This window comes from Salvelinus namaycush, chromosome 23 (genome assembly GCF_016432855.1).
Source record: "Salvelinus namaycush isolate Seneca chromosome 23, SaNama_1.0, whole genome shotgun sequence".
Lineage (NCBI taxonomy): Eukaryota > Metazoa > Chordata > Actinopteri > Salmoniformes > Salmonidae > Salvelinus > Salvelinus namaycush.
The window spans coordinates 40,443,928-40,516,016 of NC_052329.1; the positions used below are offsets into that span (position 1 = coordinate 40,443,928).

The 72,089-nt window shown below is 42.6% G+C and overlaps 3 protein-coding genes across 3 annotated transcripts; all 3 read right to left on the reverse strand.

The window, feature by feature from the left end:
* Positions 1–2,451: 2,451 nt before the first annotated feature.
* On the reverse strand, positions 2,452–16,277 carry pde9al (phosphodiesterase 9A like). Its single transcript, XM_038962048.1, has 18 exons — positions 16,209–16,277; positions 9,714–9,784; positions 9,299–9,376; positions 9,067–9,110; positions 8,791–8,845; positions 8,598–8,668; positions 8,365–8,452; positions 8,109–8,193; positions 7,917–7,991; positions 7,554–7,640; positions 7,307–7,411; positions 7,052–7,134; positions 6,548–6,704; positions 6,195–6,308; positions 5,463–5,567; positions 5,082–5,210; positions 4,561–4,656; positions 2,452–3,373 (listed from the first exon to the last, which is right to left on the reverse strand). The coding sequence occupies exons 1-18, from the start codon at positions 16,275–16,277 to the stop codon at positions 3,305–3,307; spliced, it is 1,581 nt and encodes a 526-aa protein (XP_038817976.1). The 3' UTR covers positions 2,452–3,304.
* Positions 16,278–24,638: 8,361 nt separating this feature from the next.
* hepacama (hepatic and glial cell adhesion molecule a) lies at positions 24,639–29,947 on the reverse strand. The gene is made up of 4 exons (XM_038961886.1): positions 29,854–29,947; positions 27,872–28,258; positions 27,098–27,379; positions 24,639–24,736 (listed from the first exon to the last, which is right to left on the reverse strand). The coding sequence occupies exons 1-4, from the start codon at positions 29,945–29,947 to the stop codon at positions 24,639–24,641; spliced, it is 861 nt and encodes a 286-aa protein (XP_038817814.1).
* Positions 29,948–41,350: 11,403 nt separating this feature from the next.
* spa17 (sperm autoantigenic protein 17) lies at positions 41,351–45,062 on the reverse strand. Its single transcript, XM_038961711.1, has 3 exons — positions 45,048–45,062; positions 43,335–43,551; positions 41,351–41,406 (listed from the first exon to the last, which is right to left on the reverse strand). Exons 1-3 carry the CDS (start codon positions 45,060–45,062, stop codon positions 41,351–41,353), a joined length of 288 nt encoding a protein of 95 aa, XP_038817639.1.
* Between the last annotated feature and the right edge of the window lie 27,027 nt (positions 45,063–72,089).

Sequence of the window (72,089 nt, forward strand, 5' to 3'; positions counted from 1 at the left end):
TTGTATGTGGCTATATTAACTTAATGATATATATTTTTTTACATTGTTTGCAAACTGATATGCAACTCGTATTAATGCCAAAATATTATGCCAAACAGGTATGGTGTATATATATATATTTATTTATTTTGCTAAAAATGTGGGGCCCTGAATTACTGGTTGCCACTGGTTGATGACATTTATTAGGTAATCTGATAAAAGGTATTTAAAGGGTACATACAGTATATTAAACTAAATCAATATGTCCCTTTAGCTCTGCTTGGCAAAGCAACAACATCACCTTCGTGATAAGAGTATGTCACAGCTAATTAAAGCATTCCTTCTGGTTAATGTAAAAACGGTGTGTCTTGATGTCTCGCACGCAAGTGAGTAGAGCAAAGGAGGGAGGTAGGGAGAAAGAGGGGGGGCTGGGGGGTAATTACTCTCATTCAAAGACTTAAGACGTGTCTCTCAGTCAGCTGAGAGCTGTCCTTTCATTGAACAAACTCGAGTGATGAAAACGGTTAGAATTGTCTTGGGAGTCATCTCTTGCTGCCTCATCATCAACAGAGTAGGACATGTCTAAGGGGTGTTTATGAGTAATTGAAATGAAAGAAAAGGGCAAAATGATACTGCAGTGAGAATCAAACAAAGAACTGAAACAACCAGTTTACGTGCCAAGTATAATTTATCAGAAAGATACAATGTTGGGGGGAGCGTGAGATAGCAAGGCCTGGTGGTTACTTTTGTCAAATCAAAATGCAATTTTATTGGTCACATACACATATTTAGCAGATGTTATTGCGGGTGTGGCAAAATGCTTGTGTTCCTAGCTCCAACAGTGAAGTAGTATCTAACAATTCACAAAAATACACAAATCTAAAAGTATAATAATGGAATTAAGAAATATATAAATATTAGGACGAGCAATGTCGGAGTGGCATTGACTAAAATACAGTAGAATAGACTACAGTAGATACATATGAGATGAGTAAAGCAGTATGTAAACATTATTAAAGTAACTAGTGTTCCATTACTACCTACATATACATATTACCTCAATTACCTCAACTAACCGGTGCCCCCGCACATTGACTCTGCACCCGTACCCCCCTGTATATAGTCTTGCTATTGTTATTTTACTGCTGCTCTTTAATTACTTTAATTACTTTTATTTCTTATTCATTATTCTTCTTCTTAATAACCTGCAACTTTTCAGTGTGCAAAGCTGTCATCATGGCAAAGGGTGGCTATTTGAAGAATCTCAAATATTGTTTAACACTTTTTTGGTTACTACATGATTCCATATGTGTTATTTCATAGTTTTGATGTCTTCACTATTATTCTACAATGTAGAAAATAGTAAAAATAAAGAAAAACCCTTGAATGAGTAGGTGTTCTAAAACTTTTGACCGGTTGTGTGCATATTGGGCAGTAACCTCTGAGGTGCAGAGTTGAGTAGCTGGGTTGTAGCCGGCTAGTGATGGCTATTTAAAAGTCTGATGGCCTTGAGATAGAAGCTGTTGTTTAGTCTCTCGGTCCCAGCTTTGATGCACCTGTACTGACCTCGCCTTCTTGATGATAACGGGGTGAACAGGTCGTGGCTCAGGTGGTTGATGTCCTTTATATCCATGCAACATAGAGTATAAAGATAGTTCCCTCTAAACAAAATGACTAGACAATACTCAAATTCAGCCCAAAGACCCCATCAAACGGATTCAGAGGTGAAAAGGACTTAGACGTGAAGCCAACTAGCAGAGAAAACGTACAGAAGAAAGTTATTTCCATCTCTGTTTGTCCCTCTGGAATTTTCCAAAAGTCACTTATCTAGCAGCAGACCTGCAGAAAACATTGAAGTCAGTATTGATATCCTATCTCTTTGGATTCTTCAGAGCCAAAGACTTTATCATCCAAATGTCATCCGAATCATGTAGGTCATAAAAAGGGTAAGCATACTGTATGTAAGTATCGTCTTACAGATAGACAATTATCACTCTTGGAAATGTGAAACAGGTTGCAATAAATAAAGGTTATAAAACAGGCAATAGTAAATCTACTGTACCTGTTGAATACCACCCACTTATTTTTGTGGAGAGATACTATAGAGAGATGTGGGTTAAGTGGTAGTTTGGAGTTGTACAACAAAACTGTCAAAGAAGTCCTGTTTCAACACATACCCCCTCAAAGCCTGAAGCTAGGGACTACCACGCTCTTAAAATGGTTTTCCTGGGCCATCCGTATTGTGCATACACATTAGAATACAGATATCGAGTAAAGTACACAAGCTTTCAAAGACTCCCGAGCTTGACCTCCCATTGGTTCATTCACCCCTGCACCATTCAGAGAAGAGTCAATGGTATTTCTCATGAACCTTCGATGAGAATGACTTTCTGAAATGAAAATCAGACACTACTGAACATTTTGATCTCTTCTTAATAACCTGCAACTTTTCAAAATACTGGTGGAGTTTATTACTAGGTGACACATTTTGTATAAAAGGATGTTACATGTTTTACAACTGTAATGTAGTTTGCACAGGATGTACTATGCAAAAATAAATAAAATACAAGAATAACATTTTAGATTGTAATTAAAGACGGAATATATTGAACAACAATGGATGTGCTATTACACAAACCTCAAAATATGAATTTATGTAAATTCATTCAGTGCACACACTAGGAGATAATTAGTTGAATTTGTTGTAATAATGTTTAAACCTCATAATAATTATTATGTTAAAATATGCTGTGTACTTGACATGGTTAAATTAAGAGTCAATTTATTCAAACTGTTTTAGAAACAGTTTTGCATTTGAATAGGAGAATTGAACAAGGGGAAGACAGTGTTCCAGTAAACATCTTAGTTGTTATTGATTATACCGTAATAGGCAACATCAACAAGTGTGACTAAAAACAGAGAGCAGAAAATATGGCAAAACATATACCTACATTGACCAATTGTCACTCAGAAATTAGTATAGGTTGTGTATACATAGACCAATTATGATATTTTGCCCAATTATTGGTATTTTGACCAATCAGATCAGATCTTTTGCCAATAATTGGGCAAAAAGATCAGAATTGGGCTGTCTGTGTATACACAGCCGTGGATACCTACAATGACCAACTAGCGTTCAGGTGAGCTATATTCCAATGTGCTTGATACATGAATTCATCCTATGTAGTATGCTAGTGTGGACATTGAAACAGAGCGGTTGTCCTTCTGTAATGTTCATAACAAAACAGTGGAGATCAACCAGGAGGTTCCATGTAGTCTGAGGTTGGTTCAGTGTGTAGAAGACAAGTCTTTTCACCCTCCATCTTCAAAGACGCAGATCAGGACGACCCATGACCTTTTTGAATTTTTGGATCATAAAACGAGAGCCAGAGCCCTAAAATGAAAAAAAGCACTTGAGGATATCAGACGGGATTCTCCAGAGAGGATTCTGATTAAGTGGCACACACACATGCACACACACACACACACACCCTCACGCACACACGCACACACACACACACACACACAGTGCTTTGAGTAGGACAAAGCATTCTTGATTGTGACTTGGCTCCATCAGTATCCATATCCATCACAATGCTCTTCGCTGTGGAAAATCCTGCACACTATGAACTTGCAATACCACACACAGCAAAGGGAGAGAAAAACTGTAAAATCATAGACGGGGAAGACACTATTCGGTCGTCAAAACGTTATCAATGAGGTTGTGAAGAATCCAACGACCCACATTGATGACGTTAAGACAGCGCAACGTTTTCACCACTTTGCTTTTGCCACTGGGCTGCAGGTCTATGTAATAGACCAGCTTCGTTTTTGGTGTTGTGGTGAGTGCCCCCCCCTCCCAAGGGCCAGGACTGATTGGTGCAAATTGGAGGGGAATACTATTGAACTGAATAATTCAACTATTAACCTCATCTTCAATGGAAGAGCCTCATCTTGCTGGTGGTTCCAAATACTCAGAGTCAGTTTTTTTTTGTTTTTTTTTGTGAAAACAAAAAATTGTAATGCAGTAGAGTTGAGCTGTTTCTTTTTTGTTAATCCAGTTCTTTTTTCGAAAGCAAATTCAGAGTGATGAAAATATTGTGCGGTCGTAGTAAAAAGCCTTGTGCTCCTACTATAGCTAGCTCACTAGCTTGCAGCAGTGTTGTTGTTGGCAGACTGGAGAGAGGCAGAAGAGAGAGGGGGCACTCAGGACTAACACTACAGGCCAATCAGAGTCCGTTACTTACACAGTACCACTGTGCTCGCAGCAGAGCTTACTTCTTCTTCCCTCCTAATGACATATTTTCAGTTTTTTTCTTCTGCGCCTCATTGAACAAAAGACACATCTTAATGTTAGAAAGTGGTTGGACGCAGACGTGTAAATCCCACCCCTCCCCCGATACAAATACCCCGGTTGATTGTGAGTAATAAGAAACTCCAATTCTCTCCAATGTTTTTCAACTAGGAAAAGTAGGAATTGGAATTGGAATTTGGTTTACTTTCCGAGTTGACTGGACTTCAAATGGAATTCACCCCGACCCTGAAGGACAGTGTAATGTTAAGTGAGAACAGATGTCCTACCTCTGTCATGGCGTCATCGATCTGCTTCAGCTCCTCGTAGTGGTCTCTGGAGTCTCTCAGAGGCTGCACCATGATCTCCTCAATCTGGGGGAAGAGCTGCAACACACAGGGGAGGATGGCGGGTAGGTATTCAGGACCGTATGGAATTATCCATTGGCATTGTTTTCAAGAGGTCATGAAATATAAGAGACGTGTACAAAACGGAAGCACACGCAAACACTCGCAGGCGGGCACACCCGCTTGTGTGCACAAACACCGACACACGCATACTTGCACACTATGTCAATCTAATATTGGGGCGGCAGGTAGCCTAGTGGTTAGAGCGTTGGGCCAGTAACCGAAAGCTGACGAGGTAAAAATCTGTCGTTCTGCTCCTGAACAAGTTAGTTAACACACTGTTCTTAGGCTGTCATTGTAAATAAGAATTTGTTCTTAACTGACTTGCCTAGTTAAATATATATATATATATATATATTTTAAATATGGTGACATTGCTTTGTAGTTCAAACACACACGCCTACCTTCATGACTGTCTCAAACATTGGGATGAGGACAAACTTGATGAATCCGATCTGGGCAGTGGGCTTGGTCACTTTGTCTCTGTCCATAAACGGAGCCACCGGCAGCCCTTCAGTCTTCTCCCTGTCACTCTGTCCATTCCCGAGACAGGAGGGTTTGCACATGTCACTCCACTCGTTAATGACATCATTCTAAATGAACAGACTCATCCTGATGAAGGCCAAGACGGCACCCGAAACACAATTGATTTTTACCCTTATAAATAAAGCATGCGCCACTTCAAGAGTGACAGCTGAGCCTGTTTTCACCCCATAATTCCAATCAACACATTACTAGACTCATTATTATTAGACTTTATTATTATTCGACTCGATCGAGGTCACCTGCATGAAATACTCCTCCAGCAGACAGTCCACCCAGGGTTCGGCCACCTCGGTAGGCCGGACCTCGTTGGAGATGTCACAGCATTTGATCAGAACCATCTTCAGCTGCACACATACGGACAAGGCATAAAGAGACCTTTTGGCCGTGCGTTATGTCGACACCAACCATAGTTTTTATCATTGGCTAGCGAGTTTGACTTTCCAGGAAAGGTCTACTTGTGGTAAAAGGCTTCGGAGCGCTTAAGATTAACACAGGCACTTTTATCTTAGAACCCTCTGGCTTTATTCTATAGGATGGACAGGACTGACGTCATGAAACCGACATCAGTGTGCCACAAACAGTTTAGCTGTCCCCATATCGGGCTTGAACCAGTGATCCTCCGCTCGCAGACACACGTGAACGACCGCCTTGACAACGTACCAACCGTTGGAGCTATCAAAAAAAGATCTAATTTGACAGCTCCATCAGTGGCATTTCAAGAAAGCTGTGGAGTGAGCTTCCAGTACATTCTTATCTCCATTACAATCACATGATATCACCAGTCCACTATTCAAAGTCTTTCTTGGGTATGCCCTATTTTTCCATCCCTGTCTTTGTTACTGAGCACCCCTCCTGCTTTCTGTTGTTTGCTGAAGTGCTGAGGCTATACCTGAACAAAGTTTTCCCTATTTGGCACCTCTTGATATACAGTATACACAGACAGTTGATGCCGTGTGATGTGCGATACGTACGCATGTGACATGCTCCTCGTTGGTGAAGTCAAAGCTGTCCACTTTATGTTTGAAGGAGTCTAATATTTCTCCATGCCGGGCCATGTCTGTGGCCAAGATCAGGGTAATGATGGCCTGTAAAGGGAGATGGAATCATCACAAATTCTGAAACCCCCTCCTGCCTTAGGCCAACTCAAAACATCTCGTGGTTAGTTGGAGAGACGGAAATGCAAAAAGACAAAGGCAGCAACCCAAATGGGACCCTATTCCCAATATAGTGCACTACTTCTGTCAATAGGGGTGCACATGTAGGTAATAAAGTGCAAATTGGGATGCAGAAGAATCACTGTGCATTAGCCTAGGACACCACCTACCTGTCTGATCTGCTTGTAGGCCTCCAATTCGACGTTGGCGAATATGTTGCACTCGGGCAGCGAGAGGATCTGGAAGGCCACGGCGCAGTGATGGTTCTCCAGGGGAGATATATCGTTGTAACGCACGGCCAGCTCTGTGCGAGCGTTGATCTGGTACCTGACGAGCAAAATACACCTCTGTGACAGTTTGATTTATGCCTATGACCAGGAGTGTTCCTTGACAACATGACCTGACCAGGGAAGCCTATAATCACTAGGGCCCAGAGTTTTACCCTGGTCATGTTACATGGTTAGGAAGGAACTTCTAACTTTACATCATCAAACCTGGAAGTATAGATTGGACCATTTCCACAATGTAATAACATCAATGAAGAAGTTCCAGAACATCTCTTTGTGAATGAACACGTCAGTATTGTGTCTATCGTCAACATCTATTCGGAGACCTAGTGAATGCTGTAGAGCAGGGGGAACTGAGGCGCAGAGTAGGAACCTTTGGGCACTTACGTGTTGTTGTAGCCGGGGTGGTCCAGGTCGTGGCACACTGCAGCTGTCATGAGAATGCCCATGTCCGTCAGAGTCATCTTCTCCTGAGGAACACACACGGCACATGTTAGTCTCCTATAAATCTCTAGTACAAGGTGCCAGGAGATTTTCCTGACATCCTGACCTGACCAGGAAAAAACTCTGGACCCTAGTTATAGACCATGTGTGTCTGGTAAATTGCATGTATTATATTATATTAGTACAGTCGCTTCTTACCGGTAGGTTACACAGGTTAATCATGCCATACATCATCTGACTGACACAGAAGCAGTGGCGGAAGTTGTGGAATGGGTTGCTGCGATAGTTCTCCTGAATGCCCAGCTGTGAGAAAGAAAGCTGTCAATCAAACTGGCCAAATAGTCATCAATACTCTTTGGTTCTCTTCTTTGAAGTTGTTGTTCCATATCAGTTGCATGTCCACTTGCACGTTGAGGTAATTGCTTTTATACAGTTCTACTTTTACCAGCCAGCGTTTGAGAGTGATGGGGTTCATGTTGAATTCCTTCACCAGTCCCAGGTCATGGTACATGTACTCCAAGCAGCTCAGCATCTAAACCACCGATCGAAGACAAAGTCAAAGGAATACTACAGAGCATCATCATAAGGCACAGCAAGTGCTCTATCTTTAACTTGATTGCTGACATGCAAAACATTTTGGGATTGGACTAATTAACAAAATACCAAAATATAGTTTTTGAGTGTAGATATTCCTTTAAGTTCACAGTTTGAGAAAACACTTCAAAATGTTTTACGACCAAAAATGTGATTATATATGCCTGGTTGGAAATATGATAGATATTAGATCTGAAACATCAAGAGAACAAACCTCATTGTGTTCCCAATGCCAGACATCGAATGTTGGCTTCTTCAGTGCTTCAATAGTCTCCTGGGATAAGGTGTACTGTAGAAATGAGCGAGAAATCACAGCATCAGTTCTAGGATTAATGATGTCAAAGTCATGAATATCTTTAGATATGTGTAGCCTACTGTATATTACTAGAATCCCCTAATTCTGTACCTTTGGATAACTTGGGACGTCACGTCGGGGATTAAGCTTTTTCCCGTCGTCTGAGAAGTTGTACTTGCAGGGACAGTTCCCAACTCTGAAGAGATGCGAGCAAATACATCATATTTGTATCATCGATCTACTAGCTGTATGATTTCTCTAAATCACAACAACATTTTAAAACCATCATAAAAGTCTTACTATAGAATATCGTAAGAAATCTGGAGCATGGCTTGATGAGTGTCATTTATGTCAAAGGTCACCGTACCTCCCTCCTCCTCTGGATGTCATCTCATCTCGTAGTTTCTTTAGGTCATTTTTGCACTTCTCAATCTCCACCACCTTCAGTCCCTCCACTGTAACGACAGCACGACTGTTAGTACATAAAACGGGGAATCCAGTAACAGTGAAGCAACACACACAGAAACACAGAAACACACACACACACACGAAGAGAGAAACACACATCGAAAGTTCAGTTAAAAAAAACCTTGCACGTACACTCCACTCTTTTCTCCAACATTGCCAGTCTGTTGGTCACCTCAGTTTTCAGCTCGTTGATTCGGAAAGCCCTGCAAAAAAATATGTGAAAGGGGTTTGTTTGAAAAGCCTCTGGTGTCATGGAAGTGTGTCTTCGGAAAAAGACTCAAGCGTAGCGCTTCTGTCTGCAGCGGAACATAAACGCACCAATTACCTGCTGAACTGCTCTGCCACCTGAGATAACACGTTCTGAAACATGTCCTCTTTATCTGTGGGCGCAAACAAACAAGAAATAAATCACCTTTAGTGATCACAATGCTACCTGTGAACATGAAGAAATGTTTAGTAGCCAGATCTGTTGTTTTTACATTGTTTTAACGTTTTGCTGTGATCGCTTTATGTGAGCTATGTGAGTAAAATTGAATTAAGGACTAAAAGGTAAAAGTCTAAAAAGTGTTTCTGAATTTGAAATATCATGTTGGTACTTCACCTCCTAGCTGACCGGTGGATAAAGAAATGACTTTGTACAAGGAGCTGTAAAACATGTCAGTGAGATTCCAACATCATTGTCTACATCACATTTGAAAATCATTTTTACACATCGTACAAATGCTAGGCATTCTTTGGATTAGCAACGGTCAGGAATTATTTTCTATGACCGAGATCAATAAATATACTGTATCATTGAGATTTGGTGATTAGTGGTAAAGGTGACGTGTTACTTGGGAGAGTTGGTAGGCATAGTAGGGTCTATGGACACCAGGGCCCCTTCAGGATCTACCATCATGATCGCAGTATTCCTATGGACGGGGAGCAACAAGAATAAATAATAAGGGTGTGTTCCAAATAGCACCCTATTCCCAAACGGCACTACTTTTGATCAGGGCACAAAAGTAGTGCACTATACCGGGTTCCAACCTACATTTCTTGTTAGCATTCTCTAAAACACACGCTAATAAGCTTGTCGTTCGGTGTTTACTTGTAGTTGACTTATCATTCATACAGCTCTGTCAGGATAGTGAGTCGATACATTTGTAGTGAACTTGAAACACAGGTTTTGTGTGTAATGCATACTTTAGACGGATGTGTGACTGCGGGGGAGTGGTGGGAGAGACGAGAAGGAGAAATGTCACTGACCTGGGGATGTTGGACGAGGAACAAAGAAGCTCCTTGATGTCACATGGGCTGCAGTGACGACTGAAAACCACCTGGAAAAAAGGCAGACGCGTGGTGAGAGTCGTTCGTGTCGCTCTACGCATCTCAAGCCACCTAAAACAGTCCGCTCTCTGCGAGAACTAAGTCTGTTATGTTAAAAAGAAAATCTGCAGTGTCTAAAGTGGAAAGAGTGGGGGAAGAAAACAATTGTATTTTTTTTTAAATGTTTTTATTTATCCTTTATTTAAACAGGGAAGTTACATTAAGATGCACATCTCTCTTTCACGTGAACCCTGTATGTTGAGAGTTAAGATGCCGAGGACTAAATCACAAAGGCATGCAGTTGAAGACGTGTGAGAACTAAACACTGTGTAGCCTACCCTTGTCAGGGACCAACCCAATCTCGTGGATAATACGACGACTCTAACAGCATACTAGCAACAAATCCTTGCGTCATCAACCCAGCGAGAGAGTTTGTATCGTTCTCTGTAAATCACGGCAATAGAAACAGAAATGCCAAAACGGATTATACATTTCATAAACAATGTCAGTTATGTAGTGGTATACTGACGGCACACATGTTCGTTTCATAGTGTGTCTGTCTGAAATGAATTGTCAAATAAAGTGCATCTAAGCTTGCGATGTTGGCTAGCCTCCAACAACCTGAAGACCTTTTGCACAAGCAGATGTAGTAGACAATCCCTCAAACTCTCGAGGCCTTGAATGGACATGTGTCACTTTCAGGTCTCTACTTGAAAAACTCTATGCCGCCATAACAACAGATGTTTGTGTAATCCCAAATATACTGGGTTTACTAAATGCCTAGCTCTATGTATCCAAAATCCAAGCAGACTTAAAGAAATAGGCAAGTCAGTGTTCAAAGGTAACAAAATCTGGTTGAGTCACTTGTGCTAAGTGGATAAAATATGAAGAGGGCATTGACAATTTTTATCCCTGAATGCATTCTAGGTTTAATGGGCCAAAGAAATTGGAGGACATATCCATTGGAGAAGCAGTTGCTTTTTGAAATGCTGCCAAATGCAACATTGCGATAGCACTGTTTGGTCATTAGATCTGAAGTTTGGACACACCTACTCATTCAAGGGGTTTTCTTTACTTTTACTATTTTCTACATTGTAGAAGAAAAGTGAAGACATCAAAACTATGAAATAACACATATGGAATCATGTAGTAAATAAAAAAGTGTTAAACAAATCCAAATATATTTTATATTTGAGATTCTTCAAAGTAGCCACCCTTTGCCTAGATGACAGCTTTGCACACTCTTGGAATTCTCTCAACCAGCTTCATGGAATGCATTTCAATTAACAAGTGTGCCTTGTTAAAAAAGTTAATTTGTGGAATTTCTTTCCTTAATGCGTTTGAGCCAATCAGTTGTGTTGTGACAAGGTAGGGTGGTGTACAGAAGATAGACCTATTTGGTAAACTTTGAAAGTTTCTTCAAGTGCACTCGCAAAAACCATGAAGTGCTATGATGAAACTGGCTCTCATGAGGACCGCCACAGGAAACGAAGACCCAGAGTTACCTCTGCTGCAAAGGATAAGTTCATTAGACTTTACAGCCTCAGAAATTGCAGCCCAAATAAATGTTTCACAGAATTCAGGTAACACATCTCAATATCAACTGTTCAGAGTTGACTGCGTGAATCAGGCCTTCATGGTTGAAATGCTGCAAAGAAACCAATAAGGACACCTATAAGAAGAGACTTGCTTGGGCCAAGAAACACGAGCAATGGACCTTAGACCGGTGGCAATCTGTCCTTTGGTCTAATGAGTCCAAATTGGAGATGTTTGGTTCCAACCGCCGTGTCTTTGTGAGACTCAGAATAGGTGAACAGATTATCTCTGCATGTGTGGTTCCCAAAGTGAAGCATGGAGGAGGAGGTGTGATGCTGAGGGGGTGCTTTGCTGGTGACACTGTCTGTGATTTATTTAGAATTCAAGGCACACTTAACCAGCATGGCCACCACAGCATTCTGCAGCGGTAAGCCATCCCATCTGGTTTGTGTTTAGTGGGACTAACAATTGTTTTTCAACAGGACAATGACCCAACACACCTCCAGGCTGCGTAAGGGCTATCTTGACCAAGAAGGAGAGTGATGGAGTGCTGCATCAGATGACCTGGCTTCCACAATCACCCGACCTCAACCCAATTGAGATGGTTTGGGATGAGTTGGACCGTAGAGTGAAGGAAAAGCAGCCAACAAGGACACAGAATTGCTGTCATCAAGGCAAAGTGTGGCTTCTTTGAATATATTTTGATTTGTTTAACTCTCTTTTGATTACTACATGATTCCATATGTGTTATTTCATAGTTTTGATGTCTACACTATTATTTAACAATGTAGAAAATAGTACAAATAAAGAAAAACCCTGAAATGAGAAGGTGTGTCCAAACTTTTGACTGGTACTGTATCTGCAGAGAAACTTCAGCGCAATGTGCAATGTGAGCATCGAGCTCACCAATTTTTTTTTGAATGAAATGGAATTCAAATAATTTAACTTCACTAGGGTAGGGGGCAGCATTTGGAATTTTCGATGAAAAGCGTGCCCAAAGTAAACTGCCTGCTACTCAGGCCCAGAAGCTAGGATATGCATATAATTGGTAGATTTGGATAGAAAACACTCTAAAGTTTCCAAAACTGTTAAAATAATGTCTGTGAGTATAACAGAACTGATATGGGAGGCGAAAACCTGAGGAAAATCTATCCAGGAAGTACTATTATTTTGAAAGGCTGTTTTTCCATTGAAAGCCTATCCACCATACAAAGACCTAGGACCCAGTTCACGATCTCTATGGCCTCTTCTACATGTGGCCAGTCTTTAGGCATTGTTTCAGGCTTTTACTCTGAAAAATGAGGGAGATACAGCACTTTCAATGAGTGGACAGTGGAAATGTCCAGACATGAAGCCAGCACGTGATTGGGAGCGCACCTTTCTTGTTTCTCCTTTTCTATTGACGAAGCTTTTGTCTGGTTGAAATATTATTGATTATTTATGACAAAAACAACCTGAGGATTGATTTTAAACATCGTTTGACATGTTTCTACTAACTTTTATTGTACTTTTTTGACTTTTTGTTGAGAGCGCGCTTTGTGCCTTTGGATTACTGAACTAAACGCACCAACAAAACTGAAGTTTTTTGACATAAAGAGGGACATTATCGAACAAAACAAACATTTATTGTGTAACATGGAGTCCTGGGAGTGCCACCAGATGAAGATCATCAAAGGTAAGTGATTAATTTAATCGCTATTTCTGACTTTGTGATTCCTCTCCTTGGCTGGAAAATGTCTGTATGGTGTTTTGTGGCTAGGCGCTGTCCTAACATAATCACATGGTGTGCTTTCGCCGTAATGCCTTTTTGAAATCTGATACAGCGGTTGGATTAACAAGAAGTGTATATTTAATCCTATGTATAACACTTGTATATTTCATCAATGTTTATGATGAGTATTTCTGTAATTTGATTTTGCTCTCTGCAATTTCACCGGATGTTATTTGAGACAATGCATTACTGAACATAACGCGCCAATTTAAACTGAGGTTTTTGGACATAAAGAGGGACATTATCGAACAAAATGAACATTTATTGTGTAACATGGAGTCCTGGGAGTGCCACCAGATGAAGATCATCAAAGGTTAGTGATTCATTTAATCGCTATTTCTGACTTTTGTGAGTCCTCTCCTTGGCTGTGAAATGTCTGTATGGTTTCTTGTGGCTAGGCGCTGTCCTAACATAATCGCATGGTGTGCTTTCGCCGTAAAGCCTTTTTGAAATCGGACACTGTGGTTGGATTAACAAGAAGTTTATCTTTAAAATGGTGTATTATGGGATTTTTGTTGTTTGAATTTGGTGCCCTGCAATTTCACTGGCTGTTGTCGAGGTGGGACGCTAGCGTCCCAATGATACCGGAGAGGTTAACCGACATCGGTCAATTAGTTGTTTAAAAAAATGTGGTTGGAGTCTTTAACCATTTTCCGGGCCTTCCTTTCACTCCAGGTCCTGGATGGCAGGGAGCTCGCTCCCAATGATGTACTGGGCTGTCCGCATCACCCTCTGTAGAGCCATGCGATCGAGGACAGTACATTTGCCATACCAAGCAGTGATGCAACTAGTCAAGATGCTCCCAATGCTACAGCTGTAGGACTTTTTGAGGATTTGAGGGCCCATACCATTTTAGATTCTTAGTGATTTGCACAGAGAGGAACTCTCGACCCGCTCCACTGCAGCCTCATCGATGTGGGTGGTACCCCCCCATCCCCCAGTCCCCCCGTATCCTGTAGTCCACTATCAGCTCCTTGGCCTTACTGACGTGGAGGGAGTGGTTGTTGTTCCGGCCCCACACTGCCAGGTCACAGCCCTCCTTCTTTCTGTAGGCTGTCTCATCATCGTCGGTGATCAGGCCTACCACCGTCGCATCGTCAGCAAACTTGATGATGGTGTTGGAGTTGTGTGTGGCAATGCAGTTGTGGTTGAACAGGGAGTACAGGAGGGGACTAAGCACACACCCCTGTGGGGCCCTCGTGTTGAGGGTCAGCGTGATGTAGGTGATGTTGCCTACCCTCACCACCTGGGGACGGCCCGTCAGGAAGTCCAGGATTCAGTTGCAGAGGGAGGTGTGCACTCCCAGGGTCCTAAGCTTGGTGACGAGCTTGGAGGGGACAATGGTGTTGAATTCTGAGCTGTAGTCAATGAACAGCACTCTCACACTGGTATTCCTCTTACGCATCTAGGTGGATGAGGGCAGTGTGGAGTGCAATTGAGATTGTGTCGTCTATGGTTCTGTTGGGGCGTTATGCAAATTGGAGTCGGTCTAGTGTTGATGTGTGCCATATCCAGCCTCTAAAAGCATTTCATGATTACAGATGTGAATGCTTACAGGGCGGTAGTCATTGTGGCAGGAAGCCTTAGAGTTCTTGGGAACAGTAATGATGGTGGTCATCTTAAAACATGTGGGGATTACAGACTGGGACAAGGAGAGGTTGAAAATGACAGTGAATAAGCCTGCCAGCTGTTATGCGCATGCTCTGACAACGTGCCCTGGAATACCATCGGGCCCCACGGCCTTGCGGGTGTTGACCTGATTAAACTTTGCTCACAACGACCTCAGAGAGCGAGATCGCTCAAACTTCTGAGTCGGTGGTCGACCCTCACACCACAATGTTATATGATGAGAGCAAATATGAGACACAGTAGCCTATATTGTTGCCTATCTGCATTACATGCTTACAGTGCAATGGCCCGGGAGCTGCGATAACAAGAACATACTGGGTAGGCTAGTGATGTTTCTACCCGCACAAATATCACGTTCTGTTTCTTCCCCCTTTGATAATGAATCAGTCCACCACACAGTGGTTTTCCTTACAGTACAGTGAATGCATACGTTTTCTGCATGTGATCCTTGCGGGAATTTAAACTACAACGTTGGAAGCAACGTGCTTTCACTAACTGAGCCACACAGGGCCATCTCCTCAGACTCAGGGGGGAGTAGAAAACAATTGAGGCATGGAACATACTTGCAACAGGTGGCACTGTCTGTGTTCGTTTCAAAGTCCGCCACGAACACCTGTGAACCACACCGTCACACCACCTCTTGGTCTATTTTTAGCACAACTTGAAAACACAGCTACTTCAGAGGCCTCTCACATGACTCATGTTTTGAGGAGTATTTACAACGTATTCACCCCGAATGTAGAAATAAAATAGAGAATATAAGCAACAAGGGGCACAGAATGACTGGTGCACGAGAGTAGGTGTGGGGTAACCGACAAAAACCGTGGAGCCATAAGGAACCCACATTCTGTCAATCTCATTGGCCACCTGTAGAGATTATATGACTTTGGCGAGCTTTTGGTTTGGTCACCTGATTCATACAGTAGTCAAATCATACTGCAGCCTACCTGTAGCCTACCATTACCAGGAAAATGACATCATTTCAGCATCTGTCTGTCTATTGGTTGACTCCCTCATTGCAGCCAGGGACCTCAATGATTGAAGGGATGTAATCAAACAAGATCATTTGGATGCTGTGAGTGAGAGTCCCCACAGAGTGACCCCAGCTCTCCCACTGACTAGCTCAGAGGACATCTCCTCTTACACAGAAGAGAAGAGCATGATTACTCTGTCTGTGGATCTCATTTTGGTCAACTAGGATATTTGCTAATGAAAATGGATGGAACTCATGGATAGGTAATAAGAGATGAATTCTTGGTGTTCACTATTTCATTTTAAGTATGCTGACTAGCTACGGTAGAGAAAATAGCTGATGGCGCAATCTGTTAACTCAGCTGATCCGGATAATATCAGATAGAATTCGATAATTAAAAAATATATAATAATTGGGGAGAAAATATAAACCTCATAAAGAGGTGGACCCACCTTATCCAGGGACAACGATCAAAAAAGGAATGGGGAAAAGAGAGACAATATAAATCTCCTAGAGTAGGACCCACCTTCTGAACCTTACCATCTACGTCCAGATAGATGGTTTTTGGGGCATAGGAAGAGGAGCTGGAACCCATGCTGATTCCTCTATGCTTCTCTCTCGTTCTCGTTCTCTCTCTCTCTCGCTCTCACTAATCCAGCAGGAGGAAGGTTTGGAGCCCCCGTCCTCCTGCAGAGGAGCCTATATGGCCAGGGTCAGAGCCCTGGGAAACACAGAGAGATGCTATGACTGCAACACAGGAGCCACTATTGAAATACTGCAATAAACAACTTCATTGGAACTGAGACTTGAAAATGATGAATCATTACATATGCTGATTTTACGATCTCAATTCATCTGTAATCCAGAAAACAATTGAAGCACCATCACCATTTTTTCACTTATAAAGCAGTTTTGCATTATAATTTTCAACTGCACAGTAAAATCACGGATCAAATATGACCAATCAATTGCTTTCATCTCATAATTTCCATCTACCTCCATCAACACATATGAAATTATTATCACTCTTCTGACTATGATAAAACAAATATGAAAAACAGCATTGTAAGGACAATACACATAAATACAATTAAATCACAAATGTATTCTGAAGCTCTATCTTGGAATCTAATCCGTCATGGTAAAATACTAATTAAACACATCACAATGACTTACTGTGTCAGCGATGGCGTTTTCCCTTGACGCGAGAGAAGCTTCGGAACTTTCCCGGCGCTGCTGATGCTACTAATACACAGAGTGAGATGGGAGAACCTGGGGGTATTTTTTCGAAAATTGGCACTCTGGTCCGTTGCCAGGGGACTGTTACTACGGTGATAAAAAAAGAGGCTGCCCTCCTATCTCCATAATGTCTTTAGTATAGAAGCTGTGAAAGCTGCTGGTCACTACTACACACTCATTTCCATACGTCTTATCAATGAGGTATATGCATGTATGCACGGGACGATTCAAGTGTCTTTATTACTTCATACCTTATTACTTGTGTGCTTTGTCAGTAAGTTAATTGACTGGAGGTCAAAATACAATAGAAGGGGGTATGTAGGATTAGTGGATTAGTGGCTCGGTGGACGTTAGTTAGGCAATTAATACTTGTCAGAACATGGATCAAGTGAAACTGCTGCTTTCTCTCAATATCGAGGGAGCAGAAGATACGGCATTTAACCCTTCGGAAGAACACGTAGAAATACGTTCAAGCTATTTGGATAGCTCTGCTGTGTTGTAGCAACACAATCCACATTCACAAATAAAGTTGTCTTTATTTCATTTGCAGGCAGCATCCACTTCACGTCGATGGATTTTAGAACTAAAAGGTGGTTTTGAGGTCAAGTGGGACCTTATCGTCCACCTGTGGGGTCATCCAACAGCTCTTCATTCACACACACACACACACACACACACACACACACACACACACACACACACACACACACACACACACACACACACACACACACACACACACACACACACACACACACACACGTGCGCAAACACCCACACCTCTCTCTCTCCTCAACCCCTCATTGAAAATCAGACAAGCAGATGGTTTAGTCAGACAAGTTCAGCAGCAGACAACTTGAGATCTAGAGATCACAAGAGATCTACCAGTCTTCCCATATCCCTTTAACTCCTCTTTTCAACATCATATCGACTGCTGTGAATCTATGTAGGCCTACAGTAAGTAGACATTGTGATAAAAGTCAATCACTATTCACTCTGGATTAAGAAGCACATTTATGTCTAAACCAATGGGCTATTCTACCATATCAAAATCAAATACACTTTGCGCTCAAGCCCTCTATTCTCATTCGGTATCAACAACCTTCAAAATTCAACAGAGCCAACTGAGTTCAATCAAGGTTAAGGCTAGCATTAGAACCAACGATCCATAACGCAAACTCACAAAGATGTCTTTCATAAAACAATGTGGGCTACCATTTGGCAATGCTCATGCTGTCACTGTCATTCCTCCCTCTCTCACGATCTATCCCGCCGTTTGAGAGGAGAGTGTGTGCGAATGTGCGTGTGTGTGTACGTGCGTGTGTGTGCATGCTTGAATTCCCATGTGTGTGTGTGGCACGCTCACACTAGGCAAGACTATGCCTATTCCAACCATACAGGTCTGCTATAGTTAATTGCACTGGGGGAGGAATCACAGCTTCCTCTACCTTGATTCTCAGGGACGGATATGCCACTGACCGACTGACTCCTCAACACAACACAAGCCAGATAGAGCCACACGAACATAGCTGGTGCGGCCAACCTATCCCTAAGGTACAAGTACAGGCCTTGAGAACACATTACCTTAGTGGGAGAGACAGAGAGGCAGAAAAAGCACATTGAGAGCTCGGACTAATACGAGAGATGAGAGATGGCTCCGTAGAGCAAAGATCATTTCCCCAAACATTAAACTCAGTCAAACAGATCTACTCTTCTGTATTTGTTTACAATATTATATTGTGCCAGCCCAGCTCAGCCGCCTCAGGAAGTGTTGTGTTTAAATGATCTTTATAAATGAAATAGGAACAGTGGGGCTGAGAACAAAACCAGATATATTTTCAATGCTTATGTAAATTGAGAGAAAGGAGCGTCACACCTTTTTGAGTAATCGGGGAGGCAGAATCAACAGGACAAAGGCAACAATGTGAAATGTGCGGTCCGATTTTCATGATAAGTGACGTACGACCAATCTCTCTCTCTCTTTCTCTCTAGCTCTCTCTCTCACTCTCTCTCTCAATCTCTCTCCTACTCTCTAACTCACACCTATCTCTCTCTCTCTCTCTCTCTCTTTCTCTCTAGCTCTCTCTCTCTCTCTTTCTCTCGCTCTCTCTCAATCTCTCTCCTACTCTCAAACTCACACCTATCTCTCTCTCTCTCTCTCTCTCTCTCTCTCTCTCTCGCTTTCTCTCTAGCTCTCTCTTTCTCTCGCTCTCTCTCTCAATCTCTCTCCTACTCTCAAACTCACACCTATCTCTCTCTCTCTAGTTCTCTCTTGCTCTCTCTCTCTATTGCTTCCCCTCTCTCCCTCTATCTCCTTCCCCAATCCTTCTCTCTCTCTACCCCCACTCTCTCTCTCTCTGTCTGTCACACCCTGATCTTGTTTACCTGTCCTTGTGATTGTCTCCACCCCCTCCAGGTGTCGCTTATTATCCCGGTGTATATATCCCTGTGTTTCCTGTCTCTCTGTGCCAGTTGGTCTTGTTTGCCAAGTCAACCAGTGGTTTTCCTTGCTCCTATTTTTCCCAGTTTCTGTTTTTTTCTAGTACTCCTGGTTTCGACCCTTGCCTGTCCTGACTCCGTATCCCTGCCTGGCCTGACCTCGAGACTGCCTATTGTCTGGTACTGTTTGGACTCTGACCTGGTTTATGAACTCTCGCCTGTCCCCGACCTGCCTTTGCCTACTCCCTTTGTTACAATAAATATCGTACCTCTACCATCTGCCTCCTGTGTCTGCATTCGGGTCTCGCCTTGTGCCCTTACACTCTCCCCTGCTCCCTCAGACCCCAACACAGCTCAGAACTGTTGAAGACTGCTCAGAAGCTCCTTTTATCCCCTTTCTCTATCCTTTCTCGAAATCCTTTATGTTTTGTGTCTGGAGGGTGAAAGACCCTTATTTACCTATTCTTCCTGTTTGTCCTCCCCTGTAGCTATCGGATACATCAAGCACAGATACTGTCCTGTATTTTGCCACGGGGCAGAGAGACATTTTTGCATTTTTAAAGCAAGTTTTCTGCAGTTCTACACATTTTGCCATGAGGTGAAGAGAAAATGTTATAATACCTTTCATGCAATTCTACTTATTTTTCTATGGGGCAGAGAGACATCTCTGTCGCTTTTAAATCAAGTTTTCTGTAGTTTTACACATAAAGAACATTTACCCATTTTATAACAAATTTCATGCAATCCAACACATTTTGCATTGACATTTAGAGAGAATGTTACTATTTTAAAATACATTTCATGCCATTCTTTTTATTTTTCCATGGGGCAGAACAACATTTTTGCAGTTTTAAAGCTAATATTCTGCGATTCAACACATTTTGCCATGAGGTTTAGAGAAAATGTTGCAATGTTATAATACATACTACATTTTGTGCAATTTTACATATTTTGCTATGGGGCAGAGAGACATCCTTGTTGTTTTAAATCACGTTTTCTGTAGTTCTACACATTTTGCCATGGGGGAAAATTGACATTTACCAATTTTATAGCAAATTTTATGCAATTCTTTAAAATGTTCCATGTGGCAGAGAGGCATTTTTGTTTTTTTAGAGCAAATTTCCTGCAATCCAACACATTTGCCATGAGGTTTAGAGAAAATATGTTATTTTATAATACAGTTCATGCAATTCTACTTATTTTGCCATGGGGCAGTTTTAAAGCATGTTTTCTGCAGTTCTACACATTTTGCCATGAGGTGGAGAGAAAATGTTGCAATGTTATATCTTTCATATAAATCTACTTATTTTGCCATGGGGCAGAGAGACATCTTTCCCATTTTAATTCAAATTTTCTGCAGTTCTACACATTTTTCCATGGGGAACAAAGAACATTTACTAATTTTATAACAAATTTCAAGCAATTCTTCAAATTTTTCAATGTGGCAGAGAGACATTTTTGCAGTTTTAAAGCTAATTTCTTGCAATCCAACACATTTACCATGAGGTTTAGAGAACATTTTTCAATTTTATAAAACATTTCATAGAATTTAACTTATTTTGCCATGGGGCAGGGATACATTTTTTGTTGTTTTAAAGCAAGTTATCTGCAGTTCTACACATTTTGCCATGGGGCAGAGAGAACATTTACCAATTTTATAACACATTTCATGCAATTCTACTCATTTTGCCATTGGGAAGATGTTTTTTACTTTGCAGTTTAAAGCAGGTTTTCAGCAGTTCTACACATTTTGCCATGGGGAAGAGGGTATTTTGCAGTTTTATGAGAAATTTCATACAATTCTACTAATTTTGCCATGTGGCAGATATTTTTTACAGTTTTAAAGCTAATTTCCTGCAAATCTACGCATTTTGCCATTATGCCATGTTAATGATACAGTATCTGAGTGAGAGTGAATAACAAAATCAATGGGGGCCCCTGGAGGTCAGGGACACTGGGCACTTGCCCTGTGCACCCAGTCAGTATTTGGCCATTATTACTACAAGTTTAGATAACTGTCTAGACTAATTTACCAATCTAAAATGTGTTAGCTGACATGGCTAGTTGAGTGACTGACAAAATAAGAGAAAAACTGCTGATCCACAAATTTCGAACTTACAACTGGTGTATTCTACTATTCTAACCCTCAGCGATAAGTTGAGACTCAGACTGAGTCCCTAAAAGAATAGCTTACGTCGCTTATGCCTAGAAGCCGGCACTGAGGTTAGTGTCCTCCGCCTGTAGGTCTTCTCGGCTGGGGTCTCAACCTTCATTCGACCACTACGCAAGCTCAATCTACCAGTTAGCATGCTGTGGCCCTTAGTGTTAGAGTGCAGGTCTCCATTTAAAACACAGTAGTTGTCCCAGGGGTCTCATCAGTTTGATTAGAAGTATCCACCCCATAACATTCGAGAGAGCTAGGCTATGATTAGAGAGGTATTAGGGATTTGTATCTGTGTTTGTGTGTATTGTGTTTTTTACTTAGGTTGTGTTGTTTTTCACATTTTCTGCATATATTTTTCTACATTTCTTAATGACTATTGGAACACTAGCCCTTTGAGAGCTGAAAGAGATCCTAATAAAATAAAATCCATCAAACCTTCAGCTTTTGCTTGGGCATCACCTACTGGACACAATAGGGACTTGCAGTCTGGCATGCAGCTCATGGCCCCACTGTATGCCACTGTAAATCTGTGGGGTTGTAGGTCTTGCGGTTGGAGAAGCTGACACAATGTTCAATCGTCTTTGCATTTGACTGCAAACTTCATGATGGGACTCTTAGTGCATAACTTATCAGGTGAAATAAAGAAATAAAAAGGGGATAGGGGAATAGCCAAATAGAATATCGGTATCAATGCATGTCAAAGTAAAAGTCTAACATATTACACGCCCCACAGTATTGAATAGAAATAACTGTTTTTATGCTGGTATACAGGTTAAAGTAAAACTATTTTACGGTAGAGGGATTTTCCAACATTGCATTTATTGTTACATTTTTTTAGGCTATAAAATGTCATACTTCATTTTGACACATGGAATAGAAACACGGTTTTAGGATGAAATGTTATTTGAAAAAATGTATTTGGAGGCAAAAGGTCCTAAAAACAATTCTAAGAACACCACATACACTATTGACATATGTACATAACGAGTCCAAGGCTTAGGATGGCAGTTTCTGTGAAACCCCCTTCCTCATTACCTCTACTGGAAGTAGCAAATCAAACAAGATGGACACATTATCATTACCCTAATTTTCAAGTAACAACATCCCAGATCCCAGTGTAAATTGACTGTGGCTACTTACATCCCCCTTGCCCCTTACCATGTGGCAACTCCCATACATTGACTGCCCCCAAAAATGATTGGTGGATACTGTTTGTTACATGAGTTCACCAGAATAGCCATGGGGGTTATCCTGGTCCCAGATCTGTATGTGTTGTAGCTCACTCCTCTGACTATCATTGTCACCACAGCAGAGAGGAGTTGGCTAAAGCGCAAAGTGATCGAGATACAGGCTACATGAACGGCCATTGGTCCAAGTTGATTCACACCTGAACCAAGCTCAAAGCAGTGTTGTGCAGTATGGATGATGTTTCATGTTTTTAAACCTTGGTGGGGAAAAAAGAACAACGTACCATTTTCCCAGGGGTATAGGGAAACCATGATCAGAGCAGTTGATCCTGGCGCAGCAAATATCTTTACACCAAAACCCAGCCAAACAGACAAGATAATCGACACATTTCCATGGTTAGATGTGGATGAATTCTACAGTAGAAGCAGTGATAGGTGAGTGAGGGTGGTCATTGAGACATTAATCCCGGTCGTCGGCCTCTGAGGTAGCCGGGGGCTCCTCTGTCTGTTGATTGGTGGGGATGCTCACAGGAGGGCGGAGTTTACGCCCTGAGCTCTGGACATGTGGAGGTGATCCAGGGGGTGGAGCTGAGGGCATGACAGGTGGCTGAGCTGAGGGCTTGAGTGGGGTGGCAGGGGGTGAGGGCACAGGGGTACGAGGGTATTTGCGAACGGGCCGGGTGGGTGCCTCGGGTGAGTGGGAGGATGGTGGGAGGGGGCTGGGGTAACCAGGCGGGGCGAGGTCTGAGGGGCTGATGGAGTTGGCTGAACAATCATCCTCACCTTCAAGACTCTCCTGGAATAACAACAATGAAGGAACAGAGTTAGGCAGATAAAAATTAAGGGAAAACTAGCAACATTCTTAAAAATAAACTAGTCTTCGGTAATTGAAAAATCTGTGACTTACATCTTCATTGACAACATAAAGAGCCATTGGGCTCCTACGGCCATGGGTTCCATGGGCTATTGTTTTTGGCACCACATCAACTGCAAATTAAAGAATGTGTGAACAACTGTACAAACTGAGAAATGTGTGTAGGCCACAGGTGGCCGGTGGCACCTTAATTGGGGAGGACCGGCTCATAGTAATGTCTGGAACGGAATAAATGGAATGGTATCAGACCCATCAAACACATGGTTACCATTCCTCCATTCCAGCCATTATTATGAGCCATCCTCCCCTCAGCAGCCTACTGTGGTGTAGGCCTACTCTGCAAAAAATGTGCTTGGACTATAACTTTGCCATGAAATCTATCCATCTAAAAAGCTTTGCATTGAAATATCTGTAATAGGAAGAATAAATCAACCAAAAAATGAGCGTGGGGAACAAAGAACATCACACATTCAAAAAGCACTGTCAAAAGCTCACATCCCTCTCTCCCCTTACCCCCGTGACTGATGTCACTCCTCTCTACATACACTGGAGATCTCTGCAACATGGCTGCCATAGCAGCCCGCCGCTTCTTCCTTAGCCCCAATGAGAGACAAATACGAGATGAGCGTTTCACATGCATACTCGTGTAGTGTTTACATTCTGTCTCCCCGAGAACATGTAAACACAATTGTTCTTAAAATACTGCACATAGTGTAATTCTAGCCTGGTCCCAGATTTGTTTGTGCTGTATAGCCACAACATTGACAACAACCATCGGAGTAGGCTATACGGCGCAAATAGTTCTGGCACCAGGCTAGTGGGATACCATCATCACTGCATTGTAAACAACAGAGATATAATCCCTCCCACACGATGCTATCAGTGTCAGAACCTTAGTGTAACATTGGACATGCGCCTACAGGACTGCAGAGTAGTCGAGAGCTATAGGCCAGGGGATTACGGTTCTAGCCGGCTGCTTCCTGCCTAGTGCTTAACTCTGGTCCTCGAAACGCATCAAAGAGAATGGGGAGATGGAGGCACAATGTGGAACTCTTACTTTTTAGAGGGCTTCCAGCAGGCGCACACTGTCACCAGGGTGATGAGGAGGAAAATGCCCCCGGTGGTAAGGATGATATACAGGGAACTCCGTCCTAGCAAAGGAACGAAGCCTATGATTAACAGAGTAGTCCTTTCTCAAACACCGCAAACACTTCGCCACTGTATGAGCAAAGATTCCACTTGGACTAGACAAAGATATCACCTCTCGGGCTCTGGAAATTAGCTACACTCTCCTCTTTCTCGACTATAGGCTTATCGTAACACACTCCACTGTAGAACTTTTAGTGGAGGCCACAATAACATCGAATAAAATGGAACCGTTTCAGAATGAGTAAAAATGCTAGGTTCTCCAAGTCTGGAACTGGATCTGTTTGTGCTGTCTTGTCAACGTTTGGCGCAACAATGACCATAAGAGTTGGCAAGACAGCGCAAACATATCTGGAAGGTTTCCCATCACTAGCTGTGCCAGCCAAGTCTGTGTGTGAAAGCTAGGATTGAAAGGTGCTGCTTTGAGGCTTTGTACAGGGCTGTATGTAAGGAGAGAATACAGGACCCTTACGGGGCTAGCTGATCTCTCGTCGCACTGTTGCGGCATCCCAAATGGCAACCTATTCCCTATATAGTGCACTACTTTTGACCAGATCCCTATGGATCATGGTCAAAAGTAGCGCACTATAAAAGGGAATAGAATGTCATTTGTTACACAGCCCTTGTCTCAGTTGGGGGAAAATGAAGTAAGGATTAGTATGCTCCACTGGGGCAAGACCTCAGCTCCACCGGCTTCCTTTATCTACTGGCCCTCATAAGTAACTCAAGCTTTTCACTGGATTACTCTATCTCTCTCTCTCTCTCTCTCGCTCTCTCTCTCTCTCTCTTTCTCTCTCACTGCTCTGTCTGTCTCTGTCTGTCTCTGTCTCTCCCTCTAACCTTGTAGCAATTCAGTTTCTTCATAATGAACTTGTATCTCAACCTTTCCCTGACAGGTACAGTACCAGTCAAAAGTTTGGACACACCTACTCATTCAACGGTTTTTCTTTATTTTTACTATTTTCTACATTGTAGTGAAAACATCGAAACTATGAAATAATACATATGGAATCATGTAGTATCCAAAAAAGTGTTAAACAAATCAAAACATATTTTAGATTCTTCAACATAGCCACCCTTTGCCTTGATGACAGCTTTGCACACTCTTGGCATTCTCTCAACCAGCTTCATGAGGTAGTCACCTGGAATGCATTTCAATTAACAGGTGTGCCTTGTTAAAAGTTAATTTGTGGAATTTCTTTCCTTGATGCGTTTGAGCCAATCAGTTGTGTTGTGACATGGTAGGGGTGGTATATAGAAGATAGCCCTATTTTGTAAAAGACCAAGTCCATATTATGGCAAGAACAGCTCAAATAAGCAAAGTGAAACAACAGTCCATTATTACTTTAAGACATGAAGGTCAGTCAATATGGAACATTTTAAGAACTTTGAAAGTTTCTTCAAGTGCAGTCGCAAAAACCATGAAGCGCTATGATGAAACTGGCTCTCATGAGGACCGCCACAGGAAAGAAAGACCCAGAGTTACCTCTGCTGCAGAGGATAAGTTCATTAGAGCCTCAGAAATCGGCAATTAACTGCACCTCAGATTGTAGCCCAAATAAATGCTTCACAGAGTTCAAGTAACAGTCACATCACAACATCAACTGTTCAGAGGAGACTGTGTGAATCAGGCCTTCATGATCAAATTGCTCTAAAGAAACCACTACTAAAGGACACCAACAAGAAGAAAAGACTTGCTTGGGCCAAGAAACACGAGCAATGGACATTAGACCGGTGGAAATCTGTCCTTTGGTCTGATGAGTCCAAATTTTAGATTTATGGTTCTAACCGCCGTGTCTTTGTGAGACGCAGAGCATTGTCAACAGGACAATGACCCAAAACACACCTACAGGCTGTGTAAGGGCTATTTGACCAAGAAGGAGAGTGATGGAGTGTTGCATCAGATGACTTGGCCTCCACAATCACCTGGCCTCAACCCAATTGAGATGGTTTGGGATGAGTTGGACCACAGAGTGAAGGAAAAGCAGCCAACAAGTGCTCAGCATATGTGGGAACTCCTTCAAGACTGTTGGAAAAGCATTCCAGGTGACTACTTCATGAAGCTGGTTGAGAGAATGCCAAGAGTGTGCAAAGCTGTCGTCAATGCAAAGGGGGGCTACTTTGAAGAATCTCAAGTATAAAATATATTTCGATTCGTTTAAGACTTTTTTAAATGATTCCATATGTGTTATTTCATAGTGTTGATGTCTTCACTATTATTCTACAATGTAGAAAATAGTAAAAATAAAGAAAAACCCTTGAATGAGTAGGTGTGTCCAAACTTCTGACTGGTGCTGTACATGTTGAAGCAATCAAGATAAATATCCTTACTAGGGAGAAAGTACTGCGACTGTAGTTCTACTTACTGTAGACGGTGAGTTTGACAGGCACACTCCTCATGCTACTGATTGGGTTATCCACCGTACAGCCGTAGACGTCATCGTCTGACATCAGCACCCGGGCGATGGTCAGATACTTCTGGTCATGTGACAGGAGCAGGCGCGAGTCATTGGTCAGCACCTTTCCCCCTTTCAGCCAACCGTAGGTGGGCTTGGTGCCATCGACGTGGGAACAGTGTAAGGTGAAGAGTTCACTCAACTCCAGCACCGATGAGGCTATCATTTGGACGTAGGGTCTGGACACAGGTACTGTGGGGACAATACACAACACGTCAAATCGATTCACTACATGTGACATAAACCGTATACCACTGTTTAGATAGTATGCTTATCCCAGTAAAGGATTTGTGAACAAATAACAAGCTACCTACTCTTTAAAGTAGGCCTTAGAAAGAACTTATAAAGGCTGCTATAAGATGTACTTTGTTTAATGTGTGACCACACTTTTTAACCTTACACCTCAGTCTGGAATAGCATTATGTGATGTAAATTCACTAAGGTGAATAGTTGGTCAGTTGCTGGACTGTTTATTTTAATACGGTAGCCTAAGCCGTATTGTAAATACAATCTCAATTACAATGCCATTTAGCAGACGCTTTTATCCAAAGCGACTAACAGTCATGCTTGCCTAAATCTTTTACATACATTGTATGTATGGCTGGTCCTGGGAATCGAAACCCACTATCCGGGCGTCGAAAGCGCCATGCTTTACCAAATGAGCTACAGAGGAAACTTTCCTACCGTCTACGGTGAGGTTGATGTTGCGCTCCGCAGTGAAGGCATCATCCGTTATGGAGATCTCCACTTCATAGGCCCCCTCGTCAGACAGCTGCAGGTTGTGGAGGAGCAAGGTGCCGTTCTCAAACACCACGATGCGGTTCCTGTACTCGGGCCGCAGGTTCCCGATGACGCTGGTGCCTATGGACTGGACTACGGTGATGGGCTGCTGCTTGTCCCTCTTCAGCTGCCACTTGATGACCGGTTGGTCGGAGCTGGTGCTGGTGTAGCTGACGGAGAGCAGGGCCTCTCCACCCAACGTGCCTCGGACCAGATGAGCCTGACTGGTGATGTTGACGCCGGCCACTCTGACTGCATGGACACAGCCCAACACACGACGTTCAGTGAACACTGTGGCGGACTATACAGTGCAGGATATAGTGATCGCATGCATACAGGACGATTTGATGGCTGTAAGTGGTTGATTACTGTCACCACATTCACTACAAGCAGAGGAATCTGGTCTAGTAGGTCTTAATACAGAGTATGGAACTTTCTGATCTTTTCTCTTATGTATTTATATGCCTCTCACAGATATACAGTATAAAATAAAGTCAGATATGGGCTTATATTTTCCACTCCATTCCCTATATTAGTCCAGGAGTAGATCGAACTTTTATTCTTAAAAGCGGACTTTCGAAATCAAGACAACTCAAAAAATCCAATTAAATCTACAAGTGAAAACGACGCCCTCAAGCCTCCTCATTATTACCGCAATCAATTATTCAGCGAAAGTTCAATAACAGGACAGACCCTCTCCAAACAAGCCCAACGTATCACATCTGTTTTGATTTGTGTACCATTAATGGATCCCCCTTGAGCATACAGGAGGATGGCCTACAACATAACCCGCATATCATCCTTTCGTCTCGTTTTGCCCTGGAAACCACACACAGTAACGCCATTATGCTCACAGTGGAGTTTCCTATAAGTCACCACATCCTCGACCACACGTAGCCATAGGCTAAAGCTACTTACGGCGCTGTACTTAACGGATGGGCTGTTGCATGTCATGCTGTGGCAATAGAGAGAGAGAGAGCGCATCTGGCACCGACCCTCCTCGGCCACAGCTCTGCTCCCTGTAGCGTGTCTGCATGGCATCGCTCGATCGCTGTGGTAACAATTTTCAGCCTGAAGGGGGTTGCCAGGGAGAGGCAGACAAAGGCCAGGATTGTTGGACTGATTTCCTCCCTCCCGTGGTATAAAAAACACTGGGAAAGACATGCTCTTTGTGATTGTGGAAGCAGGAGACACTAGGGCTCAGTGATTTTGCTAATAGTGGATGGCCACAATGACACAACACACAGCTACACAGCAGAAGCAGGCTGAGCCAGGCTCCTAATGCAGAGAAACCACCACCACTGTCTCGCCCGGGCTCCAACTCCAAGTCCCCCAAAGCCTCTTCTCGTAATATCATAACTCTTCACCTATGCTTCACCCACTTACATCCCAACAACAGCTCAGCTCAGCTAGGCTCTTTTCACTACAGCTGTATGGCCGAATAGACCTGTGCCTTCGAGCTAATCCACACAAGAGGGTACACCAGGACAAAACAACTCTCACTGCCTGGGCCAATTAAATATGTTGTACGGCACTTAGCCTACTTTAACATAATATGTAATGGATTGATCAAGCACATAAAGGAACAATGGTTACAACCAAATCATGTATTATAAAAAAAAAATCTATTTTCAAATGAATTTGCTAACGAAACAATGTAAAAAAATAATTTGTGAATTTAAATATCCAAAGCTGTGTAAATCTCAAATATCTTCTCGATCGCCTTATCACATATTACTTGACGACCATGTGATAAACATATTTGCCAATATAGTCACATATATAGTCATTCAAACTATCTATTCATTCCTGATTCAGCCACTAATTCTTTACCACATTGTGTTTCCCAAAAAAGTAAATCATGAAGTTTGAAAGTGTTCACTTACCTGCCTGGAAAAGAAGGAGGAGGCCAAAGAGTGAGAATTGCGAAGGAATGGCTGTGTCTTCTGTCGAGGAAGTCTTCCTCCTCTCCTCCTTCATCTTGGGTACAGCGCTGAGTCCCTCTCCCACCCAATGAGCATGATTTGTCCACTCCAGGCACGTCCCTGAGAATGCACAAGACTGCAAGACTGGGCTCAGCTGCCTGCCTGCTCTGAACCACAGCACTCAGGACCCCAGCATGAACAAAAGCACTGTGTGTGTGTGTCCTCAGCTTTGTTAGACAGAGACATAGATAGATAAGCAAAGTTTTTTTTTTATTATGGTGGGAGTCTAAAGAAGACAGCTACATTTAAATGTTGTTATTTTCTGTACTGCATTTGTATGGCTGTAAAATGTGCTATTACCAACGATGAGTTCCTATCTTTCAAGCATATGTATATGGTTTCAATACATTTCAAAATATTGTGTGATTGAAAACAAGTGTATTCAGTAACAGTACCTTAATTGTCATTCCTACAGTGCTGCTCAGAATTGCTTAATAAACCAAAGGCTTTATAAAAGGACCCCACTCGGAGAAACAGAATAAGTGCTCCTGAAAAACAACTAACTACTGTCCCCAACTACTGTCCCCACCCCCTCCAGACTCACACTCTAAATAAGAGAGAAACAGTGATTATGTATTAGTCCACACCTTAAAAAAACTGTTTTTTTTTTCAACGAAAACAAGCAATTACTTTTGGACAAATTCAGGTTAGTCCCTCCCTGTCACGGCCCGTTTGCTCCCGTTTGGTTATTAGTGCATACACCCCAGATGTAAGATGATGGGAAGAGAAGTATGGAAGTACTCAAAAAAAACATTTAATGTGTTCCCAATGTGGCCACTAGGTGGTGCATTAAAATATGGAAATCAATGAGCACAGAAATAATACACTGGAGACATGAACAATAAAGGACAACATGATTGATGTTGTTATAACATGTTTTGATATTTCTGATAATCTAATCATTGTAACACTACCTGCAATTCAGCTTCTTGTTGCAGCGTGTACACTGCAGTTCAGACAAGTATAAAGTATGTTCTCTCTGACACTATACACTACCTAGAGAAAGTATTCACAAGTCAAGTATTCCCTTGACTTTTTCCACATTTTGTTGCGTTACAGCCTGAATTGAAATGTATTCAATTGAGATGTTTTGTCACTGGCCGACACACAATACCCCATAATGTCAAAGAGGAATTTTGTTTTTTGAAATAGTAAAACAAAAATAATAATGAAAAGTTGGAATGCCTTGAGTATTCAACCACTTTATAATGGCAAGCCTAAATAAGTTCAGGAGCAAAAGTTGTATTAATAAGTCACATAATAAGTTGCATGGACTCACTCTGTGTACAAAGTTTAAAATCATTTTTAAATGACCACCTCATCTCTCTACCCCACACATACAATTATCTGTAAGGTCCCTCAGTCGAGCAGTGAATTTCAAACACAGATTCAACCACAAAGACCAGGGATGTTTTCCAATGCCTCGCTGAGAAGGGCACCTATTGGTAGATGGGTAAAAAAAAATACAAAAGCAGACATGGAATATCCTTTGGTGTGGCAGACAAGGTAGAAATCTGTCCTTCTGCCCCTGAACAAGGCCATCATTGTAAATAAGAATTTGTTCTGAACTGATTTGCCAATTTTTTTTTATTTTTTATTTTTTATTTTTTTTAAATATCCCTTTGAGCATGGTGAAGTTATTCATTACACTTTGGATGATGAATCAATACACCCAGTCATTACAAAGATACAGGTGTCCTTCATAACTCAGTTGCTGGAGAGGAAGGAAACTGCTCAGGGATTTTGCCAATGGTGACTTTAAAACAGTTACAGAGTTTAATGGCTGTGAGAGGAGAAAACTGAGGTTGGATCAACAACATTGTAGTTACTCCACTATACTAACCTAATTGACAGAGTGAAAAGAAGGAGGCATGTACAGAATTAAAATATTCCAAAACATGCATCCTGTTTGCAACAAGGCACTAAAGTAATACTGCAAAAAATGTGGCAAAGCAAATAACTTTTTGTCCTGAATGCAAAATGTTATGTTGGGGCATATCCAATACAACACATTACTGAGTACTACTTTCCATATTTTCAAGCATGGTGGTGGCTGCATCATGTGGGTATGCTTGTAATCGTTAATCAAATCAAATTTATTTATTTATATAGCCCTTCTTACATCAGCTGATATATCAAAGTGCTGTACAGAAACCCAGCCTAAAACCCCAAACAGCAAGCAATGCAGGTGTAGAAGCACGGTGGCTAGGAAAAACTCCCTAGAAAGGCCAAAACCTAGGAAGAAACCTAGAGAGGAACCAGGCTATGAGGGGTGGCCAGTCCTCTTCTGGCTGGGCCAGGTAGAGATAACAGAACATGGCCAAGATGTTCAAATGTTCATAAATGACCAGCATGGTCAAATAATAATAATCACAGTAGTTGTCGAGGGTGCAGCAAGTCAGCATCTCAGGAGTAAATGTCAGTTGGCTTTTCATAGCTAATCATTGAGAGTATCTCTACCGCTCCTGCTGTCTCTAGAGAGTTGAAAACAGCAGGTCTGGGACAGGTAGCACGTCCGGTGAACAGGTCAGGGTTCCATAGCCGCAGGCAGAACAGTAGAAACTGGAGCAGCACGGCCAGGTGGACTGGGGACAGCAAGGAGTCATCATGCCAGGTAGTCCTGAGGCATGGTCCTAGGGCTCAGGTCCTCCAAGAGAGAGAAAGAAAGAAAGAGAGAATTAGAGAGAGCATACTTAAATTCACACAGGACACGACAGGAGAAATACTCCAGATATAACAGACTGACCCTAGCCCTCCGACACATAAACTACTGCAGCATAAATACTGGAGGCTGAGACAGGAGGGGTCAGGAGACACTGTGGCCCCATCCGATGATACCCCCGGACAGGGCCAAACAGGCAGGATATAACCCCACCCACTTTGCCAAAGCACAGCCCCCACACCACTAGAGGGATATATTCAACCACCAACTTACCATCCTGAGGCAAGGCCGAGTATAGCCCACAAAGATCTCCGCCACAGCACAACCCAAGGGGGGGCGCCAACCCAGAAGGACTGGGGAGTTTTTCAGGATAAAAAAGAAACAGAATGAAGCTAAGCACAGTGTAACGGTTCTCATCCTCTTCGTCTGAGGAGTAGCAAGGATCGGACCAATACGCAGCGTGGTAAGTGTCCATTTTAATTTATTAAAACTGAACACTGAAAAATACAAAATAACAAAGTGAATAATTCCGAAAAAGTCCTGAAATGTGAAACAAACACTACAACAGGAAACAATCACCCACAACACACAATGAAAAACAGGCTACCTAAATATGGCTCCCAATCAGAGACAACGACTGACACCTGCCTCTGATTGAGAACCATACTAGGCCCAACACATAGAAATCTACCAACAGAACAAAACATAGAAAAACAACATAGAATGCCCACCCCAACTCACGCCCTGACCAAAACTAAAATAAAGACATAGAAAAGGACCTAAGGTCAGAACGTGACAGTACCCCCCCCCCCCCCCCCCCCAAAGGTGCGGACTCTGGCCACAAAACCTGAGCCTATAGGGGAGGGTCTGGGTGGGCATTTACCGCGGTGGCGGCTCTGGAGCGGGACCCCACTCCACCATAGTCTCGGCCCACTTCTGTGACACCTTAGGAGCGGCGACCCTCGTCACCGACCCTGGATTGGAGACCCTAGTAAAGGGCACCACTGGACTGAGGGGCAGCTCCGGACAGAAGGGCGACTCCGGCGGCTCCGGACAGGAGGGCGACTCCGGCGGCTCCGGACAGGAGGGCGACTCCGGCGGCTCCGGACAGGAGGGCGGCTTCGGACAGGAGGGCGGCTCCGGACAGGAGGGCGGCTCAGGACAGACGGGCGGCTCCGGCGGCTCAGGACAAACGGGCGGCTCCGGCGGCTCAGGACAGACGGGCGGCTCAGGCGGCTCAGGACAGACGGGCGGCTCAAGCGGCTCAGGACAGACGGGCGGCTCAGGTGGCTCAGGACAGACGGGCGGCTCAGGCGGCTCAGGACAGATGGGCGGCTCAGGCGGCTCAGGACAGACGGGCGGCTCTGGCCCGGAGAGAGAACCTGGAGGGAGGAGACGGAGAGACAGCCTGGTGCGTGGGGCTGCCACAGGACCCACCAGGCTGGGGAGACCTACAGGAGGCCTGGTGCTTGGAGGAGGCACCGGAAGGACCGGGCTGTGGGGGAGCACTGGAGCTCTGGTGCGCAGCCTTGGTACCACTCCCCCAGGCTGGATGACTACTCTAGCCCGGACCCTCCAGAGTGCAGGCACAGGTTGAACCAGGCTGTGGGTGAGCACTGGAGATCTGGTGCATACTACGCGCACCTCTCCCTTAGGCTCAATTCCCACATCCGCCCGGCACGAGCAGAGCGCAGGCATAGGACGCACTGCACCCTCCCAGCGCCCCGGAGACACAGCACGCAGAGCCGGCGCAGGATACCCTGGACCGAAACGGGGTACCAGAGACCAGACACGCTTAGCCGGCACAATACGCCCTGGCTGGATGCACACACTCGCATGACACTTTCGGGGGGCTGTCCTATAGCGCACCGGGCTATGGACGCGTACTGGCGACACCGTGCGCTTAACCGCATAACATGGTGTCTGAGCAGTAACGCGCTGCTTACAATAAGCACGAGGAGTGGGCTCAGGTCTCCAACCTGACTCCGCCACACTCCCTGTGTGCCCCCCCCCAAAAAATTTGGGGGGCTGCGTCTCGTGCCTGTCGCGCTGCCGTGCTATCTCCTCATATCGCCGCCGCTCAGCTTTCGCTGCCTCCAGTTCTTTCTTGGGGCGGCGATATTCCCCAGCCTGTGCCCAGGGTCCCTTACCGTCCAATATCTTCTCCCATGTCCATGAGTCCATAATCCTCTGCTCCAATTTACCACGCTGCTTGGTCCGGTGTTGGTGGGTGATTCTGTAACGGTTCTCGTCCTCTTCTTCTGAGGAGTAGCAAGGATCGGACCAATACGCAGCGTGGTAAGTGTCCATTTTAATTTATTAAAACTGAACACTGAAAATACAAAATAACAAAGTGAATAATACCGAAAACCGAAACAGTCCTGAAATGTGAAACAAACACTACAACAGGAAACAATCACCCACAACACACAATGAAAAACAGGCTACCTAAATATGGCTCCCAATCAGAGACAACGACTGGCACCTGCCTCTGATTGAGAACCATACTAGGCCCAACACATAGAAATCTACCAACAGAACAAAACATAGAAAAACAACATAGAATGCCCACCCCAACTCACGCCCTGACCAAAATAAAATAAAGACATAGAAAAGGAACTAAGGTCAGAACGTGACACACATGCAAAATCCTAGAGGAAAATCTGGTTCAGTTTGATTTCCACTAGAAACTGGGAGATTAATTCACATTTCAGCAGGACAATAACCTAAAACACATGGCCAAATCTACACTGCAGTTGCTTACCAAGAAAACAGTGAATATTCCTGAGTGGCCGAGGTACAGTTTTGACTTAAATATGCTTGAAAATCTATGGCAAGACCTGAAAATGGTTGTATCAGTGATCAACAACCAATTTGACAGAGCTTGAAGAATGTTGAAAATAATAAGGGGCAAAGTTGCACAACCCAGGTGTGGAAAGCTCTTAGAGACTTACCCAGAAAGACTCACCGCTGTAATCGCTGGCATAGGTGATTCTAACATGTATTGACTCAGGGGGTAGAATACTTATCTAAAGATATATTAGTGTTTATTTATCATTCATATTTTTGAAATGTTCGAATTTTTCTTCCGCTTTGACATCAGAGTATTTTGTGTAGATTGTTGACAAAAAATGACAATTACATCTATTTTAATCACATTTTGTAACACAACAAAACGTGGGATAAATCAAGGGGTGTACTTTCTGAAGGCACTGTACATGCAAGCAACAGATATCAATATAACTGATAAGCAAAACAGTGTAAGGCTAAACACCTTAACATAAAGGCTGTCACCATCATCACAACTGTATTCCTCCTGCCAATCAATGCTCAGTCTCACAATTTATACACCTGCAATAAGCACACGTCACGGTGGATTGTCTGATTCCAGACTTACACTTACACTAAATCGATTCATGTTTAGATTGAGTATTTGGTCGTTTTGGCTTCAAGAGCCAATTCGCCTTTAAACAGAGCATGTAATGTCCTTGGACTACAAGGAGTAGCGTTAACATGTGCTAGTTAGCATGATATAACCTCTCAGCCTTCTACTTGTCTATCAGACAATATTGCCAAAACTTCAATATCAGTTCGGATTGATGCAGAGACCATCAGTGATGTACTGTACATTGCACCATAAGTCATGACCATAGGGGAAATCCCTACGGTTACATTCTGTCTTACTGTTTATTCAACAAAGGCAGTGTAATAAACCTAGAAGTGGAATGTCAGAGCTAGCCAACCCAGCAACTGTTGTCATCTTTCACCCATAGTAGAACCAGGGCCGGCTCCAGGCATAAGTGATATAAGCGTTCGCTTAGGGCCCCCGGCCGTTTATTTTTTATATTTTTTTAGGAACTCAGTCGGGGTCTCAACTTACTGTTGAGAGTAAAAATAGTAGAATTCACAAAGGGTAAGTTTGAAAGGTAGTTTTGCATTAGCAGGAAATTCGCTTTAAAACTGATGCCTCTCTGCCCCATGGCAAAATGAGTAGAATTGCAGGAAATTTGTTCAAAAAAATTGCAACATTTTCTCTCTGCCCCATGGCAAAATTTGTAGAATTGCAGAAAATGAACTTTAAAACCTGTATTTTTCTCTCCACCGTCAAGAGAGAGAGAGGGGGGGGGGGGGGGGGGGGGCAAAAAGGCTAGAGCCAGCCCTGAGTAGACCTCTCACAGGGTCCCTGTATTCAAACTCCTCTGTAGTAAGCCTTCAAAGCCTGGAGGGCTGAGACACACAATCAGACTCTATCTGACTGACTCTGTCCTCTGAGCCCTGGGTACAATCACCCCTCTCTCTCCCTCTCATCTTCTAACGGTTCCTAAATCAAGGGAAACACTTGCTGTCAATATACAACAGAGAGTATGAGGGGCCCTCTTCTGCTCATGTATGAGACACACTGTCACGATATCAGACAGAAGACACACAGCAGGTCTCTGTCGACCAGACTATAATTAATAGTCTGGACGTGGACGTGAACATGGAATCCTTTTCAAAGGCTGATACTTTGCCCAATTTTGCCAAACGAGCTGATCTGTTTGGGCAAAAGATCAGAATTAGGCTGCCTGTGTACACGCAGCTTCATACATGCAGTGTGTAGGACTCTTATGATGACAGCAAGGAAGAACTTTAGCCCAATGGTACATGGTAGAGCTAGTGTGCATCATGCAGTATTGCCCCTTTTCAGTATGGGCTGAGCGATCCAGTAATCAGTGAAATTCATATTGTGTTCAATCGCACCCCCAATGACCCACAGTTTGGATAACCTAGAAATCTAGAGCCGTACGCGCCAAGCATCTCAGAGTAGGAATGCTGATCTAGGATCAGTTTAGCCTTTTTAGATCATAATGAATAAGATTACATGGGCAGGAGGGACCTGATCCTAGTTCAGCACTCTTACTCTGAGACGCTTTATAAATACGAGCCCTGGTCGTAGACATGACGATGATGATGACCAACAGTGCCCTCTGCTGTTGAGTTTGACTTACTTCCACCACTAATTGCTGCCCAGGAGAACACAGCGATTGCGCTGACAAGCTGTGAGGGAACCAAGAGAGCGAATCAATCCAGATTAACATTTTAAAAATAGACTATCAGACTTTAATTTGATGCGAGTTCCGAACACACAGACTGATTGTTTTCCCCCACAACATTCACCAGTCCTTAAAGGACTAAACACAACCACATATGTTTAGCAATATATATTTTACATTCAAAATGAGATCAAAATAGATGCCAAATTTCAGATCTTGCATTCTGTCTCAGCTGAAGTATTTTATTTCTGGAACAGTTTGTCTCTGCATTGAAAAACATTGATTAATAAATTGTTGTATTTGGATGCTGTTCATCTTTCCATGGTGAAATACACAACATAACTAAGAGATTTTGAACTCTTTTGGACAAAACTATCCATCAAACTCTTTTGAGAAATTAATTTACAGTTCCCTGCTGCTGAAGTGCTGTTTGGAGGTGTCTGTCTGGCATATTGATTCTACAGTCAGCGTCATTAGACAGCTGTGTCTGGATACCTGTGGGAACACTGGGGGGTTAGTGGTGAGACGCTGTGTAAAGCTGAGAAACTAGCGCTGTCTTCTGTGGCTTTGTGTTGCCATGGAAAACCAGCAGAATGTCTCTTTAATGCCTTATCATTCAGCAGCTGGTGACAGAACCCATTCGGAGGGGGAGAGAGATTCCTTCAGTGCCTCTGTGTGGCCGGGCTGAGCTCAGATGTGTGTGGGAGTGAGCGTGGGTGAGCTGTGTGTGAGTCTTGTGCTTCCTCCTTCCATATCTCAACCCTGCTCTTTTCTCATATGGCGAGAAAAGGCAACAGAAAGAGCACATCAGCCAATGAAACACCACTGACTATGAACGTAACTTTTTTTTCCGACTAAAGGAATATCCAGATTCACTTTAAAGAACATCGCTGACACAACCTGTCATTTGTTGCTTTGAGATTGTTGTGAGAAGCGCTATAGAAATGTAATCAATTATTATTATTAATTATTACTATTATTGGTAAGATGGTAAGATATTTGACAGCAGTCTAACAGGTTGAAATGTGAGACACAATGAAAACGTTTTTCAGAGGAAAATAATGATATATATTATATTCAAAGCTGCGACATGAATGGAAACTGGGGAAAGATGAGATTCTGTTCAACCAACCAAACAATCAAGCAAGTCTCCTACTTGTCATGTGATGTGAGTTGTTCCTGACGTTCCCCTACAGAGAAAGCTTTTCACGGAAGACCAGTTACCATTTGTTTCAGTTTAGTGGTGGGAAGACTTTCCAATTAACAGCTGAGCTTATGCTGCATTACGGTTCAGTGAAAAAATAACAGGTTGAGTGAAAAAAACAACTCTTCTCTCTTGAGATTGCATTCCCTACATTACTTTTGGAATCCATTTAACTCTTAAAGGGGAAGTTCAGATTACAATTTTTTTCTGGACCATAGACTACTTTCAGGGTGAGTAACCATCTAACATCAAATTGTAAAATCCTGAACTTTCCCTTTAAAACTAGGGCTGATGCATTCTATCAACCAATATCGGGTGATAGATCATGTTCTGTCCTAATTTGTTGTCAGCGTGATCATGTTTGTAATCATGTTGATAGAGCTTGAAGACTCTGCTGTTATTATTGAATCATTCCATAATCCTAGCTCAATAACCTTGGATACAGTAATTTGCGGGTCAAGTGTTAATGACTGCTTCTACATGTAAATGACTCATCTTTTTCAAACACCCATCACCACATCCATGAGTGGGTAAGGGTCAGGGTCAAGACTTGTTTTTGTTATGAATTATATATTACTCTTGAATTATATATGGTGCTCTGAACAGCTGAAAATGATTTCCTCCACAAACATTTTATATGGATTTATTGATTTACAACTGTTATTCCTTTACAATTATTTAATTCAATCTGTTCATGAGGCATGATGATAATCAGGGGTTGGAACCGGTTCAGGGAACAGAACCGAAAACCAGAAAATAACAAAAAAAATGGAGGAACAGAATCAGAACTATGAACGAAAGTGATCTATACCGTTCTGGAACAGGACAGTTCATTTAAAAGCATGGTGACCGGTTAATAACGTTATTTTACATTCCAGGCATTTTTTTCAGTCCCATAAAAAATGCAACAATGTGCCTTTGCAAAGCCCTCACTCCGTCACTCAAAAACCTATTCCAGTGTCTGCCTGCCAGCTGAAAATCTTCGCCAGTGTGTCTGCATGTGTAGGCAACCTGCCCCTCTCCCTCCGAAGCTTAGTCTACTGTAGCCTACTGACGTTACAAGCGTGATTCAGAAATTCAGATTTCTAATTAGAGAAGAATGGATTCACTCTTTCGATGCTAGTTACAGATACTATCACGTTTCAGATTGGATTTATTAACTACAAAAAGGTATGATGTGTTTTTAATTCTGGTGCCACTCTGCACACACAAGCTTGTTAGAAAGCTAGCTAGCTAGCTCTGGTTCAATTTTAAGCCAACACTCAACACTCAAAGACATTCAAAGTTCCTCCATAGAAACTGCTCCTCTGTAGGAATAATGATGTGGCCCTAATTCAGATGATGCATGTCATAATAATGCCCAGCGCTTCAAGTCAAGCCTCCCCCTTCAGCCTTTCTCGCTCTCTCCCCACCTGCAAAATTTCAGTTGCATCTCATGCCCTACACATGACCGTCCATCGCGCATGTTAACAAATGTAGCCTAGACTAACGGCTGCCTAGGCTAAAACAACTATAGCTTGCCCGCTCCATAGCAAGCTGCTCTATCCGCACTAATTGGTGAAGTAATTTAATGTTGAGTTAATGTAAAAAAAAATATATATTTCAGACGTTTATAAAAGAACAGAAATGAAAGATATATACTGATACTTTTTGGGGGTAAGAGCCGGTTCAGAACTTCATTTTGCAGGTCGAAACAGTGGAATGGGGAAAAAAAGAAAGAAAGATGGTTCTGTTCAGAACAAAACGATTGGAAAATAATTTTGGTTCCAACCCCTGATAATAATACCACCTGATTTAGGTCAATAGTTTAGCAGAGGATATGACTCAATTTATCTAAGGATAAAGCTTAACGTGAGTACTACTATCTGCAAATAAACTATAGTACATAGTACTGCATGCTTACTGTGTTGGAAGATCTGATTTGGAGAAAATGGTGACGCTGACCAATATGTGAAAGTAATTCCATTATTCATTACGGTGCACAACACTTAAAGACTACAAATCTAAATAACAATACATTCATTATCAACTTAAATAGTATGCCTTCCAATAACCAATAAGGGTCTCTACCTCCCTTTTAGCGATATTGTGTACACCAGAAATAATGAAATAGTAATTATACAAGCACCTGAAACAACGCAGAAACAAGCATTCCAGCGGATGACGTGCATTCATAATGCATAATTGTACACAAACTTTATACTCGACTCAAATTAGCCCTGTTTAGCATGAGAAAACACTTATTATCAGCTTCACATATCTTTCACAAGTACATGCAGTGAGAGATGCAAATTTGGGTCAAAGACGATCCACGCAGATTGGGCCTGGAAGCAGGAGTGTTTAAGAGTTCACAAATCAGATGACACATCCCAAAATCTGGATAATACACTGCTTTTTTTTGTGTTACATAGAAAGTTGCTCCCCTTGGAAAAAAAGGTACAGCCACAGCCATGCCTCCTCTTCTTCTTCTTCTTCTTCTCTTCATCGAGGTCAGAGGCTTCACTGTTCCGGCACAGATGTGTCATCTCTCTCTACTCCCTCTGATCCTCCTGATACTAAAACAGACCCGAAGAAGAAGCAGATTTTAGCACTGCAGATGGAATGATGAATTCATTTTGCCATTACTCAGCAAGGCTATAATGACATGTGCAAGATTGAGGTGTCTCACAGAAGGTTGTGGTAAGCATAATAGTACTAAAAACATACTGTAATGATTCAATTGGTATTACTGATCCTGGTGAAACACTTCCTATGAATACCCTCCTTATAATGCATTATGCATAGCTCATGGGTTATAAATGAGTTTATAATGCATTATAAAAACTGTATTCATTGCAAGTGTTACCAATAACCCAAGTAAAAAGCAGAGGCTACTCCAAGAGGGAGAGATTTAGCTGGCCCATGCCTCTACGACAAGGAACATTAATTCTACTGTGTCTCAGAGGTATAAGGCACCTGGTGTTAAAAATAACACTGCTACATAAAGATGCTTGGCAACCAAGAACTGGGTTGGGCGTTGGTGACGCTCAGAGAAGGCTTGAGTTGGGAAGTTGTTTGTTGGTCTTTCTCAAGGATGGGGCTAAACCCAATTCAAGTCCTGTAAAGGTGAAACAACTGGACCTGGAACATATTCTAACCCCTCTGTCCCATGTTTTCACATACTCAACACAAGAAATGAACACCAACAAATAGAACAAGCCACAAGAAACACTGTAAACGCCACAAAATGTCCTGTACCATTTTTTTTTATGAAACAACGGACGAACCAGTGAAGTGGTGGTTGCCTGTTTGCATAATATGTGCTGTTGGTGTACGATACAACGAATGAGTCATTTTGCATTTGGGATGGGTAACACACTAATATAGTATACTCTTCCCCTGGAATAGGAACGTGAAATAAGCTGCAATGTACACTTTTTGATTCCTGGAAGTATTCTCGAGGCTTTAGTCACCCACCAAAGAACGTACATTTCAGTAGCTGATATGTCTAAAAAGAAACGGACAAAAAATGTACTGGAGTTCAACTATGAAAATACTGTGGCAAACCACTTTCAACATTTATTTGTGCAAACTGTACATTTTTGCCCTGAATATATTTTCACCACAAAGCGTGTTGATTAGATAGAAAGGCATGTCAATCACTTTATATTTGAACACTATCGCAGAACATCTAGATAAGATTTGCCATGGTTCTGGGCACCGACACCCACTCATACATCTGAGTTGTGATCAACATTTCTTATTAGAATGCATCCATCTATTTGACAATATAACTAATGGAGTATTCATTAATAATCACCTCATAAAGACATTCGTTGTAGATTTCAATCATGCACTGCAGCCTTTATGGAGTGTCAAATTACTTACATTGAAATAACTCATTAGGGACCTTTATTAGACCCCGTTAATTATGCATGGCTTTTAAATTGCTTTCAAGCTGTGTTAAGCTGTGTTAAATGATGGTCCTTCATGTGTCTGAATTATGCATACGATGTATGTATTTGATGTTGAAAACAGATCAATAAAAATGCATTTAATATTGTTATGGACACAAAATGGTCGACCTGTTACTTTGCTAATAGTGTGCAAATCTGGATGTACATGATGTAGGGGATGTCAGCGACACAAGCATCAGATCCATAACTGGTTGGTCAGCCAATGTTCAAAGTGAAAGTTACTAGCTGAAAATACACTGCAATAATTTGTGTATAACTGTTACTGATGACATAGGCCTACGCCAGACTAGTCCTGATAGTCTTGAGGGGGATATCAAGGCTAATACCAGTCTAAACCGGTTTGGGTCTACGTGTGTGTGTGTGTGTGTGTGTGTGTGTGTGTGTGTGTGTGTGTGTGTGTGTGTGTGTGTGTGTGTGTGTGTGTGTGTGTGTGTGTGTGTGTGTGTTTGTGTGTGTGTGTGTGTGTGTGTGTGTGTGTGTGTGTGTGTGTGTGTATGTGTGTGTCAGGGGACACTAGTGTCACTGACCTGTGTTCCCCTGGTTTCCGTTGAGGGCCTCACCGCTGCTGCTCACTTCCTCCTCCTCCTCTTCCTCCCCCTCAGGCTTGTCAGCAGGCTTAATCTTCTTCCTGGTCATGTGACCACGGAAGCCAGCCTGGATCTTGGCAGCTGCCTTGTTGGCCTCGGGGTCATCCAGAGGTATGTCCATGATGTCCTCCTCCTCCTGGGGTTGGCTGCATTCTTCCTATAGGAGGACAAGTATATCTGAGAAGTTAGGTGATTTAGAGTGGGCTTGGTTGGGGTAATGTAGCATGAGTAGGGGCCCCAGATTAACTTCTGCCTAGGAGCCCAAAATGACTAAATCCGCCTGAGGACAACACCAGTGGATATCAGGCTGTCTATGGTTGTCAGTGATCGTGAAATATCCTCCTCAATTGCATCCTCAGGGTCCTAGAGGATCCAAGGGCTTAAGTCTAAAAGGCCCTTAAATCACACTGTAACTCTACGGACAGAAGCTCTATCTTCTCTGTGGTTTTTCCTCACACCTATTGCCTTAACTTCTGCCATTGCTAAACTGGAACGGGGTAACTGCTATGTAAACAATGTTCCCAAACTGCTTAACCTGATACTCAACACTATGCACAGAAAGGAAATACGTTTCTCTGCTTCAAAGTGTGCTTCAAAGTGATCCCCAATTTCAAAAGTTGCCAGTCAGTCAGACTGTCCATCAAGAGTGCGAAGAACATAAAAGGGAATTCAACTTTAGATCTCTCAGACTCTCTCTCTCTGACACTCTCATAACACAAAGACAGCACCATTGTATACCATGTAGCTTATTGCTGGCAGGATACACAAAGCTGGGTTGGTGAGTGGTGGGTGGGTGCCATAGAGCTGTCCTTATTCACAAGTGGTTACAGAACACTGACATGGTTGTCAGCGATCATCCAAACACGTCCGCTGCACCCCGCCTGTTGCTCATCCCCTCTTTAAGAAATGTGGTGCATATAGGCAAAACAAAGAAAGCCCACTGCACTGTAAAGAGATGCATTTGAGAGTGTCCTCAGTGAAACCCCTTAGTGTGGGAGTGTGACCACCCACTATTACAGATAGCATTCATTAGTTTGTAGGTCTGACGGCTGAGTAGGATGCCAACGTTCGCATATCTCACAGCAGCAGGGAGACAGGAGTGTTTTTCATTGCATCGTGAGGTTTCTCTAGCTCTTCAAGGGGTTCATCTACAGCACGCTCTAAATGTGTCATCTCAATGAGCTCCAATGACAAAGAAACACACTCGTACTTTTAACAACCTATACTCATTCCGGCTATCAATATCATTCTACCATAGATATTCATAAAGTATTCATTTATTAAAGCATTTCAACCAATCCATACGCAAATGATATAGGACCAATTTGGCAGAAAGTTGCCTTGTGAAGGACGCTGAAGCAGGTGCAGTGGACACCTGGTAGATCAGAGCTGGAGTTTCCAGGGCTGATGAAACAAGCAAGCCAAAAGACCATAACAAGGAAACAAATGCTTTTCTGACGGTTCCTAAAATATAAAGCTCTTTCAACACATATATAAAAGCCTTTTAATAAATCCATTACCCAATTAGAATGATATTAAAAAGCTGTAATGCTGTTAAAAAAGCTGTAACGAAGGAATATTTTTGTATTAATTACTTGTTAGATATTAGTTCGGTATATTAAGCAATACAATTAATTTCAAGCATGTACTCACAATGTGGCAGTCCATGATGAGCAATCTGAGAGACGACAGTCTTCGGATGAACTGACCTAAAATGCCTTTTGCCTGTACTCAGTGTTGACCGGGAAAGATGTATCTCGTGTCTCCACTAGAGACGTCTCGTTCCCACTAACAGACACTCCCTAGTATACGCTTGCATAGAGTGTGATAGAGAGAGAGAGAGAGAGAGAGAGAGTGCAAAACAACCCTCTGCAAGCACACAAACCATGTGGTCTGTCTTCCCAGTCTCATTAAGGTTGATAACCTGCTCTGCTCCCACAGACCTACTGTACCCCTCACTTCAAAGACTTACCTGACCTCAAAGTACAGTTTATGACAAAGTCCTCAACTAAGGGTCTCACACATTGCAAAAATCTTTTAAGTGATAAATAAATGTAAGTTATGTCCACTTTAACACATGGTGTCTGGCCATTTGGCACACGGCACATACTGTACCATTTGGCACATGCCAAGTAAAGTGTAACCGGAAAACCCAAGAGAAACCACGCACACAATGTACAGACATGTACAGTACATGTAGTACTGGTTTTGTTGCTCAGTTGTACACACTTAGAGGGAGAACTAAAAACCCTTTCCATCGTTCAGATCCCAGCTGCCACCACCGCCCTCGCTCATTGCCTCTGAGACAGGGAGGAGAGCGGCAAACACATCCATGTGTCCGTGTTCCTCTCTTACATGACTGCCTCCCCTGTTTCATCCCATTATGTCAATACGTTATCTTTCAAAAATCCACCTGGTCACGCTTTGTTTCAGCTGTATGTTGGAAATGTACGATTCTGTTTGGTTTGGGTTGTGACGTGTGTGTGTGTTTGTGTGATATGCATGTGTGTGTGACATGTGATGTGTATGTGTGACTCATTAATAGTCACCTTGTTAATCTATCAAAGCCAACTTAAGGATGAGTACAGTACAAAGTGACTAAAATGCCCTTTGCCTACAGATAGAGATCAGTCATAATGTCCCTGGGAATAAAGAAGAGCAAAAAAAGTGGACAAAGTCACTGGACAAGACATTTGGTATAGGTCAGAGTAGATGGCCTACATTTAAAGGCGAGAAATAGAGAAAGGATGGATATGCTGCAGATAAGTTAAGTTGCAAAATACAGTGATCCAACGAATACAAACTAACCGGTCTCCCTTTTCTCCGTTTATTTTCCACCAGCCATATGCACAAATTCGCATTGTCTAGCAAACCATCTACAGGTAGTTCATCATGTGCATTTCCGTCTTCCAGACCTTCCCTGATAAGACCAAGAGGGGAAAAGGATGGTGCAGGTTTCCATGGTAACATCCCTCTAAAGCCTACTCTCCCTATCTCCCAGCCTAAGACCACATCGGCCCAAATATATCAAATGGGTTATTGGTGACAACCCACTCAGAACACATTGGTTGAATCCACGTTGTTTCATTGAACCAAAGTGGAATAAATGTTGAATTGACGTCTGTGCCAAGTGGGAACAGTCTAAATCAGGCAATTCACATTAGCTCATAAATCTTGTTTCGGGCTCAATGATCATTTAGACTGGAATAACCAAGAACAAACAGAACATGGCACTGAAAGTTCAGATCCAATATACATTAGGCAATGCACAAACAAACACACGCACTAGGGTTGGACGATGTCAAACCACCGTTGGGCTATAGACAGAAATCGCATGCTACAACTGGACAAATCATGACAAAAGATGTTGTTGAAAGTCTGGGTTGAGGCTAAGTGCATGCAAATCTTTTCGAATATTCCTTTCTGGTGAAGCTTCAGCAAGGAACAGGTGGCGCCCACATGACTGAGCAAAGTGACAGCTGCAACTGATGAGGAACGGGCTGTCTTGCCGTTAGGTTATAAATCATGGGCTGGATAGAAGCAAAGTCTACATTCTTCAGAACTGGACAATAATTGTTTTATTTGCCTCATCCTCCTCTATTGTTTGTTCAATCTGTCATAAAGCTGTGACTGAGAATAGTCTATGTCTAGGCCTATAGTCTATGTCTAGGCCTATAGTCTATGTCTAGGCCTATAGTCTATGTCTAGGCCTATAGTCTATGTCTAGGCCTATAGTCTATGTCTATGTCTAGGCCTATAGTCTATGTCTAGGCCTATAGTCTATGTCTAGGCCTTTAGTCTATGTCTAGGCCTTTAGTCTATGTCTAGGCCTTTAGTCTATGTCTAGGCCTTTAGTCTATGTCTAGGCCTTTAGTCTATGTCTAGGCCTATAGTCTATGTCTAGGCCTATAGTCTATGTCTAGGCCTTTAGTCTATGTCTAGGCCTTTAGTCTATGTCTAGGCCTTTAGTCTATGTCTAGGCCTATAGTCTATGTCTAGGCCTATAGTCTATGTCTAGGCCTATAGTCTATGTCTAGGCCTATAGTCTATGTCTAGGCCTTTAGTCTATGTCTAGGCCTTTAGTCTATGTCTAGGCCTTTAGTCTATGTCTAGGCCTTTAGTCTATGTCTAGGCCTATAGTCTATGTCTAGGCCTATAGTCTATGTCTAGGCCTATAGTCTATGTCTATGTCTAGGCCTATAGTCTATGTCTATGTCTAGGCCTATAGTCTATGTCTAGGCCTTTAGTCTATGTCTAGGCCTTTAGTCTATGTCTAGGCCTTTAGTCTATGTCTAGGCCTTTAGTCTATGTCTAGGCCTATAGTCTATGTCTAGGCCTTTAGTCTATGTCTAGGCCTATAGTCTATGTCTAGGCCTATAGACTATGTCTAGGCCTATAGTCTATGTCTAGGCCTATAGTCTATGTCTAGGCCTATAGTCTATGTCTAGGCCTATAGTCTATGTCTAGGCCTATAGTCTATGTCTAGGCCTTTAGTCTATGTCTAGGCCTTTAGTCTATGTCTAGGCCTATAGACTCCGACTTTCATTCTTGTTCTTTCTGAAAGTGGCATCTTTAGAACAACACCTTCTTAGGCTATTATAATATTTGGAAAATAGGCTACTGTTATTCATTTTAACTGTCTTAAAGCTTTTTTGATAGGCCTAGAGGGAGGATATTTTATTGGCAATTTGGTTTTCAACCTTGCATGATGGGATTTGTCCACACCGCAAGGATCATTTCTTTCTTAATAAGCTTAAACTTGATTAAACTTGCCAACAATACTTACCACAAAAAATGAAACATGGTGAAGCCCTAAAATTGCCCTTGATGGAAGCCTGTTTCAGACATAAGGATGTGGATGGCTGCAAATGTTCTACTTTTAAACTCGGACAAAACAGAGATGCTAGTTCTAGGTCCCAAGAAACAAAGAGATCTTCTGTTGAATCTGACAACTAATCTTGATGGTTGTACAGTCGTCTCAAATAAAACTGTGAAGGACCTCGGCGTTATTCTGGACCGTGATCTCTCTTTTGACGAACATATCAAGACTGTTTCAAGGACAGCTTTTATCTATCTACGTAACATTGTAAAAATCAGAAACTTTCTGTCCAAAAATGTTGCAGAAAAATTAATCCATGCTTTTGTTACTTCTAGGTTAGACTACTGCAATGCTCTACTTTACGGCTACCCGGATAAAGCACCAAATAAACTTCAGTTAGTGCTAAACACAGCTGCTAGAATCTTGACTAGAATCAATTTTTTTTATCATATTACTCCAGTGCTAGCCTCTCTACACTGGCTTCCTGTTAAGGCAAGGGCTGATTTCAGCATTACATTGGCATTACATGGGCTTGCTCCTACCTATCTTTCCGATTTGGTCCTACCGTACATACCTACACGTACGCTACGGTCACAAGACGCAGGCTTCCTAACTGTCCCTAGAATTTCTAAGCAAACAGCTGGAGTCTCAACTTTTAAGTCTTTATTGAAGACTCATCTCTTCAGTAGGTCCTATGATTTGAGTGTAGTCTGGCCCAGGAGTGTGAAGGTGAATGGAAAGGCACTGGAGCAACGAACCGCCCTTGCTGTCTCTGCCTGGCCGGTTCCCCTCTCTCCACTGGGATTCTCTGCCTTTAACCCTATTACAGGGGCTGAGTCACTGGCTTACAAGGTGCTCTTCCATGCCGTCCCTAGGAGGGGTGCATCACTTGAGTGGGTTGAGTCACTGACGTGATCTTCCTGTCTGGGTTGGCGCCCCCCCTTGGGTTGTGCCGTGGCGGAGATCTTTGTGGGCTATACTCGGCCTTGTCTCAGGATGGTAGGTTGGTGGTTGAAGATATCCCTCTAGTGGTGTGGGGGATGTGCTTTGGCAAAGTGGGTGGGGTTATATCCTGCCTGTTTGGCCCTGTCCAGGGGTATTGTTGGACGGGGCCACAGTTTCTCCTAACCCCTCCTGTCTCAGCCTCCAGTATTTATGCTGCAGTAGTTTATGTGTCGGGGGGCTAGGGTCAGTCTGTTATATCTAGAGTATTTCTCCTGTCTTATCCGGTGTCCTGTGTGAATTTAAGTATGCTCTCTCTAATTCTTTCTTTCTCTCTCTCGGAGGACCTGAGCCCTAGGACCATGCCTCAGGACTACCTGGCCTGATGACTCCTTGCTGTCCCCAGTCCACCTGCCGTGTTGCTGCTCCAGTTTCAACTGTTCTGCTTGCGGCTATGGAACCCTGACCTGTTCACCGGACATGCTACCTGTCCCAGACCTGCTGTTTTCAACACTCTAGAGACAGCAGGAGTGGTAGAGATGCTCTGAATGATCGGCTATGAAAAGCCAACTGACATTTACTCCTGAAGTGCTGACCTGCTGCACCCTCGACAACCACTGTATTATTATTTGACCCTGCTGGTCATCTATGTACATTTGAACATCTTGGCCATGTTCTGTTATAATCTCTACCCAGCACAGCCAGAAGAGGACTCATAGCCTGGTTCCTCTCTAGGTTTCTTCCTAGGTTCTGGTCTTTCTAGGGAGTTTTTCCTAGCCACCGTGCTTCTACACCTGCATTGCTTGCTGTTTGGGGTTTTAGGCTGGGTTTCTGTACAGCACTTTGAGATATCAGCTGATGTAAGAAGGGCTTTATAAATACATTTGATTTGATTAGATGTTTCTATAGGCTATTGATATTGTTTGTTCTCTTTCATTATTAGTCGCCTGGGTACCTTATGTTTTTTTAGATGGAACTCCGTTAGATTAATTAGTTGTTTGATCTGGAGAAAGCCAAACATGCATAAAATGATGAAAGCGTAGCCTAGCCCAAATTCATATTCATAGCCTATCAAATGGAAAGAGAAGGGAATATAGCCTGTAAAAAAAAAAAAGCTAGACACAAGATAGAGTGTACAAACATTAGGAACACCTACTATTTCCAGGACATCAGCCTGGTCTCCTACACGACGTAAGATAATACATGTAAATCAGGGTAACTCAAATTAGTACGTTTGGTATGGTTACATAAGACAAATGGTTACTTAAGGCAAAAACTAAAGTAGGGTGGTTGGTCGGGGTGGATGGTATAAGGTGAACGTCTAGCAACCCAAAGTTGCGAGATCGAATATCATCACAGACAGCTTTAGCATTTTAGCTAATTAGCAGCTTTTCAACTACTTACTACTTTTTAGCTACTTTGCAACTACTTAGCATGTTAGCTAACCCTTCCCCTAACCATAACCCTTTTAGCAAACCTTTCCCCTAACCCTAATCTTAACCCTTTAACCTACCTCCTAAACTTAACCCTAACCTTAACCTCTAACCCCTAGCCTAGCTAACGTTAGCCATATTGTATGTTTTGCAAATTTGTAACTTATAGTACGTTTTGCAAATTCATAACATATTGTATGTTTTGCAAATTCGTAACATATAATACGAATTGTAATTCGTAACATATCATACGAAATGGGTGATGGACATTCTAAATACATAGCAAACTAAATGTAACATATCATCCTAAATGGAGTGTCTCGGATTTATGTACAGAATTCAATTAAATGCTCTGAGACCAGGTTGATGACCTAGACTGACCAGGTGAACCCAGGTGAAAGCTATGCTCTCTTATAGATGTCACTTGTTAAATCCACTTCAATCAGTGTAGATGAAGGGGGGGGGGGGACAGGATAAAGAAGGATTTTTAAGCCTTAAGACAATTAGGACACGGATTGTGTATGTGTGCCATTCGGGGGGTGAATGGGCAAGACAAAAGAGTTAAGTGCTTTTGAACGGGGTATGGTAGTAGGTGCCAGGCGCACCGGTTTGAGCGTGTCAAGAACTGCAACGCTGCTGGGTTTTTCACACTCAACAGTTTCCCGTGTGTATCAAGAATGGTCCACCGCCCAAAGGACATCCAGCCAACTTGACACAACTGTGGGAAGCATTGGAGTCAACATCCCTGTGGAACGCTTTTGACACCTTGTAGAGTCCATGCCCCAACAAATGGAGGCTGTTCTGAGGGCAAAAGGGGGTGCAAAAAAAGACTGCTACTTGAAATGTGTCTGCTTAAGGCGAATGGATGACATTCAAAGTCCCTACATGTCATCATGAGGAAGCGGAACTATTTTTGGGGACATTTTCAATCACCTCTCACTGGAGACCCGGAGTGGAGAGATACAGAGCGAAGTTGTTGATCAGAGATGTCCTTGAAGGGTTTATTTTTAATACAGCTACTTGGGACAAGAATAGGAGCAGTCTGCAAAGAACACATTTCATTAGAGTTCATTAGAGTCTCTGAACCAGGTGAATAGTCTGCATAAGCTGCTACTGCTAGCATACTGCCTATACTGTCTGTTAGGGGAGATGTTTCCATTAAAAGTGTGGTTATACTGCAGACCAAACTTATACGTACAGTGTATAACCAAAGTGATATATTTTGCAACAATAAAATGTCTGCTTGCTACATGGATTTTCCCAACGACAATCGAGCCGTTATGACCAATCCAAACTGACCTGTGTCAATATATAAAACCTGCAATGGATAAATGAAATACTGAATGACAGTGGGTAAATGACTGTACTGTACATAAAAATTCCTCCCAAAAATCAGCAAAACATTTAACTTTACTTGGTCATAAGTCTTGTCCACGCTGTCCTTTATTTGTCCTTCTGGCATGCGCTCTGGGTTGTCATCAGCTTAGTCTGTATCCTATTTGCCAAGTCCTTTAAGTTCAGTTTCCCTGTACTCCACTGCGTCCTCCTGTTGGTTAGCTGTGTCCCCTGTCTCCTTCTCATCGTCCTCTTGCTGCAGCTCTACAGGTCTAACCTTGTTCTCCTGACCAGCTTCTCCTTGTATCTTTGAAGGATCGTATCAATGTGTTTAAAATGTATTTTTCATCCATTTCCATGTCATCATCATTGATGTGAGGATCATCATTCTCTTGCTTATTTTCTATCTTTGTAGAATCCTGCTGAGATATGTCCTCACCGATTTCCTTCTTATTTAGATCTTTGTTCTCATCATCAGTGTCATCCTCTTGTTTCTGCTCTATTTCAGAGGCCTGCTGATTAGGAGTGCTGACGTTCACCTCACTCAGCTTCTCCTCATCCTCGTTACTTGAATCAGATTTGTAATCTTCTTCCATGTCTATATCAGCAGCCTCCTGCTACATTGCCTTAATCTGAGCTTCAGCCTCAGCAGTGACTGTCTCTGCTTCCCCTTTGATGTCAGTGTTAGATTCAACAGGGTCTTGAGTATCATCTCCAACAAGGCCTGTTTCTTCCTCAGCATCCTCAGACACAACATCTGGTCATTTTGAAGCCTCGATTGAACCTTCCTCCTCTGGCTGTTGTTCATACATTTTGACCTCAAGGGTTTTATGCAGCTCCTCAGTGCGGATCTGAACAAGACTTTCCTCCTTTTGCTCTTTGGCATCACCTAAAACACTTCTATTATCTGACAAGATTCTGGAGGCATCATCAATGGAGGGTGCAACTTCAAGCGTTTCCCCAGTATATGTTGTGGAAACAATTAGATTCTCTATTCCTTCCTCTTCTGGAACACCCCCTGAATTGTCAGTTGTTTCCTGTAGAATAGGTTCAGGGGATTCAGTTTGGGGTGGTGATAATCGTCCACTGATTTGAACCTTGAGCGATATTGAACTCTCCTGAGCATCAGCAAGATCTTTGAAGCCTTCACTGAGGCCATCCTCTGCAGTGCCTTGTTCCTCGCACTCTTTTGTCCCTCTCAGTTCTTCAGCACATACAGTGGCTTGCGAAAGTATTCACCCCCCTTGGCATTTTTTCTATTTCGTTGCCTTACAACCTGGAATTAAAATAGATTTTGGGGGGTTTGTATCATTTGATTTACACAACATGTTGATTTACACAACATGCCTACCACTTTAAAGATGCAAAATATTTTTTATTGTGAAACAAACAAGAAATAAGACAAAAAAAACTGAAAACTTGAGCGTGCATAACTATTCACCCCCCTCAAAGTCAATATTTTGTAGAGCCACCTTTTGCAGCAATTACAGCTGCAAGTCTCTTGGGTTATGTCTCTATCAGCTTGGCACATCTAGCCACTAGAATTCTTGCCCATTCTTCAAGGCAAAACTGCTCCAGCTCCTTCAAGATGGATGGGTTCCGCTGGTGTACAGCAATCTTTAAGTCATACCACAGATTCTACATCGGATTGAGGTCTGGGCTTTGACTAGGCCATTCCAAGACATTTAAATGTTTCCCCTTAAACCACTCAAGTGTTGCTTTAGCAGTATGCTTACGGTCATTGTCCTGCTGGAAGGTGAACCTCCGTCCCAGTCTCAAATCTCTGGAAGACTGAAACAGGTTTCCATCAAGAAATCCCCTGTATTTAGCGCCAACCACCATTCCTTCAATTCTGACCAGTTTCCCAGTCCCTGACGATAAAAACATCCTCAGAGCATGATGCTGCCACCACCGTACTTCACTATGGGGATGGTGTTCTCGGGGCGATGAGAGGTGTTGGGTTTGCACCAGACATAGCGTTTTTTTTTTATGGACAAAAATCTAAATTTAGTCTCATCTGACCAGAGTCTCCCACATGCCTTTTGGCGAACACAATGTTTGCTAATTTTTCCTTTAAGCAATGGCTTTTTTTCTGGCCACTCTTCCGTAATGCCCAGCTCTGTGGAGTGTACGGCTTAAAGTGGTCCTATGGACAGATACTCCAATCTCCGCTGTGGAGCTTTGCAGCTCCTTCAGGATTATCTTTGGTCTCTTTGTTGCCTCTCTGATTAATGCCCTCCTTGCCTGGTCTGTGAGTTTTGGTGTGCGGCCCTCTCTTGGCAGGTTAGGGGTGTTGCAGACTCTGGGGTCTTTCAGAACAGGTGTATATATACTGAGATCATATGACAGATCATGTGACACCTAGATTGCACACTCCACATTTGAAAGTTCACCGAGTGAAACCTCCTCACTGGGCTCAAATGTGTCAATTTACAGATAAAATCAGATTTGCATACCACTTTGTCAGCTCTTTTGTCTCTTCCTTTACTTACTCTGTTCTTCAGTGTCTGCATCCATATCTGTGAGTTTATTGTCTGACACCTCTGAGGGATCTATTTGCATCGAAATATCATCTTTATCTGTGACATTGTCCATGTAATCTTTTCCTTGACTTTCAGTTCCCTGCACATCTTCAGAGACATCAAGGTTTGAGTTTGTGGGAGATGAAATCCCAACTGGCTCAATATTACCAGTTTCATCTTTTGTTTGAGATTCAGTCAGCTCACCCTTTTTTTCTGAGAATTCATAAATAATGATACAAATTATGGGTATAATAAAATAAGTATTCAAATGTACTGAATGTCAATGTTCTCTCTAGTAATCTACATCTCGGTCCTTATACATCCTGACTCCTTTGACAATGGTCTCTTCATCATCTTCTGACTCAGACTGGTCTCTTACTGCGGTTGTGCACATTGTGGCTCCCGTACTCATTTAGTAGAATATCAGGGTGCTTGCCTATTTCTTAAAAACCCAGACCTTTTCCAGACTTTTCCCAAAGCTAATGAATGTACCTCAACCTTTCTCATTTGCAGCAAATACTGTGGGGAGGTGACTGATGTAGTTCTTGGGAGTGATGATTTCATGTCAGTCTTTTCCTTTCAGGAATTGAGAGGATTATTTTAGGCCTATAATATTTGTGTCGTTGCACCAATTCGGTGTCTTTTGGAGATGTGTAATTTGGCCTGTGTGCAACAGGGAGTAGCAATTGAATGCAAGCTTTACAAAAACATTTTACATTTCAAAACATTTCTTGCCTGTCAATCTGTGTGTAACGGCTGTCGTCTTCCTCCTCGTCTGAGGAGGAGAATTTAGAAGGATCAGAGGACCAATGCGCAGCGTGGTAATTGTTCATCTTATTTTAATAAAGGTGAACACTCAAAATACAAAACAACAATAGTGACAACCGAAACAGTTCTATCTGGTGCAGACACACAAAGACTGAAAACAACCACCCACAAAACCCAACACAAAACAGGCTACCTAAATATGGTTCCCAATCAGAGACAACACAAAACACCTGCCTCTGATTGAGAACCATATCAGGCCAAACACAGAAATAGGAAAACATAGAAATACAAACATAGACTGCCCACCCCAACTCACGCCCTGACCATACTAAATAAAGACAAAACAAAGAAAATAAAGGTCAGAACGTGACACTGTGTGTAACAGGGTTGACGTGTTATGCTCGACCCGCTCAGTTTTCAACCACAAAACACCACAAAATGCCCCAAAACAGTAGAACCAACGCACCTGCTTTTACACTATGATTACACTCATGTTTAATGTTTCTTTAAAAAATATATTTTAAAAGGAATGGTTTCACCATATTAAAACAAGAGTTCAGTTCACATAACAGGGTTGACCTTAAAAGTAGGGACAGGTGTAAACGAATCATTAACCACATTAAATAAATAATCATCTTCAGAAATGACTGTCAAAGAAACACAATAACAATAACTAACTATTTACAATGATGGCGAAAAAGGAGACATTTTGGGATTAAGTGGGTTAAAACTTCCTAGAAGTGACACAGGGTTGACACAGAGTTTTCAAAATGCTGAATTTTGCATCTTTAGCAAGGATTTACTCATATAAAAAAACTGATTTATTGAATTCTCCACGTTGTAACGGCAATCTAGCTCTTCCTCCTCCTCGGACGAGGAGAGGTGAGAAGGATCGGAGGACCAATGTGCAGCGTGGTAAGTTTCCATGTTTTAATGAACATGAAAACAAGACACTATACAAAATAACAAACAAACTAACCATCACTGTCACGATCGTCTTCTTTAGAAAGAGTGGACCAAGGCGCAGCGTGTGCAAAATACATCTTCTCTTTATTTTGCAGAAGAACAAACAAAACAAAACAACAAAATGACGAACGTGAAGCTATAAATGACTAAGTGCAAACATGCAACATAGACTAGACATAGACAATTACCCACAAACAGCTAAAGCCTATGGCTGCCTTAAATATGGCTCCCAATCAGAGACAACAATAACCAGCTGTCTCTGATTGAGAATCAATTCAGGCAACCATAGACTTTCCTAGACACCTACACTGAACACTAACCCATCTACTCTATTTAACCCCCTAAACCATACAACACCCTAGACAATACAAAAACACACAAACTTCCCCATGTCACACCCTGACCTAACTAAAATAATAATGAAAACAAAGATAACTAAGGCCAGGGTGTGACATAACCCCCCCCTTAAGGTGCGAACTCCGGGCGCACCAGCCTAAAGTCTAGGGGAGGGTCTGGGTGGGCGTCTGTCCACGGTGGCGGCTCTGGCACTGGTCGTGGTCCCCATCCCACCATAGTCACTACCCGCTTTCGTAGCCTCCTCCAAATGGCCACCCTCCACCTTAACCCCACTGGATTAAGGGGCAGCACCGGACTAAGGGGCAGCACCGGACTAAGGGACAGCACCGGACTAAGGGACAGCACCAGGATAAGGGGCAGCACCAGGATAAGGGGCAGCACCAGGATAAGGGGCAGCACCAGGATGAGGGGCAGCTCCGGACTGAGGGACGGCAGCTCCGGACTGAGGGACGGATCCTGGCTGGCTGGCTCTGGCGGATCCTGGCTGGCTGGCGGATCCTGGCTGGATGACGGCTCTGGCGGATCCTGGCTGGATGACGGCTCTGGCGGATCCTGGCTGGACGGCTCTGGCGGATCCTGGCTGGACGGCTCATGGCTGGCTGACGGATCTGGCTGCTCATGGCTGGCTGACGGATCTGGCTGCTCATGGCTGGCTGACGGATCTGGCTGCTCATGGCTGGCTGACGGATCTGGCTGCTCATGGCTGGCTGACGGATCTGGCTGCTCATGGCTGGCTGACGGATATGGCTGCTCATGGCTGGCTGACGGCTCTGGCTGATCCTGTCTGGCGGAAGGCTCTGGCTGATCCTGTCTGGCGGAAGGCTCTGGCTGATCCTGTCTGGCGGAAGGCTCTGGCTGATCCTGTCTGGCGGAAGGCTCTGGCTGATCCTGTCTGGCGGAAGGCTTTGGCTGCTCCTGTCTGGCGGAAGGCTCTGGCGGCTCCTGTCTGGCGGAAGGCTCTGGCGGCTCCTGTCTGGCGGACGGCTCTGAAGGCTCATGGCAGACGGGCGGCTTTGCAGGCTCAGTACAGACGGGCGGCTTTGAATACTCAGTACAGACGGGCAGTTCATGCGGCGCTTGGCAGACTGACAGTTCAGACGGCGTTGGGCAGACGGGCAGTTCAGGCGCCGTTGGGCAGACGGGCAGTTCAGGCGCCGTTGGGCAGACGGGCAGTTCAGGCGCTGTTGGGCAGACGGGCAGTTCAGGCGCCGTTGGGCAGACGGGCAGTTCAGGCGCCGTTGGGCAGACGGCAGACTCTGGCCGGCTGAGACGCACTGTAGGCCTGGTGCGTGGTGCCGGAACTGGAGGTACCGGGCTGAGGACACGCATCTCAGGGCTAGTGCGGGGAGAAGGAACAGGGCATGCTGGACCCTGGGGACGCACATTAGGCCTAGTGCGTGGTGCCGGAACTGGTGGTACCGGGCTGAGGACACGCATCTCAGGGCTAGTGCGGGGAGCAGCAACAGGACGCACAGGACTCTGGGGACACACAGGAGGCTTGGTGCGTGGTGTAGGCACTGGTGGTAAAGGGCTGGAGACACGCACCATAGAGCTAGTGCGTGGAGGAGGCACAGGGCTCTGAAGACGCACAGGAAGCCTGGTGCGTGGTGTAGGCACTGGTGGTACTGGGCTGGAGCGGGGAGGTGGTGCCGGAAATACCGGACCGTGCAGGCGTACTGGCTCCCTTGAGCACTGAGCCTGTCCAACCTTACCTGGTTGTATGCTCCCCGTCGCCCGACCAGTGCGGGGAGGTGGAATAACCCGCACCGGGCTATGTAGGCGAACCGGGGACACCATGCGTAAGGCTGGTGCCATGTAAGCCGGCCCGAGGAGACGCACTGGTGGCCAGATGCGTTGGGCCGTCTTCATGACATCCGGCTCAACGCTCAATCTAGCCCGGCCGATACGTGGAGCTGGAATGTACCGAACCGGGCTATGCACGCGTACAGGAGACACCATGCGCTCTACTGCGTAACACGGTGTCTGCCCGTACTCTCGCTCTCCACGGTAAGTACAGGGAGTAGGCGCAGGTCTCCTACCTGACTTCGCCACACTCCCTTTAAGGCCCCCCCCAAGAAATGTTTGGGTTGTACTCACGGGCTTCCAGCCTTGCTTCCGTGCTGCCTCCTCATATCGCCTCCTCTCGGCTTTAGCTGCCTCCAGCTCTTCACGAGGGAGGCGATATTCTCCCGGTTGTGCCCAAGGTCCCTTACCATCCAGTATCTCCTCCCATGTCCATGAATCCTGTGTAGGTGGGTCCTGTTGCCACTTGGTCCTAGATTGGTGGGTAATTCTGTCACGATCGTCTTCTTTAGAAAGAGTGGACCAAGGCGCAGCGTGTGCAAAATACATCTTCTCTTTATTTTGCAGAAGAACAAACAAAACAAAACAAAACAACAAAATGACGAACGTGAAGCTATAAATGACTAAGTGCAAACATGCAACATAGACTAGACATAGACAATTACCCACAAACAGCTAAAGCCTATGGCTGCCTTAAATATGGCTCCCAATCAGAGACAACAATAACCAGCTGTCTCTGATTGAGAATCAATTCAGGCAACCATAGACTTTCCTAGACACCTACACTGAACACTAACCCATCTACTCTATTTAACCCCCTAAACCATACAACACCCTAGACAATACAAAAACACACAAACTTCCCCATGTCACACCCTGACCTAACTAAAATAATAATGAAAACAAAGATAACTAAGGCCAGGGTGTGACAATCACAGTCCCGTGTGGCACAAACACTGACACAGAAAACAACCACCCACAAATCCCCAACACAAAACAAGCCACCTATATATGATTCTCAATCAGGGACAACAATTGACAGCTGCCTCTGATTGAGAACCATATTAGGCTGAACACAGAAACAGACAAACTAGACACACAACATAGAATGCCCACCCAGCTCACGTCCTGACCAACACTAAAACAAGCAAAACACATAAGCACTATGGTCAGGACGTGATTAAAGGGAATTTATTTATAACGTATTAAAGGGAACTTAATTTAATACTGTATAACAGGCTTTTAAAATGTAATATTGGTGCACAATTTCTATTTCTACTTAAAATAGGGAAGCAAAAAAGCACTATTTTCGTGGAACAACACATTGGTGTCCTGTCAGGACACCATGATGAACATATTGCCTTTCCTTATCTATATTTTCCACAAGGTTTTTGTCTGCCTTTGCTAACCAAAAGCAACGTATGAACCTGTTCATTCATCATGAATTGTTTTTCTCACTATGGCAAATACCCTTATGGTAACTGGAATAATCATTCATAATGAGCAATAAAACAACACGGCAATTGAGCCACATTTATTTTCTCCATAAGACTTTTCTTGGTCTCTCTTGTCCTCTTCTTTCAATTAAATATGTGAAAAAAAAGCAGTCTGATGCTGTCCCTCTCCTTGGGTGTAGATAATGTACTGAGATGAGACTCACTCAGAAATCTTCAGAGATGCATCGGCTGGATTGATGTTGACTTGATTCAATGAGTTCCCTTTTTAAGCAGAATATAGACAATTTAGCATGATATATTGATATTGCAAGAAAATATTTAACATTCAAGGCCCGTCAGTATCATATTTAGGTATACTTGCAACGCAAAGAACAACTCTAGATATCTTACATACTCATACTATTATATGATTGATTTAGCCTGCTCAAGAGCTTGAACGATTTAAGCTATCAACACAAAACCAACTTCCAAATGTCCAGACTGCCCCAAGTTGGATTGCTTGAGATAATATTTTTGATAGCATTTATACTTTTTCAACTACACCAATATTTAAATGAGCACCCAATGCATTTTAATGGCAAAAAAGGCCCATAGACTTGAATGGTAAAACAATTATACAAATCTAGACCTATCTCCTACACTGTTTAAGCTATCAACACCAAACCAATGTTGAGATGTTCAGACTGGCCCAACTTAGACTGCTTGCCAAAGATATTCGATACTATGTAACTTTTGGAACTATAACCTTTAAACGTTGCATAAATTTGAATGAGAACCATAGGAATAGTGGTTGATATTCACAATGGTCCAGCTCCTATGTTAATTAAGTTACAAAACCAACTTTAAAACGTTCAGGCTATCCTCATTTCAAATTATCTCAAATCTTTATTGACTATAAGCACATAAATTGGCATACATTAGTATAAAATAACTCACCAACATAAACTCTTGAACCGTTCAAGCTAGACACCAAACCAACTATCACATGTTCAGGCGATCCTAACTTTCAGTTCTTAAAAACTTGTATCAATTATAACTATTTACATTTCTATAATTAGCATAAAATAACTCACCAACAGAAACTGTTGAACCGTTCAAGCTAGAGAAACTAAACCAACTATCACGTTTGGGCTATCCTAACTTCCAATTCTTAAAAACGTTAATAATCTAAAATCATATAAATGTGCAAACATTAGCATAATGTACCAATTGTAACTCTGGAACTGTTCAAGCTAGAGACACCAATCCAACTTTCACATGTTCAGGCTATTCTAACTTAAAATTATTTTAAATCATTGTCAACTATTTCTATAAACATTTTCATAATTAGTATGAAATAACTCAGAAACAGTAACTGTTGAACCGTTCAAGCTAAAGGCACCAAAACCAACGTTCTCATGTTCAGGCTATCCTAACTTCAAATTCTTAAAAACGTTGATCAACTACGACTATACAAATTAGCATAAGAACACACCAACAGTAACTCTTGAACCATTCAAGCTAGAGGTACCAATCCAACTTTTACATGTTCAAGCTATCCTATCCAATACATTTATCAATCAGCCAAATAATGAATCTTTAATTTTTTTTTTTTTTTTTTTTTTACATCTACCTACTTTTTCCCCCTTCAACTATAATCAGTCACTGCCACTACTAGTACTTATTTCAAAACCACAAATACTTTAAAACAAGCACAACCACATTTTCTTCAGGAAATGTACTTTTCTCGTTTGATACAGAATGACTATTTAGAAAGAAAGAAAGTTGACATCGTAGAATCTGTCCTCAAGCCTGGCACACCAATCTGCACGGTCCAAGCCACTCTCTAAAGAGAAAATGACATAGGGTCTAATAAGTTAACATCAAAGTACAGTTTCATTCTGTCTGTCCATTCATTATTGGTATAATATGGCCAAAAATATAGCTACCTTCTCTTTCTTTGAGAAGAGCGGGGAAGTAAAATGCAGCAAATGTGGGGATGTTCTTGGGCTGGTCTCGCAGGACCTCTCGAACCAACCCCTCCAAGATATTGCCAAACCCACGTGGAAGCCGAAGGTGAGTGTTTGAGAAAGGCAGACATCTTCCTTGGTCAAACACAGGTCTGCTAACGCGTCACTGGAATTTGGACAGATAAAGAATATCTGCGTTACTTGCTTTGCTATTACTTTTAAAATGTATTTATTTTGTCAACTTTATCCCGGTAAGAACTAACTAATGTTGTGAGATTAACGTTAGCTAACGTTCTGCAGTGTACGATTGGATGCAGTGCTAGCAGGAGGCTGCTGCATGGAGAAATAAAGATATCATTGAACATGACATTACCTTTAGCTAATGTTTTTGGCCTCAAATAGTTTCGCAAAACGTTTGTTTTGCATCAGCAACAGTTGATGCCAGAGTGTTGATGCTTGTTGCTAGGAAACAAGGCTCTAACTACGGCAACTAAAGAGGTTCAAACTGAGTGAGATACCAAATGACACATGAAACCACACCATGACACAAAAGTTTGACTTTATTGGATGAAAGTTATAGAAACAACTTGCTACAGTTAAAAACATGCAAACAAAACAGCCAAGGATTAACAATATGAGTACAGTGACAGTCATTTCTCACTTGCTCTCTCTTATTCCCTCTTTTATCATCTCCAGCCGCACTGGTTAAGAGTAGGTGATGACAGCGTACTCAGAGTTTGTGCTCATCTTCCTGGAGACCTCTCGGGGCTGGACATGCAGTCTATCAGCTGAGCGGGAGGCCTGCAGGTGGGACCTAGCTTCAGGGCCTGCCTCTTCTCTCCACCTCTGCAGGGGGGACATGAAACACACAGGATTCCATTTCAGGTGAGATTCACATAAAGTCTCAACCTGTGACTGTGGCTGCATTAGCCAATAATAGCCATTACACAACCTCCACTGACATATTACGTTGAATATGGTGAATGTCAGTAATATGGTCACATATGGTGACGTATGGTGGTGTTGATGTAAAATAATGATGTGTGGTGTTGTAGAAGTTATATTAAATAATAGATAATACATTTTATTTGGAGAGCGCTTTCCATTTCACACAGACCCACAAAGTGATAGTTTCCAATCCTCACCTCTCTATGGTCCCCCGGTGCCAGGTAGGAGATCTGTGTGAGCTCGGGTGTGCTGGCCCCTCGCATAGTAATCATTATGTCAGCATAAGGAACCTCATGATCACTCTGGCAATCTGGGTCAAAACAGGAAATGCAATGTTTTGTACAGTAGATTTTCTTAGAATACACCCAGCTTAGCAACTGAAATGAATGGTACATTCCATTAGCTTACCAGCTGGAGTTATTCTCAGTGCCACTCTCTCACAATTAGTTAAGCATGCACCTATAAGATAAGTCATCTTATATTATATTAAGTAACCTATTAGAATTACAACATTGAGTGATCTGGTTGTTTCAGAATAATATTAAACAAATATTTACCTGTTGTCGGCCTTCCAACACTAGATCCTTCTCTTGATGTTGTGCTGATAAAAGACCAATGAACAAATTCCACATAGGAAGTCCACATAATAATTGCCAATGAAAAGTGTGTTAAAATGCCTTAGCAAACATGCCACATTGTATGAAAAAAAACATACCCTGTACCGATAACAGCAGCTTTTCCTGAAATACACAAGAAATCGCATTAATTAAATATTACTGTAGTTATTAATTAATAACAACTTTGGAAAGTAGTGATCATATTTGACAACATTCGGATTCAGAAACTGGCCGTTCATAATTGAATTTACAACGTGTATACGCACCTTTGCAATATCGATTGCGGCTCATACATAAGTAGACAGCCACGGCTGCCAACACAGCAGCCACAATAACTGTCACTGTTGCCAACACTTTGACAACTGTGAATTCCTCTGTATTGAAGACAGCACAGAGACAATATTATTATTGAATCTCAGTTTGCAACCCGTTCGTCATTGCCTCAAACGGGGGGTTACTTTTGTTGTTTGCAATACATTTAAACATGTTTCACAATTTCTTTTTAAGGAGTAGATTAGCAGCATTTTGTCTCACCATGATCTATTATTGAGTCTTCGTGGTTATTCAACGCTGTCACCGATACATCTAAAACACAGAAAATGGTAGACATCAGGATCAAGTAAGATAGTGAAATTTGATGGGTTGAGATTATTTTGTGCCTATGTCATTCAACAGCCTCAGAGCAATTCAATTAGACTATTACAGAAAATGAGATTTAGGCTGCATCTCAAATGGCACCCTATTCCCCATATAGTGAACTTCTTTTGACCAAAGTCTCAGTAACAGATTCTCCAGTGAGACTTACCAGTATTGACCGTTGTGGCCGGGGCACTACGTCGACCTGGCAAAAGAAAAGACAATATCATTTAAAACAATTATCCAGTAATTACTGATGTATAAATGTATTCACTTTTTTAACAGAATTAAGATAATTAACTTGAACACAATTTGTTTTTAGAGGTAGAATGCACATGCTGTAAGAACTACAGTGTACAGTAGGGGTCATTTCAACCAGTTTTTGTCTACCTTGTGCCTGCAGTGATACCAAAACCTCTATCTTGTGTGATAAATGTTTGCTTTCGTGATCTTCAGAAAAGCAGGTGTAGTTGTACCGAAAATCTTCCGTGGACAGATGTGGAAAATACAATGGTAGTGTGCAGAGGTCACCATTCTTTGTGACATTTTTTGTTTCCCTTGGCCTAGGACAATGAGGACAGTCTGGGAGTTTGATCCAGTGGCCACGGACAAATCCAGATGAACAGTTGTAGATGCAGTTCAATACTAGAGGTTCTCCAACTGCTGCATAGATGACTTCATGCTGTTTCTCCAGGTCGATACAGGTTACTGAATCTGTAATGAAAAAGGCATAAATTGAGGCAACGATTCTTCAGTCAGTAGGCCTTGGATATAAATATATAGCTTGAGGACATTTGATAATCTTTGTGCCAGAAACCGAAAACACATCAAGTAAAACGTAGAGGAATTAATTTTACCTTGGTTTCCCAAAAGAAGCAGCAATGGCAAATGGGCTAAAATTAGCATCCTGTTCAAATTTGTCCAGATCCCCTATGTTTCAACTATATGAATAGGTTAGCTCTCGGGAATTTGCTTGATTAAAAATACACTTGCACCATTGGTGTCACAGTTGGTTGTGCCATCATATTGCAGTATGCACCAGGTAGAAGGTACAGGAAGTGGTGTTCAACAGGATGCCTGATAAAAGTGTTCTTAACTTTCCATTCAAACATCTGCTTTTGTAGATTTGGGTAATGGAAAGATCCATAGGAAACATGAAACAAAATGGCATTTTAATACGCATACTGAAATGCAATTGCATTCGTGTGGTGTTTTCGAGTATACCCATGTTTTTTTACATTTATTTTAATGGTAATTCGTTGCTAGAGATCTTTTACAACTTTTTCTTTGAGTAAAGTTCTTAATAATGTAATGTTAATGTATACATTCCACATTATATCCAATTACAGTTTTGTTTGGATACTTTATGTACTGTATGTAGCTGTTAACACAGATATTTAAATGTAAAGTACATGTACACAATGGTTAAATATCTAAAGTATTTTTGTGAGCTTTAATACCACCTACAACATGACAAAACTAGACCATTTTTAAAAGTCATTCATGTAGCCTTGTAGTACTGTGACTTACAATGTCTACTTCTTGATACTCACAAACAATAGTAGGCTTTGTGTTAACGCCTGCATTGCACGACTGCAGCTATAGATTTGCACAGCAATTCACCCTCTGCTGGGGAGTGAGAGACAAACAGGAAACATCCTACATTCATTTACCACAAGAAAAAGAAGAATGCATCATGTAACAAAATGTTGAATAATTATATTTTGCCAGTCTAACGTTGTTGTCTTCTGACTTGATGTTTGGTACTTTGCACATATTGTAAGTTATACAGTATACTGTAAACCTAGTGGCATTTAGGGTTGTTCTGTTGTACACAAACTTAACTCAAATCACCTATCAAGGGTACACCAGCATGATATCAAAAAGATCAAACCCATGCATACAGTATTTTAACAGTGTTTTATTGAGTGTGTCGGGGACAGAATACAAAAACTCTCGACACACTACATTCGCTGCTGCATTAGGCTGATAGTAACACTCAAATGTCTATTTACATTTTCAGCCCACAACCGAATCGATCCTTTCATTTAAGTGTTGCTGTGTAGGTTGTCTTTTGGCTGTCTGTTTGTTTGTGCTGTTGGAAAGTAGGGAGAGGGAAAACAAGACTTTTTCGAAGCACCGAAACAAATGAAACATTGTGCCCAAGTCGCCCGGCTTGGTGCATCAACTATTGATAAACCTATTGCAGGTTTTGTCACTGCGTTTGTTCCAAAGCCTGGTGAGGAAGAGGATTATTGCATGTCTGAGTCTGACCTGCATTAATAAACAGTAATTCATTACCCACTTTTTCACCTCGCCTTTACACTTAAGCTGTGGTTCATTTTAGGATCGTCCTGGGGGTGTAGGTTACCGGGGTTGTCACGGATGATATTCCACACTGTGACAGGCGTTGCATAATATCAGAAAGAAACCTGTGCACACAGAACTTAATTTGATTGATTATTGGCATCAACTTTCTTGAAACAAGACTTTTTAGTTTTCATATACTGTCATCGGGAATCCTTGATTCCCTCCTCAAGAAGAATCAGTCCAGATCGAAAAAAGAGGCCTTGACTGGCATAGCTTTCTAGACGCATTGCATTCACTTTGAAAGTGCAAGGTAACAGGAGAGCACGTTGAATACCATTATATGACTGACCAGGAGGCTTCTTGGAATCAGGTTGCGTCATGGTTCACATTTCACTTTCAATGACTGAGGTCTCAGTTTCATCCTTTGGATCAAACGGCCTCATACCCTTTTGAGTACACTGGGCAAACCGAGATACAGGTTAACGGGACAATGTGGAATTTATTTGACATTTTCTAAGAATGTATAAGTTGTATAGTGTTGGGTCTCTTCTGTTGGGTCTCTCAGCATTATGGATCAATCCTCTACTGAAACAACCTGCCTTTGCTTCAGGTATTTTCTCAAGTTGTTTTATATATTGTAGTACTTTACATGTAATACTTGTGTTCACTAAAAAGCTCCCTCACTTGATATACAGGGTACTGTGCAATACATTTATCACTTCAAAATAATAATTCAGTAACATGACTTTGTAACGAGACAAACTTATGAGTGAATTATGTTTTTTTGTCTCTGACATTCATTCATGTAGGTCTCGTGGAAGTGAATCCTGATCTGGGCCTCAGTGTTGAGCAACAGCGTAGCCCATGTCCTGAGGGAACCTACTTTTCAGCAAAACTCTGTGTGGAGTGTCCCTCAGGATATTTGTGAGTACCGGACAATCTTTATTCTTTCAGTAACTCAATGAGTCAGCTTCCATTGTACTGTTCTGTTCATAAGACATAAGCAGATACTTATTATTTAAGTGTCAAAAAAGTCAATGAATTAAGTAAAAGGTTAGAAAATGCTATATGATTTTCGTTATAGTTGTCTTGGAAATGTGTCTGCACCAAGGAGATGCCCGGCAGGACAGTACAACCACTACACAGGAAGAAGTAGCATTGAAGACTGCAAGGTATTATATGAATTTGTGCTGTTCATCCATCATATGTGATATGCACTGTACATATACTCATACTATATCTATGATATTTCTCTGTCTGCTGTAGCCCTGTTTGCAAGGTTTAGTTAGCACAGAGGACAGAGTAGACTGCAGACTTTGTCCTGCCGGGTTCCGTTGTGATCCAGCCACTGGGACGCTAGAACCATGCCCACCAGGACAGCACTCTCCAGAGGGACTCCTTCAGTGCCTGCCCTGTCCCTTTGGGTCTGTCTGCCCCAATGGATACCCTCAAAAGGTATAGGTTGTGGTATTTTGTTTTTCACTGCAGTTGATAATCTAACCATCACTTACAGTATATATGTGTGTGTTTTCGAAATAGTTTATATATATTATAAATGAAGATATTCATAGTTTGATCAGTGTGATGCAATCTTTAATGCACAAGGATGAGTAGGGTAAAGAGAAATCTGTGATTCTGTTTTCTTACCACTTTAGTGTGGACCTGGAGAGGAGCCCAACCCGAGCCAGACGGAATGCACATACTGCCCAGCAGGATTCTTTTCCACTCTGTGCAGTGCCCAGTGTCATCCGTGTCCAGCAGGCAAGTCACCAAGACTGTCCGTTATGGAAAAATAATTAAGTTATAAGTAGAAGCACAGAGTTTTCCCTGGTCAGGTCAGGAAAAACTCCTGGTGTATACTGGTGCAATCCTCTGCCTTTCCCTCAATGAAACGGTTTTGTCACGACTTCTTCCGAAGTCGGCTCCTCTCCTTGTTCGGCGGTCGACGTCACCGGCTTTCTAGCCATCGCCGCTCCATTTTTCATTTATCCATTTGTTTTGTCTTGTTCCCTGCACACCTGGTTTACATTCCCCAATCACACTACATGTATTTATTCCTCTGTTTCCCCTCATGTCTTTGTGTGTGATTGTTTCGTGTTACGTGTCATTTTTAACCGCTATTTCTGGTGTGCATTTATTCCGTGTTTTATATCACGAGGTATGTTTATTTGTTTGTACTTTATTATTGTGACTGTTTGTGCGTTTTTGCACTTTGGCATATTGGATGTAGGTTTCGACGCAGTGGCGTCCGTCTGTTGGTTTCTCCTGCCTAAATAAAGTGTGCGCCTGTTCACAACTCTCTGCTCTCCTGCACCTGACTCCGCTCCCAGTACGCACACCATTGACAGGTTTCAATACAGACACCAGATTAGAGATACAGTTATTACCTCCTGGGCTAAGTTTTTCAAAATATATAATCCAGATGTGGTCCCTCCTTTCTAAATGAAGGGGGAACAAATTCAGATGGGGTGGAACAGGATTCAGACAACACAGGATCACGTTGATCTGGATTAAAAAATATTTAAAAAACGGCCACATATATTTTAGTGGAAGGATTGTACAATGCCGGATGGAACATTTTATATGAGATCAACTGAAAGTCATTTCTCACTACTCCAGGGAGCTACTGCCCACAGAAAAGGACCTCCCAACCTTTGGCCTGTCTCCTTGGACAGTACTCCATGCCTGGCCAAACACAGTGCAGGAGCTGCAATGGGACCTCTCTATGTGGAGGCACTATGGTACCTCGCTGGAGTAGGACAGGGGCACAGCTAGCTCAGCGGTCAAGACAGCCTGCTCCCCACTGCCCTCCTGGGACACACATAAACAGTGAGGAGGGAGCAGCCTGCATCGTTTGTCCTATAGGTGAGGTCATTAGATTTCCGTAAAATTCTGTAATAAAATACATCTCAGTTAGACTCCACTAACACTCTTTGATTTTAATATTTTGATTGACAGTGAACGGTATAAATGTAAATCTATAAATTGTATTCTCACAGGTCATTACTGTGTTGGAGGTGTTGCTTTGCCATGCCCAGCAGGAACCTATGGACCCAAAGAGGGCCTACAGAGGGTGAGGGACTGCCCCCCTTGTCCAGCAGGTAATCAGACCATCCTCAGGTCATCTCCACAGTGGGGATTCACTAAAGTTACGATACCAACATAAGTGTATAGTCGATGAATATAAAAGTTGTACCAGAGGCTGACTTACAGTTGAAAAATGTATGTTTCCTGCTTCTTGTTTGATCTGCAGATATCTGCAGCGTTTGTGGTTTATGTTATCTTATGTGATGTTATGCCAATGGTATGGTATGTTTTGTGATGTTATGTGTGCTGCGCTCTGCTCTGCTTTGTTATGTCATGTCATCTTATGTTGTTTCTATTGGCTGGAATGGATGAGTAATTGTAACACTTATAATTAATACTCTTTATCAGGGTTTTACTGTCTGGAAGGCAGCTCACGGAGACCGGGCTCCCTATTCATGTGTCCACAAGGGTATTACTGTGAGGAGGGCACAGAGACACCCCACGGGTCACCTTGCCCTGCTGGCACTGCCGGAGAACAACTGGGCCAGACAAGTAGGACAGCCTGCCGGAGATGTTCAGAGGGACGATTCTGTCCTGCAGGTAAGGCACAGTACAAACACACTGCACTTAGCTACTGGAATGGAACATTATATACAGCACCAGTCAAAGGTTTGGACACACCTAATCATTCAAGGGAATTTCGTTATTTTGACTATTTTATACGTTGTAGAATAACCCTGGTTTGAATCCAGGCTGGATCTCAACCGGCCGTGATTGGGTGTCCCATAGGGCACCGCACAATTGGCCCAGCGTCGTCCAGGTTTGGTCGGTGTAGGCCGTCATTTTAAATAAGAATTTGTTCTTAACTGACTTGCCTAGTTAAATGAATTAATAAAAATAAAAAACAGTGAAATAACACATATGGAATCATGTAGTAACAAAAAAAGTGTTAAACAAATCAAATATATTTTATATTTTTCAAAGTAGCCACCCTTTTCCTTGATGACAGCTTTGCACACTCTTGGCATTCTCTCAACCAGCTTCACGAGGAATGCTTTTCCAACAGTCTTGAAGGAGTTCCCACATATGCTGAGCACTTGTTGGCTGCTTTTCCCTCACTCTGCGGTCCAACTCATCCCAAACCATCTCAATTTGGTTGAGGTCAGGCGATTGTGGAGGCCATTTCATCTGATGCAGCACTCCATCACTCTCCTTGGTCAAATAGCCTTTACAGGGAAAGGGGGATAACTAGTCAGTTGTACAACTGAATGCCTTCAACTGAAATGTGTCTTCTGCATTTATCCCAACCCCTCTGAAACAGAGAGGTGCAGGGGGCTGCCATAATCAACATCCACGTCTTCGGCACCCGGGGAACAGTGGATTAACTGCCTTGCTCATGGGCAGAATGACAGATTTTTACCTTGTCAGCTCGGGGATTCGATCCAGCAAACTTTCAGTTACTGGCACAATGCTCTAACCACTAGGCTACAGCCTGGAGGTGTGTTTTGGGCCATTGTCTTGTTGAAAAACAAATGATAGTCCCACTAAGTGCAACCCAGATGGGATGACGTATCGCTGAAAAAGGCTGTGGTAGCCAATCAAAACAAACCCACACTATCACACCTCTTCCTCCACACATGCAGAGATCATCCGTTCACCTACTCTGCGTCTTACAAAGACACGGCGGTTAGAACCAAAAATCTCACATTTGGGCTCATCAGACCAAAGGACAGATTTCCACCAGTCTAATTAACTTTTAACAAGGCACACCTGTTAATTGAATAGTAAAGAATAGTAAAGCCCCCTTTACTGACTCAAATAACCAACCAATCAGCCTGTTACCAACCCTTAGTAAACTTCTGGGAAAAATTGTGTTTGACCAGATACAATGCTATTTTACAGTAAGAAATTAACAACAGATTTTCAGCATGCTTATAGGGAAGGACACTCTACAAGCACAGCGCTTACACAAATGACTGATGATTGTCTGAGAGAAATTGATGATAAAATGATTGTGGGGGCTGTCTTGTTAGACTTCAGTGCAGCTTTTGACATAATTGATCGTAGTCTGCTGCTGGAAAAACGAATGTGTTATGGCTTTACACCCCGTGCTATAATGTGGATAAATAGTTACTTGTCTAACAGAACAAAGAGGGTGTGCTTTAATGGAAGCCTATCAAATATAATCCAGTAAGAATCAGGAATTCCCCAGGGTAGCTGTTTAGGCCCCTTGCTTTTTAAATTTTTTACTAACGACATGCCATTGACTTTGAGCAAAGCCAGAGTTTCTATGTATGGGGATGACTCAACACTATACACGTCAGCTACTACGGCAACTGAAATGACTGCAACACTCAACAAAGAGCTGCAGTTAGTTTCACAGTGGGAGGCAAGGAATAAGTTAGCCCTAAATACTTCTAAAACTTAAAGCTTTGTATTTGGAACAAAACACTCACTAAACCCTAAACCTCAACTAAATCTTGTAGTTAATAATGTGGAAATTGAGCAATTTGAGATGACTAAACTGCTTGGAGTAACACCAGATTGTAAACTGTCATGGTCAATACATATTGATGCAGTAGTAGCTAAGATGCGGAGAAGTCTGTCTATAATAAAGGGATGCTTTGCCATCTTAACAACACTATCAACAAGGCAGGTCCTACAGGCCTTAGTTTTGTCGCACCTTGACTACTGTTCAGTCGTGTGGTCAGGTGCCACAAAAAAGAACGTAGAAAAATTGCAATTGGCTCAGAACAGGGCAGCACAGCTGGCCCTTGGATATACACAGGGTGCTAATATTAATAGT

Bases quoted from the DNA above. Each gene is read 5' to 3' on its own strand.
- pde9al (XM_038962048.1), bottom strand. From the start codon at position 16,277: ATGGGTTCCAGCTCCTCTTCCTATGCCCCAAAAACCATCTATCTGGAC. The intron at 8,194-8,364 runs GTACGGTGACCT...GCATCTCTTCAG, and splicing joins ACATCCAGAGGAGGAGGGAG to AGTTGGGAACTGTCCCTGCA. The intron at 7,992-8,108 runs GTACAGAATTAG...TCATTTCTACAG, and splicing joins ACGTCCCAAGTTATCCAAAG to TACACCTTATCCCAGGAGAC.
- hepacama (XM_038961886.1), bottom strand. From the start codon at position 29,947: ATGAAGGAGGAGAGGAGGAAGACTTCCTCGACAGAAGACACAGCCATT. The intron at 28,259-29,853 runs GTAAGTGAACAC...AGTCCGCCACAG, and splicing joins CCTCCTTCTTTTCCAGGCAG to TGTTCACTGAACGTCGTGTG. The intron at 24,737-27,097 runs GTAAGTAGAACT...TTCCTTTGCTAG, and splicing joins TGTCAAACTCACCGTCTACA to GACGGAGTTCCCTGTATATC.
- spa17 (XM_038961711.1), bottom strand. The intron at 41,407-43,334 runs GTCAGTGACACT...GGTCTGTTTTAG, and splicing joins CGGAAACCAGGGGAACACAG to TATCAGGAGGATCAGAGGGA.